The sequence below is a fragment of the Cornus florida genome, unplaced genomic scaffold, assembly GCF_030987335.1.
Source record: "Cornus florida cultivar Cherokee Brave unplaced genomic scaffold, ASM3098733v1 CherokeeBrave_3.0.0_Hap2_Chr06, whole genome shotgun sequence".
NCBI classification, from domain to species: domain Eukaryota; kingdom Viridiplantae; phylum Streptophyta; class Magnoliopsida; order Cornales; family Cornaceae; genus Cornus; species Cornus florida.
Window position 1 is genome coordinate 22,166,420 of NW_026775576.1, and position 72,089 is coordinate 22,238,508.

Below are 72,089 nucleotides of genomic sequence, written 5' to 3' on the forward strand. Positions count from 1 at the left end.
GTGATAAAGCTTTAGCCAATTGGAATTTATGGGTTCACCCTTGCGCCCATCACCCTGCAGTCTACAGTAACCACTAGGTTGGACCTCAATGACAACATAGGGCCCTTCCCATTTAGGGGTGAACTTTGGGGCAGAGGTGTTGTGCATAATGTGTTTAGCAGCTTTAAGAACAAGGTCACCGACCTGGAAGGTACGAGGTCGTATATGCTTGTTATAAGATTTTGCCAAGGTATGTTGATAGACCTTGAGATGTTGGCGTGCTAACTCTCGCCGTTCATCTAAGGCCTCAAGATGAGTGAAATGGTCGACCTCGCTTCGAGTGGCCAAAGCAGCAGCAAGAATGACAATCTCGACTGGGAGAATAGCTTCTATGCCATACAGGAGAGAAAAAGGAGTTTGGCCCGTGGCGCGCTTTTTGGAGGTGCGATGGGCCCAAAGAGCTAAGGGCAGCTGATCAACCCAATTAAACTTGTGCTCGGCGACCGTGCGATTAATGATCTTAAGGAGAGATTTGTAGGTTGCTTCAGCTTGGTCGTTGCCTTTGGGTTAGTAGCCAGAAGAGCGGCGCTGTGTGATGTTATATTGCTGGAGAAGCTGAGCAACCCGATAATTAATGAAGGGGGTGCCGTTGTCTGAGAGGATAATCGCTGGGATGCCAAACTGGCAAATAATATTTTCACGGATAAAGGCTGTAACAGCGATACCTGTGGCATGTCGGAAGGGGATGGCTTCAACCCATTTGGAAAAGAAATCTGTAGCTGTGAGGATCCAATGCATTTGACGAACTGTAAGATTGATTGGGCCAATGAGGTCCAGACCCCAAGTGTGGAAGGGCCAAGGGGCAGCAAGTGGATGAAGTACTGTTGGGGGAGTATGGATCCGATGGTGATGGTATTGGCACGGTTGACATTGTTGAACAAACATCTTAGCATCGTGCTCCATAGTTGGCCAGTAGAGCCCTTTGTGGATCAAGTGTTGAAATAATTTGTAGGTACCCTGATGCTCAAGGGAGTGAGCTTGATGAAGTGTTTCACGGATCTCAACGCCAGCGAGGCATCGCAGGAGGTGCCCTTCGCGAGAGAGGCAGAACAGATGACCATCGCAAACTTGGAAGCTTGGCGGCCAAGGTTGGATTGTCTGGGCGATAACCATGTTGGAGGTAACAAATGAAGGGGGTCCGCCAATCAGCTAACTCGAGCTCGAGGACCTCAGTTGCATCAGGACATTTTTGGCAAGCAACACATGCGCGCTGCAACGCGGCAGCCTGACTGGACATTTGAGGCCAGTAATAGCCCTGGCGTTGGAGCCGCCGGTAAAAAGCGATATCAGTAGTGGTGCAATATTGCTGATGAACACGGTGAAGGACTTCACGAGCCTCGGCGTCCCCAAGACAGCGACTGAGGATGCTAGAGGGGGATCGATGATAAAGGACTCCTTGGATCAAATGAAAACATTTAAGCTGAGTAAGGGGTAATGAACCGATGAAGGTCTGCATTTGATCTATAATTGGGCGACGCCAATCAGTGATATCTTCAAGAGGGAGCAAACTGGCGATGGTAAACTGTGTTTGTTTATGAACAGTAATTTGTTGTGTGGGGCCAGAGATGTCAAGTTTGGAGGCGAGCGTAGCAAGAGCATCGGGATATCGATTGACAGATCGAGAGACATGAGCCAAGCGAACGGTGGTGAATCGGGAGAGAAGCTTTTGAATTATTGTACGATACGAGGCCAAGGAGGGCTTTCGAATTGCAAACTCACCTAAAGTCTGTTTGACAATCAACTTTGAATCGCCGTCGATGCACAACCGAGAGACCTGCTTATCGAGTGCTGTTAAAAGCCCCAGGATGAGTGCTTCATATTCAGCTTCGTTGTTAGTGCACTTAAAATCAAGTTTGACAGTAGCGGTGGAGGTGAGGGTCGTGCAGGAGAGCACAATGCCCGCGCCTCCGCCCTTTGTGGTGGAAGAACTGTCAAAAGACAAGTGTCATTCCTGAGCTTGCTCGAGAGAGGCGACCTGCAGGTCATCGAGAGGTAACTGTTCATCCACCAACTCATGAGCTGCGTTAGGGAATTGAGCGAGCAAATCCGCGAGAGCTTGACTTTTAATGGCCTTCGGTTGTTGGCAGGTGATGTCAAATTCTGCCAAGGATAGAAGCCATCGTGCGGCCTTGCTTGTAAGCATAGGTTTAAAGAGAAGATGCCTGTAGGGATCATATTTAGTAATGAGAATGATGCGATGGGCGAGGAAGTAGTGTCAGAATTTGTGCGCAGCAAAGACCAAGGCGAGATAATGATTTTCAATAAGGGAATACCGTTCTTCAGCATCATGGATCAAACGACTAATGTAGTAGACCGGGCGTTCTTGGTTATCAATCTCTTGTGCAAGTAGTGCCATAATGGATCGAGGTGTAAAAGTAACATAGAGGAAGAGGGGTTGGTCTCTTTGTGGAGCGTGCATGATCTGCGGGGACAATAGCACATGCTTGATCCGCTCGAAGGCGGCCTGATGAATATCCATCCATGAGAACTTCGTTTTTCCCTTAACAAGGGTACTAAAGACGTGTGTGGCCTCCGCGAGGGCTGGCAGGAATCGATGAAGATAAGAAACTTTGCCCAGAAAGCTCTTCACCTGCTTAGAAGTCGTTGGAGATGGCATGTCAAGAATTGCTTTGGCCTTTGCTGGATCAACCTCAATATCCTGGCGAGTGACCATAAAACCCAAGAACTTGCTATGGTTGACGCCAAAGGCACATTTGAGGGGATTCATTTTGAGATTATATTGGCGGCAACACTCGAACACTTGGCGCAAGTCATGGAGGTGATTGGCTTTCTGTTTAGACTTGACCACTAAATCATCCATGTAATCTTCAAGATTGTGATGGAGTAGATCATGAAAAATAGCAGTCATGGCTCGTTGATATGTGGCACGTGCATTTTTCAAACCGAAGGGCATAACAGTGAAGTGGAAATTACCAAGAGGGGTTCGAAAGGCTGTCTTTTCTGCATCACCCTCTGCCATCCGGATCTGATTGTAACCACTAAAACCATCCATGAAGGAAAACATTTCATAGCCTGTAGTGCCATCGACCAGAGTATCAATAATGGGCAAAGGGAAGTCATCCTTTGGGCAAGCCTTGTTGAGATCCCTGAAATCAATGCACACTTTGAGTTAGCCATTCTTCTTCTGCACAGGAATGATGTTCGCTAACCACATGGGGTGGATGATAGGCTTGATAAAGCCGGCTGCTAACAACTTTTGGACCTCATCTTTAATTTGCAACTCAAGTTCTGCCCGGAATGTTCGCGAGCCTTGTTTAACTAGGCGAACGTTGGGCAAAACATTGAGATGATGGGTGACCAGCGAAGGGTGAAGCCCTGGCATCTCGCTGTATGTCCATGCAAATACATCGCGAAATTCCTGCAAGAGAGAGACAAGGTGAGATTTATCCTGACAGCTTAGTGTACCCGAGAGGAATGTGATGCGAGGCAGTTCATTGGGATGGGCAAGATTAACTTCAACGAGATCTGGCAGTGGCGCTTTCTTGAGAACTCGAGGCTGATATGCTGGGGGGTCAGTAAAGTGAACCTCTGCTAACCCCAGGCACCATCATAAATGGTAGATGACACGACCGTTGGGGAGGCGAATGCGTTTACATTCACGTGTGGCATCGTCTGTCTGCACGAGAGAGGGAGGGTGAAAATGCCCTTTTGGGCGTCAGCCCAGGTGGGTAGAGGAGTACTGATAATGGTTGCATCGCAGTCTTGCCCGTAGTCATCAAGGTTATTGAAGAATAATGCATCCGTGTAATGAGCCTCGAAGGTGGCAAAAGGGTGATCGGAACAGGGGACGGTGACAACCTTGTTATTCCAGATGCCTTTGAAACATTGATGGTAAGTGGAAGGGACAATGCCAAAGCGGTGCATCCATGCGAGTCCCAGAAAAATGTGATAAGAAGTGTCGCTATCAATAACGTGGAACTTCGTAGAGGTTTGGAATTTGTTAACAGCTAGATCAACATTAACATAGCCCATCGTGTGACAAAGATCATTGCCAAAGCTTGTGACTTCAATTGGCTCTTTGACCAGACGATCCTCGGAGATGCCAGCCTTGCGAAAGGTGGAGAGGGGCATGACATTGATGGAAGAACCGTTGTCAAGAAAAGCGTGCTTGAATTCTACTCCCTTCATAGAAGCCAGTACATACAATTGTCTATTTTGGGCACCTTGGTTCTGTTTGTCAGCATCAAAAAAGGATAACGTTTTCTTTAGTGCAGGAGAGTTGGGTTTAACAGAGGCGACCAAAGGACACATATCCGTTTCTAAAGAAGGCTCTGTCTCATGGCCTGAATTTGTTTCCGCTAGTTCATTATAGCAGGTGATAACAGCCACGCGATGATCAGGGTACGGGAACCGGTGAACATCCTTAGCAGGGGTGACTTCAAGATCACCAGTTGCCATTCGCCATTGAAAAAGGCGGCGCAAGCCCCAGCAATTGATAGTGGGATGAGTAACACTTTGATGGTAGACACAGAAATCAGCGTTAGCTCGATCTGCCGAGGTGGGCTTGCGACGTGGGGTAGGTAGAACGACATTGCCATCCTTGACCCATTGGGCGAGTGTATTCTTAACTTCCTCAATACGGATGGGGAAAGGTGGTGGTTCCTCGCCTTGTGGCTTGAATTGGGATTTGTCAAACCACTTTTGGGGGCGTTCCTCAAAGGTCGCTGCAGGTGCAGGCCTGCGATTGGAAGGCTTCGGAGCTTCAAACTTAGAGGCATCATTATTGGAGGCTCATACTTAGCGGTAATTGGTTTAAGATCCTTAAGATTCCGGGTTGCAATCTTGAGCTCGCCAAAGCTAGCTATCCTTAGGTTGACAAGGTGGAGCTTGTAAATCTGCAGCATGCCCTGGATGCAAATATCAACCAAGTCCATTTCATTACTACTTTCAAAGCATTCACCTGCACGATCTCTGAACCGATTGATAAAAGCGAGGATATCCTCATTGTCCTCTTGAGCCTCCTTTGTGAGAGACAAGGTGGTGACCCGTTCTTCAGCCTGGAAAAACTTGGTGAGGAAGCGATCTTTCAGTTGCTCCCAGGTATTGATTGAGTCTGGTTCGAGGTTTAAATACCAACGGTACGCTCGATCAGACGAACCACATGATTATCACCGAAATGACCTAAAGCCTCAACAAAGCGCATAACATGTTCCCTAGGATCACCGGTCTTGCCGTTGAACTGGGGGAATTTGGGGACCAAGTATCCCAACGAATATGGAGTCTGTACAATAACAAGAGGGTAAGGAGGCTCACTGCCAAAGTCTAAGGCACGAGAAGTTGGGGTACCTTTCTTGAAAAGATCGCGCACTTCAGAACGTGTGAACACTTCTTTTGGGGCGGAGTAGGAATATGAGGGGAGAGGACGGTGTGCCTTAAGGTTCGCCTGGGCATAAGTGGGTGGGGAGCAAAACATGGGTTCTTTGCCTTGAGACAGGAATACTCGAGGAGCCATAGGGATTACCTGTAATATAGGGTTGTAAAGCTCTAGGATGGGCTGTGACAGATCTGCACCATGATCTTGACCTTTTGGGGACTTTGTGAGTTGCTGCTCATGTAATGGAGGCAAAGTCACACCAGTTGGGGTACTGGTACCGAACACCATCTGAGTAACTGAAGGGAGCTCCGTTAAAACTATAGTCGGCGTCGTCGAGACCCTCCTGTCAAGAACACGGAGAGCTTCCTCAAATTTCTCCATTCGGGTCATCAGTTGGTGATTCATGTTCTGTAGAGCCTTGAAGACAGCATCGGTGCTAGATCTGTGTCTGGATTTTGAGAAGTGAGACCTTGTGCTAGTAGCCCTAGTGCTAGTGTCTCTGGCGCTGGTAGCTTTGGTGTTTGTGGCTCGGTGGCTAGCAGATTTGGTAGTGACAACTTTGACGCCAGTGGCTCCAACTGTGGACACCTCTGCCTGTGCCGGAGGAGAAACCTCATCTGGATTCATCGCTTTACCCGGATAATCCCCAGTGAAGTCGCCAAATGTAGATACTTGATCTCGTCTGTTGAATAGTCAAAGAAAAGAGGTCTGGGAATATATCACTGAGCAATATGAGGAATGCAGAAAGGTGGAAGAAGGGAGAGAAAATCAGTCCAGTCAAAGAATTAGAACAATGGTAGGTAAGAAGCTGCCGTCAGTTCCTGCCTCCTTTTTTCGTCATTACCTTCTTTTATAGCCTTAGGTCATCCAGGTGGTACATTGTTGGGCCTCCATCTTGGGAATGGGTCCGGGTCATTCCCTTTTTGGGTCATGTTACCCTAATCCCTACATTTTTGGATCCACTGCCAAGTGTACCTTTCCTGGTGAATAATCCAAAAAATGACAGGCTGTAAAGGCATTTGTACTATTCCAGCTGTCTTTTGCTCTTATCCTTAGACTAGGTCTTGCCTTAGTGGGCAAAACATTACTAATTTTCCATCCTCCATTCCAAAATCCCTTCTGCATCCCAATGTCACCTGAAGAGCCCTACCATAACTCTTCGTTGCTTGGATCGAGGTTCGACGCCCACCAATCATGGCAGTGTCAGATCGAGGTTCAAGGCCCATCGATCAACAAATTGAGTCGAATCGAGGTTCAAGGCCCGTCAATCGACAGATTGTGAAGGTCGAATCGAGGTTCGAGGCCCGTCGATTGGCAGGTCAGATCGAGGTTCAAGGCCCGTCGATCGACAAATCATAAAGGTCGGATCGAGGTTCAAGGCCCGTCGACCGACAGTTTATGAAGGTCGGATCTAGGTTCAAGGCCCGTCGATCGACAGATTGTCAAGGGTCAGATCGAGGTTCAAGGTCCATCGATCGTCAATTTGTGACTCGGATCAAGGTTCAAGGCCCGTTGATCGATGATTTGTGATTAACAGATCGAGGTTCAAGGCCCATCGACCGACAGATTGTCAGAAGGTCAGATCGAGGTCCAAGGCCTGTCGATCGACAATAACTCGGATCGAGGTTATGATGTGATCCAGGTTCAAAGCCCATCAGCCGAATATAGACTAATATTGAGGCCCAATGATCGACTATCACATGCCTTGCTGAGGTGGACTTTGTCAAAGTGTTGACTGTTTGACTTGGCCCTTGGTGACGTGGCTAAACCACGTCCACAAACACATTCTATTAATTGATATGTTCTGAACTTATTGTTCTTTTCCAAAAAAAATAAAAGAAGAAAGAAAGAAAGTAAAGTGTGATTTTGTTGTCCTATTCCCACATGGAATAGGACCAAGACTAGGTACAATATTGTAACCAAACATATCTTTTGTTGTTTGATAGAAAGAAAGGAAAATGTGTGGAGAGAAAATAGGTTGGAATGAATGAATTTTCTTTGTTCGGTAAATATGAAAGAAGGAAAGAAAGGAGAATATGAATGAGACCCATCACTCATACTTTACAAATTTTCATCCTTCCAAAAATAGGCGAAAAAAATGATGGAAGACAAGTGAATTATTATAGAAGTTTTAAATTAAATACTGTAATAAATTATGTAAGCTTTAAATTACAGTATTATTCTCTATAAATTACAATATTATAAATATTATGGGATATAATGGTAAAAATAATTAAAACTTTCTCTTTCCTTCTTTCTTAATAAACATAATAAATTATGCGTTTATTCTGTTATCTTCTATCCGATCGAATAAAAAAAAAATACACAATCTCTTCCCTAAAAAATCTTATACATTTATTTTATCTTCAGTTCATCTAATGTTTTTCTTTCCAAAGAAATAGAGCATAAACCTAACACTCAAGTGGTTTTACTAGTTCTTCTGACTTAGTGGTGTAGAAAGAGTTTTTTCATCCTCCTAAAGCAAATTATATATGATTTTTATCGTACATAAATGGGTCTAAATGAGATATAAATAAATTAACGGGTCCACGTTTTATTAGTGCGTAATTATGACCCGAACACCAGAATTGGGTCATGCCTATTAGCCCATCCGGTTTCTCTCAGTCTGTGTGTCTCTGTTTCTGTGTCACCATAAAGAATATAATAATTAATAAAAAGAACACACAGAAAGAATGTTGATGCGGTATATATATTTATTATTTAATTAGGGGTTATGGAGTTGAGTGCAACAAGGCATAGCTTATAAATAGCTCACTCTTAGACCACCTGCTCTTCAATGCATATCTTCTGACTCTTGGGTCTTTACTGTTTCACTTCGCAGCTCACATCACAAAGCAAAAAAACGCTTCTCATAAAACCCTCTTCCTCTCTCTCTCTCTCTCAAGATCTGACAACCCAAATCCCCATTGTAGGTATGTAATACAGACTCTCTCTCTCTCTATCTCTCTCCTTGAAATTTATTTTTGTCAATTTTGGATTTGATTATAGTTCTAAATAACATTGTAATTTGAAGATAGAGAAAATAGTAACTATTTTGATTGACCCTATTTTGTGCCTTGATCTATTGCCAATTGACTGTTGTTAATGTCTGCTGAACTTGTATGTAGATCTGGTTTTATTTTAATGGTTTTATGGTTTATTTGTGTGATATTGTTTATAGCTTGTGTTATTTTGATAGATCTGGCATATATTACCATTCAAATCTATTGCAGATGGTGCATTGTGTTTTGTGGTAGTAATTTCTAATGTGCCCTCATGGTATTTTCTTGGTTTTATCTTGTCATTATGATACTGTTTAACACACTGCAATTAAATAGATAAGTTTTTTTTTTTTTTTGGAAGCGTTTTACCATATTTGTTTGATTTTTGTAATTTTTTTTTTTTGGGGGAAAATTGTATTTTTAAGAGTTCATTTAATTCTATAGCAATGTTTAAATAGAGCTTGAGTTCAGTTTTTAGGACCAAATTTTGTTTTCAGTCCGAAAGATTTCCTTCTAAAAGAAGTAGCATTTGGGCACAAAAAGATACCTCTCTTCCTGAATCTAACTAAAGATACATGATAATCCCAAAATACCCATTAAAAGAACACCTGGAGTCAAGAAATAATTTTTTTCAACTTTGCTTTATTTGATTCTCAAAAAAGCTGACTCATTGCTTGATTTGATCGCATCTCTTCTTTAGTATCAATATATATAAACCCTTTACACCGAAAATTTGTATCTTTTTGAAGGACTATTTTTTGCTAAATGCCAGTATACTTTTGGTCTGAATAGTGATTTTACAAGCAAGTCACTGTCACTTTTTTCTTTAATGATTCTGGATATATTTAGCTTATTTACATAGTAAATTGTTTAGGTTTCTACTGCACTTTTCTATGTTGAACTGTTTGGATTTTGTTTAGATTATGGCGGCATACAAACCCAAGAATATCCTCATTACTGGGGCTGCTGGCTTCATCGCATCACATGTCGCCAACCGGCTCATCCGGAACTACCCCGAGTACAAAATTATTGTTCTTGACAAGCTTGATTACTGTTCAAGCCTGAATAACCTCAATCCCTCTCGATCATCCCCCAACTTTAAGTTTATCAAGGGTGACATTGGTAGTGCTGACCTTGTCAACTTCATCCTCGTCACTGAGTCCATCGATACAATTATGCACTTTGCAGCCCAAACCCATGTGGACAACTCCTTTGGGAACAGCTTCGAGTTCACGAAAAACAATATTTATGGCACCCATGTGCTATTAGAGGCTTGCAAAGTCACTGGTCAAATCAAAAGATTTATCCATGTAAGCACAGATGAGGTTTATGGAGAGACAGATGAGGATGCTATAGTGGGAAACCACGAGGCATCTCAGCTCCTCCCAACAAATCCATATTCTGCAACTAAAGCTGGGGCCGAAATGCTTGTTATGGCTTATGGACGGTCATATGGATTACCTGTGATTACTACAAGAGGAAACAACGTTTATGGGCCAAATCAGTTTCCTGAAAAGTTGATTCCCAAATTCATTCTCTTAGCCATGAGAGGAGGCCTTCTTTCTATTCATGGGGATGGATCTAATGTTCGGAGTTACCTTTATTGTGAGGATGTTGCGGAGGCTTTTGAAATCATCCTCCACAAGGGTGAAGTAGGCCATGTTTATAATATCGGGACAGATAAGGAAAGGAGAGTGATTGATGTGGCCGATGATATCTGCAAACTATTTTCATTGAATCCAGATGCAGTTATTAAGTTTGTGGAGAATAGGCCTTTCAATGACCAGAGGTACTTCTTGGATCATCAGAAGCTCACCAACTTGGGATGGTCAGAACGGACAACATGGGAAGAAGGACTAAAAAAGACAATGGAATGGTATGTTAATAATCCGAATTGGTGGGGAGATGTCTCAGGGGCACTGCTCCCCCATCCAAGAATGTTGATGATGCCTGAAATCGAAAGAAATGCATCCAGTGTTGGTGTTTCTGCTTCCTCTTTTGTATTACATAATACTAGTCAGGGGATGGTGGTTCCGGTTTCAAAAGCCAATCCCTCGACCCAAAAGCCACCGCTGAAGTTCTTGATTTATGGTAGAACTGGGTGGATTGGGGGCCTTCTTGGGAAGATATGTGAGAAGCAAGGGATACCGTTCGAGTATGGAAGGGGGCGCCTGGAGGAACGGTCACAACTTTTGGCAGATATTCAAAATGTTAAGCCAACACATGTTCTCAATGCTGCTGGAGTGACTGGTAGACCTAATGTTGATTGGTGCGAGTCTCATAAACCAGAGACAATCCGCACCAATGTCTCTGGTACTCTAACCTTGGCAGATGTTTGCAGAGAGCACGGACTCCTTTTGATGAATTATGCCACTGGTTGCATTTTTGAGTTCGATGCTGAACATCCAATGGGGTCTGGCATTGGGTTTAAGGAGGAAGACAAACCCAATTTTACTGGTTCTTTCTATTCGAGAACCAAGGCCATGGTATGTTCTACTGTCCCTTTCAATCCATCTTCCCATTTTGAAAGTGCAAAACATAGATCCAACTTCCTTTTCTTGGTTTGGTAAATGCAAATTTGTGTTCTTGATTTTTCCAGGTGGAAGACCTTCTGAAAGAATATGACAATGTTTGTACTTTGAGAATCAGAATGCCAATATCATCTGACCTCCGCAATCCACGCAACTTCATCACCAAAATTACAAGATATGACAAAGTGGTGAATATTCCAAACAGCATGACCGTCTTAGACGAGCTTCTACCCATTTCGGTTGAGATGCTGAAAAGGGGCTGCCGAGGTATATGGAACTTCACAAACCCTGGTGTTGTAAGCCATAATGAGATTCTGGAGATGTACAAGAACTACATTGACCCCAATTTCCAGTGGACTAACTTCTCATTGGAAGAACTAGCCAAGGCAGTAGTCGCCCCTCGGAGCAACAATGAGATGAATGCATCAAAGCTGAAAAGTGAGTTCCCAAACTTGTTGCCTATCAAGGAATCACTCATCAAATTCGTTTTCGAGCCAAATAGGAAAAATATCATTGCTTGATCATTACTTCATGCCAAGGAAAGAGGCGTTCAAATAAATTCACACCGCCACCATTTTTATTGTTATATGTCATCATCCTCATTTCATTATTTCTATTAGGATAGTTCCCACATAGTGGTTTATACTATATTTTTATGTATTATTTAATTTTTTTGTTAATTATAGTTTGGCGAATGTGGAAAGAAATTCTTGATTATTGGATTCATTGTGTAATAAGGGTTCCTGCCCTGTTGAAGTCATGTAAGTTCAATGGATCTAATTTATGAAAATAATTCAAGTTTTGTTAGTTTCTACCTTTTAATGGTGTTGTGTGTTCCCTTTCATTGTGTTGTGAAATTCAATTGACAATCTGGAAATTTTACTTACTTCTTCTTTGTTGTATATGTTGCAAAAATAATCTAGTACTTAATTTTCGGGATTTCACCAAAGGTTGTTGTAGCCTAGCGCTAGGTTGAAGTCTCTCTCACATTCTAAAGTAGAAAAGGACTAGTGTTGAAGTCTCTCTCACTAGAGGCAAAAGTGGATGTGTGTATTGAATGCATTTCTGATTGTCCTTCTATATGGTCTTATTTGCATGTAGTTTTGCTTTTGAATTGCATTCATGCATACATTACTTTCCTCCGGTCATATTTGTGGACAGACAGTAACTTTTTTTTTTTTTTTTCTTTTTCTTAATTGGTATTCACACACACGAGGATCGAACTCTTAACCTTCCTTTGAGAAATAGAAGTGTGGTACCGCTAGGACACTGGCCATATTTGTGGACAGACAGTAATTTTAATTTTCAATGTCTTTCATTCATGCATTAAGAAGGACACGTTGCTTATACATGTCGAGAGCATATATGGAGAGCTTTATGCGTGTTTCACGCTAAAACTCAATACATTAAAACACTAAAACTCAATACATTAAAACATATATATGATTTTCCCCTTTAGTTTTTCCACATAACAAATCTTTATTTTTATTTTAATTGCTTTTAGTGCTGCTCACATAACTGAAACTGATCATGTAATGTGGTGTGATTGATTCGATCTTGTGGCAGTCATGGAGGGGTTTAATTGATTGGGATGAATGATGATTGATGCAATAATCAGGAGTTGAAACGGTTTCGAAAACCTAGTTGTAAAATTGTCTTAAATCAGAATGATGTGAAGTCATGTCTTGACATAGAGATGGGCATATGGAGAGGGGAAAGCTTGTAGAACCCTGACGAATGAAACCTGAGATGGGCATAAAAGTCATTTTGATTATTTACTTGGGTATTTAAGTAAAATAATTACGGGTACGTTAGGCGGTAAAATTTCTTTATATAAGTTATATTATAATTATTTCCTAATATTATTCAAAACTACTCAAAACTTTATATCTTAAAATAACTTTTTATTTTTTCTCTTTTCTCTTTTCTCTCATTCATGTTTTTCTTACCAGAAATATTGGGCCCCAAAAATTTATATCCTTAAATGACCACCTTTTTTTTTTTTTTCGCACAGAATCTTAATATTTGGTCCAAAAGATATATATACTTAAATAACTTTTTTTTTAGTTTACTTGAAAGAGTGGTGAAACTTTCCATTTTTTATTTTATTTTTTATTCAGCACATACAAGTAGTCTCCCTCCTCTTTCATTATAAATTTATAGTTCTCTTTCTTCTCCACTCAATACTCATTACTCTCAATTTGAGCCCTCCTTTTTTTTTTTTTTATTGAAAAATTTGTAGAAGCATTGGATTGGGGTTTTTTAAATCAGTTTTTATTGTTGTTTTTCTTTAATTATTTTTTAGTTTTATTAACTTTTATTATAATAAATTTGTGTACATATATATATTTCATATATTTGTATATTTTAACTAAACTTAAATACAAGAATCTAATTAATAATTTTGCATTTCACGAAGTAAGATGGTTGATTTTTTTTTAATAAATATTATTTAATATTAATATATTATTAATCTTTTTGTGCAGTTGAATCTTATGTATAAAAGTCTCGTATTTAAAGTTTGAAAAAATATTTAAAATCATAAAAGAGATTCATGTAATAATGACAAACCACCAAGGAGGACTCTGTAAAAATTTTCCATCAATGTATATATGTGTCCAAGCGTGCATACGTCCATATTAAATACTAGGGGAAAAGAAGTATAAAAAGAACTTGCAATTCTTGTAGTCATTGCATCAAAAGGGGAGGTTATAACTTCTCCTCAGGTGAACGGATCGAGCTCCATAGTGAATATTTTTTAGTCTGTTTTTTACCGTCATCCTATCATAAGGGATGGATTATAACTTATCCTTCCCTCAAAGGAAGGTGAACGATTCGAGCTTTAGAGTGAATATTTTTAAGTGTGTACAAGTATTTACCTAACTCCAAATAAATAAATGTACGAGTTCAGCCATTCATTCAAACAGATATAAAGGTGGGAGCTTAGTAAAAGCACCTTTGTAACAGTTTTACTCATTTTCTATAAAATTTTATGTATGCAGCTTTTCTAGTCAAGTCACACAAGCTTGACAAAAAGGATCATACTATTTAATTAAGTGTGTTTATGCAGCTCTTCTTGTCAAGCCACTCCATGATGAATATTTTTAAATGTATTTTTTATAGTCATCCTATCACAGGGGATGGGTTATCACTTCTCCTCCCCTCAAAGGGAAGGTAAACGATTTGAACTTTATAATGAATATTTTTTAAGCGTGTATAAATATTTACCTAACTCCAAATAAATAAATGTATGAGGTCGATCATTCATTCAAACAGTTATGGAGGTGCAAGCTTAGTAAAAGCACATTTGTAACCGTTTTACTCATTTTCAATAAAATATTATTTATGCAGCTTTTCTCGTCAAGCCACACACGCCCACTGCATTGCTCCTAACAAAAGCTTGAACTCTCAACCTTCCTTTTGAGGAGAAAGATCATACCACTTAAACTAATGCCTATTAATTTTTTATTCATGACACGTTCTCATTCAAAATTCTTGTGACATTGAAATCCATGATTTCACATTCTCACCTTATTCATTACTTGTTCTCATACAAAATCCATGATTGTGCAAGAGAAATTACACAAATGAACAAGTGAAGACCATATATGCAATAAATAAATAGATAAACAAAAACTGAATTCTATCATGAAGACAAGATCATCAATTTTTATGAAGTTGTTGAACAATAAATTCATTGATATAAATATGTTTTGTGTACATAATAAATATGTCTACATTGTGAGAGAAAGGTAACGTACTGTATATTCAGAGGCCGTCCAACACACTTCTGAAAAAAGGAGGTCTTATTCCTTTTCTTTTCTTCTTGTTGGGGAAAAGAAGACTTTGGTTTCTCAGAAAAGTTATCCTTTGCTTCACTATTTCATCAACCAAACACATCTTTATTAAAGCTCCGTAACATCCCACCATTGCTTACTCCTAACATTCATCATCACCCAGGAAAAAAAAAATTTCATTTCATTCGTCTACCAGACATTAAAACAAGCATTATCAAATGGGTTTTCTCGGAGCCATCGCAAGACATTTGGATACACTACTCGGGTACTTTTATTTTCCTAAATGAAAATAATTTCCTCTCTTCTCTTTTTCATGATTGCCATAGCAAGTATTCTCCAGATAATTCACTTCCCATTTCATATATGTTCATGAAATTTATGCATAAATCAGTTGGGAAAAAAAAAATGTATATACATGCACAAACAAATTATATATTAATATTATGATGCATCAAATGCCAATGATTTCATGTCAAACACTTAAAATTGAAAAACAAATTGTCTAATTTTTATTTTTATTTTTGGTTGCAAACCAGGCCAGGAGTGATGCTTCTATATCCATTGTAAGTAGGGAATCTTCCATTGAGTAGAGCAAGAAATTATCAAATATATATATAGGGTAAATTTACCTCTCTCTTGAAGTTCGTCAATATCCTACATAGATCCTATTTACTTTTCATAATTCCATTTATCTCCCCGAGGGTTCTGATTTATGTAAAAGATTCCCCCTGCCTTCCCATTTTGCCCTTCTAGTGACTGAAATGACGTCAAACATTAAATGGTAAAAAAGTCACTGACAGGGGAAGTAAGTGGAATTATGAAACGTAAAGGGTCTATGTGGGATCCTGACAAATCTCAAGAAAGGTAAATGAAATTTACCCATATATATATATATATATATAAACACATATAGAGAGAGCAATATATATAACTAACATGACTAATATGAGGTTGGTATGAATGACAGGTATGCATCAATTCTAGCAATAGAGAGTCCTTCAACACTAGACGATCAACAATGGCTAACATATTGGGTTTTGTATTCGTTTATAACACTCTTCGAGCTCTCGTGTTGGAGAGTCCTTCAATGGTAATGTAGTGAGTGAATAATGTATATATGCAGATCATAGAGATTGAGAAATTTACTGTGTTTTCATTTTCCTCCTCTGATTAAAATGTGTTTCATGACAGGCTTCCATTCTGGCCATACATGAAGCTGTTGTTCTGTATGTGGTTGGTGTTACCTATTTTCAATGGAGCAGCTTATATATACATGAATTTCGTGAGGAAGTATGTGAAACTGGGCAGATATGTGAGCTCAAACTATCCTGAAGGCCAGAGGAAGGTTCTTCAGATGATGAACCTTGATACTAGAAAGTCCGTGGAGCGTTACATCGAGAAATACGGACCAGATGCCTTTGAACGAGTGATCAAAGCGGTAAGTCAAACCATATACTCTCAAAATTTAAGCTGTTAGAAAATGTGTAACTTTAAGGCCTTGTTTGTTTAGATGTAAAATATTTTTTAGAAATTATTTTTTTATATTTTGGGGTTCTATTGTCCAAAATTTAAAATATTTTACCAAAACCTAACAAAATAACTTGTGCTTTTGTTCTAGAATTTTTTAATTTTTTTTTTTTATTATTATTTTTTTTTTTCACAACCTTTGCCATACACCATAAAATAAAAATAAAAAAATTTATTTTACCTAAACAAGTTCTGTATAGAAAATATTTTCGAGGAAGATATTTTACATTAACACACCCCTCACTTCTAGCCTTTTTTGGCCCAACACGTGTACGGCAAGGTTTTAACTCAAGACCTTTATACCATGTTAACCATCATATGCTCTAATCAACCATCTACTTGGACAGTTTAAGCTATTAAAGAATGTGTAAAACTTTAATATTTAAATCTTCTAATTAATGTGGCATTCTTTTGGTCCAACGCGTGTACGGTGAGGTTTCAACTCAGGATTTAATACTATGTTAACCATCATGTACTCTCAAAGCTAAAACTGTTAGAGAACGTGTAACTTTAATATTTAAATCTTCTAACGAAAACAACACTCTCTATATATACATATACATAGAGACACACACAGAGATGCACATATATCATTTCTCATCCAATTGATTTTATTGCAGGCTGAAAGAGAAGCAAAGAAGCACTGAGAAGATCCAACTTGGACTCTACCCAGTTTATAAATACACCTTAATACATGTAAATGTGCATATATACATATATAGAGAGAGAGAAGCTACACAGAAATATGTATGGGCTTATATTTGTACTGTCGTATTCTCTTTTCTGAAAACAACGAAATAATAGTGTTCTGTTGATAGTGATACAATTGAATTCTGCTCTTTATGTGCTATATGGCTTCACAATTGCTAGAAATCAGATTGACACAAAAACAGATCTCTAATAATGATAATATTATATATAAGCAAAACCATAAATTCTCAATGCTAAAATTATACATGTTATGTATTCCCCATCTCAAGCTAAGCAAAGAACTAAAAACTCCACAAGCATATATCAATGGAATTGGACATTCTTGTAATAGAGCAACAATTTATACAACTACATTGGAAACTCTAAATTGGCATTTTTATCGAACATGAGCAGTTCACTAGACTCACAGTCATATATTAGATTTGTCAAGGCTTTTATGGCTTCAGTGGTGCACATAAACATAGTTCTAAAAGTAGTGTTTATTAATCTCAACTGTAGACATATAATAAAGCTTATTGAATATCTGACGTCAGATTTCTAAATTCTCATAAGGCCGATCAGATATGTAGTTAAAACCCTTCTTTCATTCAATCTTAGTACAGCCAAAATCCCATTGCTCTTCATAAAACCCTAAGAAAACCCGAGCAAACTAACTACTATCAACCATCGATTTATGCTTCACATTCTAAGAAGCCACTCGCATCTGAAAAACGGGCATGCTTTGAGCAGGCAAGACTAAAGGTATCGACATCAGTTTAATTAAATGAGCTTAACCTTTAATGGTTTTACTCCGAGATGTGGTGTCATTGCAAGAAACTGCTTCAGTGTAGCTGTGAAGTCACTGGCCCTTTCTCCAAAATAGGTCATTAAACTTTCGAATGTGGTTTCTGCCAAAAAAAAACTGAATAAATCCAATCGCTACCGTGAAATGATGTTTTACTAGAAAGCAACATTATTGAATCTACAAATAGGTACAAGGGTGGTTTTTTCCATTAATCAGTCATCCTCCTAGTCCTAGTTTGTAAAAACAGATAATCAGTCCTAGAATTTAATCAGACCAACCACATCAATGTCACATGGTCCTGCACCATTTATCTAGCTAGCCACTGCTCTCTCACTTGAGGACCATAATATCTAAAATTAGATTACCAGAAAAATTATCAAAACAATAAAACAAAAATAAAAAATACAACCTGTTGAACAGATAATGGTAACACAACATCAGGTGTTATTTCTTCAAATCTGATACCATTATACAGTTTTCTCAACTAGCAAAGCTGCAAGTATAATATAGCACATGCATCCAAACTCTAGGAAAAGACCTGCACAGTCCAACACTAGGACAAGGCCACAAAATGTCACGAACATAACGGAAAATATATATATATATATATATATATATATATATATATATATATATATTCCACATTTCCCCAAATAGGAAGCTAATATTAGGTGAAATAAAAAGCACTTATTGAAATCTCCAGCTTTCGAAAGTAACAATATGCCAATGAGATGATATTATTTATGCTTCTCCCTCAATTCTAGCACCGAAAGTCCTTTGAAGAAGGAGAGGAAAAGAGAGTGATTATGTAGAGCTAAAAAACCTATGTCTTGAAATAATCCTTTTGAGTATCCCCTCTGAGATACATAATCTCCCCCATACGTGTAAAATTCCTTCTCAAAATACTCTTCCAAATCATATAAAAAATAAATCAGTGACGATCAAAATCTGCCCATCTCATAAAAATTTAACTACCCCAAATGCCGAAACAATGGTTGTTTTGGGAAACCATATGCAAACCATGCTAAAAAAGCAGCATGGTAATTAATTGAGAATACCTCTCTGCCCAATCCGCGCTGTACATCTGGAGCACCAGATTCCACTCCATAACATGCTAAAACCTACCCCAACATGAGAACCCCCATCTCTTTTCTAACTTCTTCTCTCTTTATATTGAACCCCATTGCTGCATAGCTCATGACCCCACAAGTACAATATATTACAAGGCACTGCTTCCGTCTTCAATGCAGGTGCATAGTCAGTACTCTTTTACCAGTGTAATTTCAAGCTATCACGAGGTGCTAAATGACAAGTCTAATGATACTGAACTAAACTATAGAGTCAGCAAAGAGCAAAGGGCATCTAGTCCATTGTGAGCTATCACGAAGTGCTAAAAAAAATGTGTGTTTCTTGTCAATGTTATAAAAAAATAAATAAATAAATAAAAACTTATAGAGTCATCAACCACGAAAGAATCAAATAACTCCACAATACTTTATGCCACCGACAATAATATATACCATTTTAATTAACAATTAATAATAAAGAAATCAAGCGACTAAATTTCATGATACTAATCACATACGGTATTAATCAAGAAACAGACAACATTTTAATGATAGAAATCACTTACATACCTTCTTGGCAATCAATCGAACACCTAGACCACAGCTATTTCTCTCAGTTTTCATACACTTCTTCTTGGAGTAGTTGATCCTCTCCTGCTTTTTCAACTTGTTCACGATCACTTCATCTTTCAGTCACTTTATCTTTCAGTTTTGTTTTCTTCTTCCTCTTATTGCTTTGAATATCCAAATCTTTTTCAATCTCCACCATCGATCTCTTCTCTGAGAAATTTTGTCTTCCATTGTCATTTCTTTAGTGTTTAGTGCATTAGTTCCAAATGGAATAGAATTGGATGTCAGGCCATCGAATCAAAGTTCGATTATAGAGAGAGGGACTACATTACATGGACGAGCACACATGTTGTAGGGGATGCCGCTACAGAGCTATGAAGATGGGAGATGGAAGGCTTCAGGTAGCCGTTACAACAGCTATTTGAAAAGTGACAAGCGTATGGGCCTTTGTTGGGCCTACGCAATGGGCTCTATTTTGTACTTTGACTGGGTTCATCTAGTTAGGTCTTTTGACAGATGCCTAAAGTAGATTGTACATTTTACTTCATTCAACCAATTTGCTTAAAATAAGATAACCATCCACCCTACTCACATGCCCATTTTGTTCATTTGAGATTCTAATTCCCACCGTCTACTTTGAGAAGTAGAAGAAATACACTAAGGGCTAGTTTAGTGTGGTGGAATGAATTGGAATGGAATAAGATTGGAGATGGGAATGGAATGAAAAGAGAATTGAATAGTCATTCCTTTTGTTTTAAAGTGGAATGATTTTGATGGAATAGACATTCTCTATGAATAGTGGGGAATGATAATTCCAACTTTAAAATTGACACCAAGCACGAGAATAGAAAAAAAACCATTCCATTCCACTTTCTTTTATTCTATTCCACTACACCAAACTAGCCCTAACTTACAAAACTTTTGATACTTCGACTAATATTTTAATAGCTAAAATTAGAGTTTAATTTTTTTTTTTTAAATTAAATTTGATATTTTATTATTACAACCGCTCCCTAATTTTTGTTGAAACACCCTCACATGGATAATATTTATGTAGATAATATGAATGAAGATGTTTTCGAAAAAATAAAAAATTATAATGTGACAAAATGTGAAAACGGTCTAAAGAATGGAGTCTTCAACTGCGATTGAGTTATGGTGTATTAGTTAGATGATGACCTGAAATATATGTGAAAGTGAGTTACATGTGACAGGTCTAATAAACTAGCCTAATAGATTTGGACGTCTAATTACCCATGAGAAATATATTAAGCACCCCAAGTATCCATATTTATGCATGATTGTCAATATTTCATGAGACTCCGTAAGCGTTAATGCATGTAGAACCTTATAAGATTAATATTATTTTTTTTTTATCTCAATGGAAAAGGGAAAAAATACTAACCACTAAAAAAGAAGTGGTGCGATGCACTTTTATGCTTATATATTAAAGAGATGACTTTGTATTTAATTTTTGAAGTACCTATATGGGGGGTTTGTTGATAGTGTCCGACTTTAGAACGAGTTTTTTCTTACTTTTTCCGTCAAGAATTGAGAGAGTTATTGAATGAATCACTGATGGACTGATTTTTAGAGTATTGTCGTTGCTTTATTCAATTTGTATAAAAAATAATTTTTTAATAATTATTTTACTAAAAATATATAGTGATACATAGGGTCGAATTCATATTTAAGTTGAAATTTCGTATTGGAACTTAGATTCAAATTATTATCCGGAGAGAAAAAAAAAATTACATTGTTTGAATTTTGAACTAATTTACTAAAATTTAAAGCATCTAATTTAATTGACAATAAAATAAAACATGTAAATTAAAGATAAAAAAAACATAATGCATGGAAAGAAAGTATAAAAAATAAATACACAAGCACCGAGATGGCTGACTCCTCGAAACAACTCCCACTCCCACTATCCAACTCCTAACCAGGCTCTTTTTCATACTCTTCTTTGACAATTTATAGGCAAACTCTCTTCATCCATGGATGGCAGATATTTTCTTTCCCCACTTCATCTTTGTCTCTCTCCACCCATCATTCTTTTGACTTTTGACTCTCCAAGTTTCCCATCTTTTCTTCTTTATTTACTCTTCATTCACGTGCACACACCAACTGCACAAATAGATATATATATATATATATATATATATATATGTAGAGTTGGTGGTGATCTTTTCCTTTTACAGGACAGCAGAAGATCCTGATATCTTGTAGGAGACTATATATATGTAGAATTGTAGAATTTGACTATGGTCCTGCTAGGTGGCACTGATGACGTGGCGAGTGATAGATCCTGGGATAAAAAAGTCTTCGATGTAGTGCTGCACTGCTCTATAACCTTTATAGTTTTTCAGCCAACTATATGACCTTCCCTTGCAGCCGCCAACTTTTACTTCTTCATTTTTGCATGCTTTCTTCCCCTTCTCTAATTATTATAGATAATATCTATAACGCATATCTAATAATATTTAAATAATACAAATACTACTAAATTATATATATTGAATATATATAAAATAAAAATTTTTATGTCCTTATCAATCAAAATGATTATCCTTATTGAGTGTATAAGAATATGGGTGAAGTGCAGAAAACACTCCTGAAGTATGTTTACGGTGCATATCACATCCCTCTCGTGCAAAAAATACTCCTCAAGTTTCAATTTGGTGCAATTAAGTCCACATGACACATTTAAAATCTAAATTGACCAAATTACCCTTATTGCATAATTTTATAAAATATATAAAAAATAATTTTTTTTTGTGAAAAGACCAAAAAGTACAATGCTTTACCCTTCTCATCCCTTCGACAGGGATACGGATCCTCTCTATAATTATCTCTCCCCTGCTTTCTCCAGATCTAAAATCTAGGTGCTTTCTCCAAATCTAAATCAAAGGATTAATATTAAGACAGGTCTTCACTTACCTAAACTACACCATTTTTGTAACCAAACGGACCAAACAAACACTTGTACTTCTTTTCTTTCTCTCCTCCTCTTGCTTTCTCTCTTTACACTTTGAAACGTTTCTTGCTGATAAACCACACCAGGAGGCAAATTGTTGAGCAAAGAGGTTCAAATGGAGTTCTGTGGATGTAATACCTGTAATACCCCTAGTTTTCAAAAGGATAAGATTGAAATTTAAATTTTATTTTATTTGCAATTTTAATTTGATTTTGTGGATATGTGCTTAGGTGTCAAATTTTGAATTTGCATAGTGGTTTGGTTTAATTAATTGTTTTATTTAAATGGTTTGTTTTCTTTAATTAGGTTTATTTGAATTAATTAATTGTTTAATTGTAGTTTTTATTTTCTTTAATTGAATTAAATTCGCTGTTAATTGTTTAAATGCTTTGTTATTTTATTTGAATGAGTTAATTAGGTTTACATTATTAGTGTATTAAATTGTAGGGTTTTTTATTACGTTAACTAAGGCCGACTAGGATTAGGGTTTAATTTTTTCATCATGGATTAGGATTGGGCTTAGGGTTTTTCAGTGCCTATATATATACTATTATGTGTCTTCAAACGGTTTAGAACCCTATACACGTACAGCATAATATAGAGAGAAAACAGAGAGGTTGTGAGAAACAGACAGAACAACTTTGGTGAGGGCTTGGCCGTGGCTTGAAGAACAGACATAGGAGAAGGGAAGATTGAGCCATAGGAGACTGAACAATGAATTGGACGTCATCGGAAAACTTAGGAAGATGGCGACATGGTTTTGAATCCAAAACTGTAAAGGCAAGTTCTTTCCTTTCTCTCTCCTATTTTGACGTATACTGGATTTTTGGGTGCACTGTGTGGACGATTCTTGAGTCTAGAACTGTGTGGGAAGTAGACTAAAATGATTAACATGCAACCTAGGTATTTTTATAAGTTATCAGTGCATAATTACGCAAGTGGAATTAATAGAGGAAACTTAAACAACTCTGTATGCTGGTTGTGGACAGAAAGGATTTAATTGCCTAAGTTTAAACTAGCAATTTAAATGGATTATAGCATGTGTTTAAACTGGTTTTAGAGGTACAGAGGGGTTTTCATTTAAGTGAATGGAGCAAGCTCTGTGGTTTTGGGTGGTTTTGGGTGTTACAGCGTGTGTTACATAAGCTTGAAACCTTAGAGAAGGCTCTTAAAAAATTTAGAGAAGGCTCTCCCTTAGTTGGAGACGTCTCTTGTAACTTAGAGCCTTCTCCAGTTTTTTTAGAGAAGGCTCTAGGTGGTTTAGAGCCTTCTTCAGTTTTTTAGAGAAGGCTCTTCTCAATAGTGTTTTCTGAATATTTTTTTTTACGAACTATATTGTTACTGTTGGAGCATGGAAACTGTTTTGTTGACTCTGGGGTTTTACAGAGGGATTATAAGGTTGGTTTAGGGTGTTATTAAATCTTTAAATTGAGTAAGGTTGACCTCTAAGTGAATGGAATTAACAGTGCACTAGTTAACAACTTTGCGTGCGGTTAACGGCTAGAAGGAAGTTTATTGTCTAGTTTTAATTTGACAATTTAGGGTGCTATATAATGATTCTAAATTAAGTTTAAAAGCATAGTGAAGTCTTTTTAATTAATAAATTGGACTTGGGGCATAGTGCATGGCTCTGTGCCAAAAGATAAGACAGAATACAAGTATACAACTTAGTACGCTATTACCGAATGGAAGGAATTAAATTGCTTAAATTAATGTACTGATTTATTGGACTATAATATAATTATAGAATTTATTTTAAATGCATGATAGAGTCATTGATATATTAGATTTGATCTATGCATGCTCTAGATGGTAGTTGCTGAATTATTAATTGTTTCCTGCAACTATATGGTTTAACTCTTGGATTTAAATTGCTGAAACTTTAAATACGTTTCTGCAATTATTTGGATTTTGGTTTTGGATTGTAAATTGCTAAACTGTTATGTATCGGTTAAAATTTACATGGTTTTGGATTTAAATTGTTGAAATACTAAATACTCTTCTGCAATTATTTGGAATGGTTTTGGACTGTAAATTGCTAAATTATTATGTAATTGATGTAATTTACACGGATATGGAGGATTGTATGTACCGGTATGGGACGGTAACATACTAGGTTTGGATTAGCACCAGTTGTTAAAATCCTACCTATTTTGGAATAAGGGTACGGGTTGTTAAATAAAATCCTCCTTATATATATGAGTCGGTGCAGTTGAATACGCTGAATGACTTACTGGATTTCTTATGGATAAATGTGAACGGATTTTATATATATTATTATGGTACCGCGATCTGAGCTTGAGTCTCATAGTCGACGGTTAGGGTGCGTATATGCAGTAGGATACGTAACTAGCTATGTTGGTTAAGGTATACCCTGTTAGGCTTAGGTAGTCATGCCCACTCAGGTGCGTATTGCATGTTGCCTTCTATTCAGGTTGAGACTCTCAGCATAGTTTAGTGAGAGTCATGTAGTGTGGATATATATTTATCTATTACGGACTATATAGATATAGTTGGGACATCTATGATGTATCTACGTATCGGGTCTCTATTTGGATTGTAATTAGGATAGAACTTGTTCGTGGGCCTGACCCACTATTATTTTTCAGGTAACGGACGATTCCAGGTCTTAGAGCTTGTTCGTGCTAAGCAGAGACGACTACTTATTCTACCGACGGCGTAGGAGGTTTCTTTATGGTTTAGCAGTTGACATTTTTTCAGTTGTTCGCCTTCCAGTATTGGTTTTGATTAGGGGTCCACCATATGGATTCCCGAGTTGTATTGGAATTGGAAAATTTGGATCTATCGGATTAATACTTTATTTATAAAATTTTATTTTGAGATTTTCAGTTCTGGATTATCATTCTAGTTTCTTTTCAGCAGTTTTATTTATTCCTGTTTCATTAATTGTATTCTGTATTCGATTATTGCTAATTGATTTGATATCCTCGGGTAATCGGGCGTGAGCCTGACCAACCCACATCCGAAAATTCGGGGGTATCACAATACCCCTGATTTTAAAAAGATAGTCTCGGTATTTTTTTTAAAATTATTTTAATTGCACTTTAATTATTTATTTGATTTCTTGGCTAATTGTTTAGTTGTTTAATTGAGTTAATTATTTAGGTGTTAATTGAATTATTTCTTCAAGTTAAATTGTGTGCTGAAACATGTTTTAGATTTATTGGTTTAAATTAAATTGTGTGTGATGATGTGTATTTGTTTAGGAATTTAATTGTTTTATTTTTATATTTTTAAGGAATTAGATATGGATAGTAGTAATAGACCAACCAATTAGGCTCCATGAACTACTTGGATAAGAGGTTTAATGGGTACGGATAATTACCCATGAAAAGTTGTATATGTATATTTAATAAATATATATAGATATAAGGAAAGTCCTTTAGTAAATATTTATATATTATATATATATAAAGAATATACATAGATAATAAGTAACATATATTTCAGTTACCTTTTAAATATTTTAATATTTATTATTTTCTCTGTTAAGTTGACTTGGATTGGGAAAAGGATTAGGTTATTGTATTTAGTCTATAAATATATAGTTATAGGTTAGAAAAAGGGGTTAGAAAATATATCACGTAATATATTTTTAGAGAGAGAAAGAAGGAAGACGAAGTAAGAGAAAAAGGAAGAAGGAGGTTAGGGTTTTTTTTATCAAATCCCTAAAAGCAAGTTTTAATTCTTCTCTTCTCATTTGATTCATACCCTATGCATGCTAGATTAATTTTAGGCTCTTTAAATAAATTAATTGAATCTAATTACTTGGATTTATTTGAAAATTTTCAATTCATGTGTTTTAATAATGGATTTGTGATAATTTTCATATTTTGATAAATTAAATTTTCATGTATTGTAATATTTTGTATTTTAATCATATGTTGTAATATATTATGGGTTTAACATAAAATAGTTTGTATAAATTAAATGATATTAATTTAGTTCGGTGTGCGCGCAAAAGGAGGGGATTATTTTTAGAATGAAACAATTTATATGGATTACATGAAATCATATTTATGTTTTCCTATGCACGCGGAACCAGGAACATGAATCAAATTACTATGAACTAGTTATATGCATGTACGAAATCTGTGTTTTCTTTCCATGCGCGCCGACCGAGGATTTCCTATTTGTTAGTATTAATTGAAACTTTTTTTTTTTTTGATATGGTTAGTACTATTTGGATCAGTTTGGTGTTTATGTGAGAGCACATGGGCACGTCGAACGAGGAAGAAAAAATAAAAGTCAAAGGTTGCATCATTTGTTAATATTAAATGAAATTTGGTTTTGGTTTTTTTTCCTTGATATGGTTGAGATCAATTTGCATCACTTTGTAAATATTAACAAATATGAAATGTAATTTAAAAGGTTAAATTAATTAAATAGAATTGGGTTAAATTATTTAAATTATTATTTGAATTTAAATAAATTTAATATGATTGTGGAGGAATACAATTAATTGAGATGCATGTTAGTTTTTATGATATAAATTAAATGGATTCTCTGGATAGCTTAATCGCTTCAATCAACAACACTAAAGGATGATCAAAATCCAAATTCAACTCATATGAAACCATAAGAGAAAAAAAGTTCACACACACACACACACACACTCATATATATATATATATATACACACCCACACAAGAGCATAGATGGGTAGAGACTAGAGATAGAGGTACCATAGTGGAGGAGGCCTCGATTTAAGGAAGCTTTGCGAAGCGATCCGCAGAGAGCTGCAACTTTGATGATTGGTTTGGCCGCTGCTGCTTCCATTTCTCTTTCTCTCTCTAGAATCTTTTCTACGGCAGCCTTTCAATCACCAGACAGTTCTCCGCTTCAATATATATTCTCCCACTCATATTATTCTTGCAAATCACCCACTCATATTATTCTTGCAAATCACTGGTTCATTTTATGATTTATATGCAGTTATGTCAACCTTCTCGTTTCTAGAATTTAAGGTGTAGTGGTTATACATTTTTTTTTTGGGTAATTGAGTTTAGTGCTTCTACTGGTTTGCCAAATCTCACACAGGGTCTTTGTGGTTGGGTGGAGATGCTAATTGCTTGTGGCAGACCTCATGATTGCATTGAAGAGGATGATTGCATTGAAGATGATGATTGTATGGGCATTTTGGAAAGAATAAAAGGGCAAAATAGGAATTACAGTAATAATTTATATCAAATTTCTAACGGAGGGTTAATTTTGCACAATTTTAAAAGATTAGGGATATTTATTACACACTTTTTCAAATAAGGAGTAAAAGTGTTACAAAAAAAATATATTTCGGAGTGTTTTCTACACTTCCCCATAAGAATATTTACGCAGTTATAACCATCTTTTAAGTGCATCAATGAAGTGGAATAATGACGATAGGGAAAATTTGACTTACTGCGACCAAAATTATATAGGTGTAATTGGTATGGAGAATTGAAATTAGAATTTGTGAAGTAAAAAACAAAAAGAAACAAATCCTAAGGACCCTAGGTCACCAAAAGGCTTATTAGCTTTTATGAATAGCCCAGGGTGGATTAATTTACCGGTTCTAGGATAGGAAAGTCCCCAATCCCAGCGATCACAACAAACGCGGCCCAGTAATAAGCAAACCCTAGAAGGAACTTTTTATTCGGAAAAAGAGAGGACGATAGCGGCCGCATCGGTTCATCGATTGACATCCAACGGTCGCATCTCCCATTTGGGAACCAATTCCTTCTGCTTCTTCTTCTTATGTTTCGATTTTATCCGCCTTTGTTAAAATTATCATTTGAATGACAACAAATTCCTGTAATTTTATCGCCATTATCATTCTTTTATCTCTCTATGAAACCCTAATTGTTGGATGCAATTATGAAGACCCAGAAAAGTTGAGACTTTGTCTTAGAAAGAGCGTGTGTTTTAGTATGAAGTATGATCTGATAAAAGAGTTTGTTTTAGAGACATTGTGTTTTTGTATGAAGTACGAAGTTGTTCTTGTCTTATAAGAGTTTGTTTTAGAGAGATAGAGTAGCAGTATGAGATTGTTCTCGTCTGCAATAGCATTGTGCAGATACTTCTGCACCACAACCACTGGCAAAAGCACTAAATGGTCTCAAATAAGAGACAACAAGAGGAATAAGAGAAATAACCATTCACTAGTGTTGGCTGCCATTTCCCGTAGTGAGTCGGTAACTGGCTTTGCGGGTAGTGGTAAAATGAGTAACCCCACAACCCCTACAAGTACCGGAATTAAGTGGACTGACGAACAGTTACAAGTGTTGGCTGCCATTTCCAGGGGCGAGTCGGTTTTTGTCACCGGCTCTGCAGGTACCGGTAAAACCATTTTAGTCCATCATATCATCGAATTGCTTGAAAATATCCATGGCCCACTTCAGGTTTCTGTGACGGCGTCCACTGGTGTGGCTGCTTGTGCCCTTGAGGGGCAGACCCTTCACTCATTTGCTGGGGTTGGGCTTGCTGCGGCCGATTCCAGAACTTTGCTCAATAGGGTTCTTTGTAATGACGAGGCTTACAAGAGGTGGAATAGAGTTAAGGCATTGGTTATTGATGAAATTAGCATGGTCCAGGCTGAGTTTTTTGATAAACTTGAATACATTGCGAGGGAGGCCAGAGATAAACAACATGCATCTAAAAACAAGGTGTGGGGTGGAATACAGCTAGTTGTGAGTGGAGATTTCTTTCAGTTACCACCCATTTTGGATAAGCAGGAACTAAAGCGGGGAAAGGAATTTGCATTTGAGGCTGATTGTTGGAATTCAAGCTTTGATGTGCAGGTGGAACTTACGAAAATTTTTAGGCAGTCAGATGGACAACTAATCAAGTTGCTTCAAGGTATAAGAAGAGGAAAGTGTGATCCCGAAGGCTTGAAGCTCCTAAAACAATGTAACTTGGAAACAGAGCCAGATTCTTCTGTGGTAAGGTTCTACCCTAGGAATAAAGATGTGAATAGAGTGAACGAAGAGCAATTGGTGAGCTTGGGTGTGGACATTGTTGAATATTGTGCTATTGATCGTGGTAAGAATCCTTGGAAGCAGCAGCTCAAACAGGGGATTTCACGCGATACACTTGAAGTTTGCGAAGGGGCAAGGGTCATGCTGTGTAAGAATATAGATGTTGGGCTTAAATTGGTGAATGGTTCCACCGGCACAGTTGTAGGTTTCCACCCAAAAAAGGATAAGGATGTTACAAAATTGTGTTGGAAAGGACTATTGCCTGTAGTTAATTTCGATTCAGGGCCTGAGATGGTGATTTATCCGGAGAAATGGTTAGTGATGGAGGGTGAAGAAGTTAGAGCCACGCGAAAGCAAATCCCTCTCATATTGGCTTGGGCGGTAAGCGTTCACAAGTGTCAAGGTATGACACTTGACAGTCTTCACACTAATCTATCTAGGGCTTTTGGTTTTGGGATGGTTTATGTTGCACTTTCTCGCGTGAGAAGCTTAGCTGGCCTTCATGTATCCGGTTTCAATCCCTCAAAGGTTAAGGCGCACCCAAAGGTTTTGCAGTTTTATCAGAGTTTCACCGGCAAGCAAGATAAGCAAGAAGAGGATGATTATCAGAGTTTTGCCGGCAAGCAAGATGAGGATGATGTAGCCATCGCTCCGGCGATCTGACCATACTAAAAGAAGCGGCAATGGCAAGACCACCGAAGATACAAGGTCTCAAAAAGGGCTTTGACGCTGAAAAAATTAAAAGTAATGGCAGTAATTTAGTTGAGGTCTCACATATCATAACCTGTGGAGGAACGAAACAAAGTAATTATCTCTTCAAATTTCAATACCAGTACCCAAAAGAAACATAGGACTACAAATATATATGCTCATCGTTTAGCCTTTCAAACATATGATTTATTTGGTTGCATTAGGTAATTATTCATTCCGTTGTTTTCACATAGTACTCAAAATGATATTTTGTTCTTCCTCATTCGGTCCATTTCGAATGTATAAGCTCTGGTTGACGAGCTTAACGAGTTCGTTTCATGTTTGAGAGCAATGAAGTTGTGCAAGAATTGCCGATGGTAAGATCTATCTCTGGACTTTCCCTATCAGAAGATAATGCAGAACTGAATTTCATGAATTTCAATTTGATATCTGATATTTCGATGGAATTTGAAATTTATTTGTAATTAAATTTCAATTCTTTTATTTTTATAAACTATTCATTTGGGATCGAAATTAGAAAAGTTAAATATGTATATATAAATATTTAAGAATACTTAAATATTTAAGGAATATGAGAATAATACTGCAGACATATACACATAAATGAATTAAATTTCAGATATGAATATTTTATTTTTTTTACCTTTTTAACAAACTTCATTATATTAAATGATTTGAAAATTCAAAACCATCAACAAAGTAGAAGGCCAAACACTGCTAACATGACTCAAGAACACTGATGCAACTAAAATAGCCTCTTCCATATATGGTGAGGATCCCAGTTCCTTTTTTCTGAAAATATAATCATTTATACCCTTTCAAAATGGACCGAAACACCGATGTTGCTAAGACCTGTTTGGATAGTGTTATAATATTGTTTTTTTGATATTGGTATTCAAATTACAAATCATGTTTGGAATGGCTGATATTGATTTGGAATAGTTGATAACATATTATATTTTTTGGTTAATTTGTTTTGATAAATTGGTGATATGGTGTGTTTTGGTACTGTAACAGAGGAGCTAAAACAAATTTTCAATTCTCAAAACAATCCTACAACAGAACACGCCTAATACACTTCGCATGCTAAACTGCCCTAAGCTTATCAGAATTATCCATGGTAACCACGGCCTAAGCTTAAGGACAGGTAAATGACCTCCTATACCACTTTTGTGTTCATGTGAGGAATTTAAAGAAGAGAAATTATTGACTACAACTTCTTGTAATGCCCCGTTTTGTTTTCAAAGTAAAAAATGACGTTTGTTAAATAATATAATTCATTGTTGAACATAATCATTCATGCGTAAAGAAGATGATGATTGTGGAAATTAGACTTAATATCACCAAAAGTCTAAGGTGGGTTTGGAAATGTAGAACAGAAATTGAATCATAATTTTAATTATATGGAATTGAAATTCAAAGAAATCAGGAATTTCAATTTGAAATCTGCTATTTCGATGGACTTTGAAATTCATTTGTAATTCGTTTTGAATCTCAAATTTTTTTTTTTTTTTTTTTTTTTGTCCATCCTGAATGTGAAAGTTTTATAAATACTGACAACACTGTACAAAAGACAACAACACAACAATAATATGATCTTCGCCGTATTGTCCGATACGTGATCATTTTTCAAGTTCGATACGCGATCCATATCGGTCAGTTTACACTGACTTTGTCCGAGTTTGTTACACCACGACCGATACTACGAAACAAATATATACTACGAACCAATTAAAAGCTAAAGAGTCCCAAAAAAATCAAAGAAAAAGAATAACAAAAGCAACAAAGTGTTTTACAAAAACCCACCAGCCAGCTGTCAATATCAATTCATCAACTGCAGCTGTATTAGCATTATCATTCAACCAAACCAGGATCTCATTAGGCCAATGTAGTGGAATTCTCCACCCAGCTTCATGCCTCAGTATATTGACTGTGTCCCCAACCTTTAAGCCTAGTATAAGTCTTCTTAATCCAAATCTCTGTTGTAGAAAATTGCCAGCAAGGATCATAAAACAAGCTGTGTGTTGCTCCATTATTAAGTCTATAACAGAGGATCGATTTCCAAATGTCAGAATCAGTTTGCTTGCCATTGACAAGCCAGGAGTTTGATTTTTTCAGATACTTTGTGTCTAAACCACCTGACCCACAAAGCTTCTTTATGAGTAAGGAACTCCCAGAGAAGCACACCAGCACTGGCTGTAGAAATGCTCTGCATGCACCTCAACCCAAAACCTCCTTCCCTTTTCCGGCAAAGTAACCTTCCCCCAGCTGAAAAGAGGAGTTGTTCGTTGATCATGATCACCCGTCCATAGGAAATTTATAACCTTTCTCTCAATTGAATTTTGAATGCCATGAGGGAGAGAAAACACTGCAGACCAAAAGTAGTAGTATGAGGTGATGCAGAGTTAACCAAAGAAAGATTGAAGGAGTTCCACGAGGAAAGCTTGGAATTGATGTTGTCCACCAAGGATGGACAAGGATTCACTGAGCTTTCTATCAACCAGAGGTAAGCCTAGGTAAATCCACTGAGAAGTTCAAGATACTTTTAATACTCCTCTTCTGAGGGTTCACATGTAAGCCTGAATAGTCAGAGAATTGATGAAAAAGCACCTTTAGATGAGAGGCATTAGATATACTTGCCTCCAGAATCATGAATAGATCATCTGCAAATAAAACATGAGATTTAGATAAGAGTGCATTTTCTGGACTGTGTGACAAAGCTTCAGATGTCCTTCCTGAACAACTCTATTAACTATTTGTGAGAAATAATCCGACAAAATAACAAAGGGGATAGAGGGCACTCCTGTCTAAGCCCTCTTTTGATTTGAAGAAACCCTCGGGAATACCATTTATAAGGACAAAGAAATGTGGAGTAGAAATGCACTCCGTCACCCAACCTGTCCATATGTCACCAAATCCATACCAGATCAGAATATGGTTTTAAAAAGCCCATGAGATTGGTATGAGTGAAAAAAATACTTGATTGTAGCCACCGAATCCCCCTTGATAGTACCCCAAAATTGCTGACAAACCCTGTTTGGAAAACCATCTGGACCTGAAGCTTTATCTGCAAAAACAGCCAAAACAACCCCTTCGATTTTTCTTCAGTAACTAGACATTGAAGACATATGTTGTCTTCAGGGCTAAGAACAGCTCTAGAAACTGAGAAAGCATGAGAGCAAACTGTACTAGCCTTGTAGAAGTCAGTGTAGTACTGCACCAACCATTCTCTAATTCTCCTCTGGTCTCTAGTGCGTTCCCCTTCATTATTCCGCAGAAGGACAATTGAGTTGAAAGCTCTTCTTTGTTTCATTTTGTTATGGAAGAAGGAAGTGCATTTGTCACTGTCCGTGACCATTGGAGCCTGGATTTATGAGCCCAAAGGATTTATTCAAGTTTAAGAGCATTTTCTAACTCCGCTATTCTTCTCTGTTTAAGCTGCACAAGAGTTTCATTTAGAGGATCACAATGCAAAAGACCTTGAACATCATTTAACAACTTCCAGCATTCTTGCACAGCTTCTGGAATGTGAGTTATTCCAAGCTTTCACAGCCTCTTTTGCTTGTCTTAATTCCTTCTGCAGGTTGTTTATAAGATTTGATGCTAGATGTTGACTCCAAACAAAACACACAAAACTGCTCAACCTCATCCATCAAGCACCAAACTTTCAAAAACTAGAAAGGTTTTGGGCCAGCACTACAATTTATGGAGGAAGAAAGCACTAGACCATAGTGATCAGAGAAGGAAGAACAAAATAACATAACTTTGTTATTGGGGAATATGTCCAACCAATCAGGATTGACCATGCCCCTTTCCATCTTGGCACTAATTCTTCTACAAACAAACTGTTTATTTGTCCAAATCCAATTTCCATTCACAGCAGGAACCTCAAATAAATCACAGGAATCAATGACCAAATTGAATTCATTCAAAATAGACTGAGGAACACACTTGCCCCCAACCTTATCAACGTGAGCCTTCACAACATTCCAGTCACCAATGGTAAGCTATGCACCATTGACATTTTGAGACTGATTCAGTAGATGCTGCCATAGATACATTCTTTCATTAATTGAATTTGCAGCATAAATTGCTGAAAGGACAAACTGTGCTGAGAATGAATAGGATTAACCTTAAATTGTAAGGACCCTTCCCTTTTTATTTTCTTATCATATTTATTTTATTGCATTATTCGGGTTATGTGGGCCGAGTTGGGTCAAGTGTTCGGGAATAGTTTCTGACACTCATCTTTTATTTCATGAGGGACATGTTTGTCATACATATCATATTTTGGGGCATTTACAGCTTTATTTTTTGAGATATTTTCATTTGGGGCTTTTGAGCGATTTGGGAAAGTTGGTGGGAGCCGAGGGGTTGGATGTGTGACAAGTGTGGGGTTGAATATGTGATATGTGTAGGGGTGGATGTGTGACAAGTGTACGGTGGATGTGTGTGTGTGTGTGTGTGAGAGAGAGAGAGAGAGAGAGAGTGTGTGCGTGCGCACTAGTGTAGGTGTGTAGAGTTATTGTACTAAATATCTACCTCTCTCTCTCTCCCCTTACCTAACCTTCATCTTCTTCTTTCTCCCAAACACACCATTGTCACCATTTTCATATAACCTAAAGCTTCATTTCCCTTCCTTCCGAGGGCAGATCCCGAATTTCTAGTTGGGGTGGCCTAATTTTAGTATGGTGGCTGAGTTGACTTGAACTTGATTGAGTGGGCTAATTTTTATTTTATTTTTTATTTGGCTGTGCTAATATTAGTATACTAATTTTTTTTTTTTTTTTTTGCTCTCTTCCGTTGGTCTTCTTGACTAGCCATAGAAGGTAGAAATCAAGGGGACACTTCGGGCTACGAAACCCCTCTATTATTTTCGAATTTGGAGCTCGTTTCTTCTTGAAGTATCTAGGATTTATTCCTAACTTGAGGTAGGGGGTGTAGTGTGGCTTTAACCATTTTGGACAAGGATTATAATTTTTTATAGTTCAAGAGTTGTTTAATAAGATATTTCGTAACATAATACAACTCTAAAATAGAAATCTATTATAATAAGAATTTGAGACATAATTTTCAGCTAGAGCTACTAAAGCATAATTGTATTTTATCAAAGAAGTCGATGAAGTTCAAAATTTTAGCATAAGTTCTTACAATCACTAAGATTAGAGGCAATAAAATGACGCAACATCAAAAATCAAGTTCTTATTCATTAAACTTGTCAATGCGAAATTATGCACGATCCAAAATTGGACACGAGTCATGCAAGACAAGAGAAGTGATGACGAGACTGGCACTGGTGAGTACCGATCCGACACAGTGTAAGGGAAAGACAGTGTAAGGGAAAGACACAACGAGTTAACTGACCTCTCTTCTTAGGGTTGTGATTCCTTCGAAAATTTAGAGCGGCGGTGGTTATGCTTAGCAACTTATCTCACCCTTTTTCAGAGATGGAGGGGTAGCTCTCCGACCAACATGCTTCGGAAGATTTGTCTCTCAACTATGGTTTACCATATTTGGGAAGAACGCAATAACCGAGTTTTCAAAGGGAAAGCAGCTTCACAGAGAATGGTGTTGGCCAAAGTGTGAAATACAATCACAAACCTTCTCCAGTTGCGCTGCCTTAAGGATTGTGATACCGCCAGATCTATTCTACAAGCTTGGAATCTATCGCCGGATTGCTGTCGTCCCGCTCCGAAACCGCCGGATTAGCTAATGGAAGGAGATTCACTTTGCCGATCAAGGGCTATGTCACCGGACTGATAGCTTGATACCTTCCTTTAACGGATTTTCCTTTAGTCTGTTAAACGAAGTTATTAGGCTTGTTTTTTTGTTGGGCTTATTTGCTTCTGTTGCTGCATCATTTGGGCCTGTCTGCCTTCGGGCTTTTTTGGCCGAAGGCCTTTGTACATTTTACTCTTATTATTAATACATTGCTTAATCCTCAAAACAAAAAACTAATCTCACCCTTTGACCTTCAATATAATTCATACTTCTTATTCGTTTAATATTTTGTATCAAAACTAAATAAGATACACTATTGAGTGCTAGAAGAATATTTATGCAATTATAACTATCTTTTAACCTCCACCGTGCAAGATTGAAGTGGGATAATGGTGATCGTGAAAATTAGGCTTATTAGGACCAAAATTATAAAGGTGCATTTGGTAACGGAGAATTGGAATTAAATAAAATGGAATTGAAATTCAATGAATTTAATTAGAAATATGCTATTTTATTTTATAGGGTTTGAAATTCATTTTTAAATAATTTTCAATTTCGATTCTTTTATTTAGATAAACTATTCTTTTGGTATTGAAATTAGAATTTCTGAAGGAAAAAACGACAAGAAACAAATAATTGGTAAAGCCCAGGGTGGATTAACCGGTTCTAGGGTAGGATAGTTTTATTCGGAAAAAGGACAGAGGACGATGGAAGCAGCATCGGTTCATCGATTGAAATCTTAAGGAAAACGATACCCAACTCCCATTTGTAAGCAATTCCTTCTTCTTCTTCTTCTTATTATGTTTCGGTTTTATTCCAATTTGTTAAAATCATCATTTGAATGACAACAAATTCCACTGATTTTGTCACCATTATCATCCTTCATCTCAATGAAACCCTAATTGTTGGATGAAATTATGAAAACCCAGAAGAGTTGAGACTTTGTATCAGAGAGAGTGTGTTTTAGTATCAAGTATGAAATTGTTCTTGTCTGATGATAGTTTGTTATCTAGTACGAAGTTCTTCTTGTCTGATAAGAGTTCGTTTAGGGGGGAGAGAGAGAGTAGAAGTATGAAGTTGTTCATGTCTGAAATATCTGTCAGCGCCAAAACCACTAGCAAAAGCACAAAATGGCCTCGAATTAGTACAAGAACAAGAGAAATAACCACACAACCCCTAAAAGTACCAGAATTAAGTGGACTGACGAACAGTCACAAGTGTTGGCTGCCATTTCCAGGGGCGAGTCGGTTTTCGTCACCGGCTCTGCAGGTACTGGAAAAACCATTTTAGTCCACCATATCATCAAATTGCTCAACAAAATTCACGGCCCATCTCACGTTTTCGTGACGGCGTCCACTGGTGTGGCTGCTTGTGCTCTTGAGGGGCAGACCCTTCACTCATTCGCCGGCGTTGGGCTTGCTGCGGCCGATTCCAAAACTTTGCCCAATAGGATTCTTTTGGATGAGAGGGCTTACAAGAGGTGGAATAGAGTTAAGGCATTGGTTATTGATGAAATTAGCATGGTCCAGGCTGAGTTTTTTGATAAACTTGAATACATTGCAAGAGAGACCAGAGATGATGAACATGCATCTAAAAACATGGTGTGGGGTGGAATACAACTAGTTGTGAGTGGAGATTTCTTTCAGTTACCACCCATTCTGGATAAGCAGAAACTAAAAGGGGGAAAGGAATTTGCATTTGAGGCCGATTGTTGGAATTCAAGCTTTAATATGCAGGTGGAACTTAGGAAAATTTTTAGGCAGTCGGATGGACAACTAATCAAGTTACTTCAAGGTATAAGAAGAGGAGAGTGTGATCCCGAAGACTTGAAGCTCATAGAACAATGTTCCTTGGAAACAGAGCCAGATTCTTTTATGGTACGGTTCTACCCTATGAATAAAGATGTGAATAGAGTGAACGATAAGCAAATGGTGAGCTTGGGTGAGCAAACTGTTGAATATCTTGCTATTGATAGTGGTGAGGACCCTTGGAAGAAGCAACTCAAACAGGGGACTGCACCCAATACACTTGAAGTCTGTGTAGGGGCAAGAGTCATGCTGAGTTAGAATATAAATGTTGGGCGTAAATTGGTGAATGGTGCCACCAGCACAGTTATTAGTTTCTACGAGTCATATGATGATAAGGATATTACGAACATGTGTCGCAAAGGACTGTTGCCAGTTGTTAAATTTGATTCAGGGCCTGAGCTGGTGATTTATCCAGAGAGATGGGTAGTAATGGAGGGTGAACAAGTTAAAGCCACACGAAAGCAAATCCCTCTCATATTGACTTGGGCGATAAGCATTCACAAGTGCCAAGGCATGACACTTGACAGTATTCACACTGATCTATCTAGGGCTTTTGGTTGCGGGATGGTCTATGTTGCACTTTCTCGCGTGAGAAGCTTAGATGGCCTTCATATATCCGGTTTCAATCCCTCAAAGGTTAAGGCACACCCAAAGGTTTTGCAGTTTTATCGGAGTTTTGCCAGTAAGCAAGATAAGCTAGGTGAGGATGATGGAGCTGACACAAATAAAAGTAATGGGCTTTCAAGGGGATATTGGTGAAAAGCTGACTAATTGTTCCCTTTGCAATTTATATTTCAAGGATTATAAGTAAAATCTGTGGTTAGCTGTATCTAAGAAATGGGCTCCAACTAGCCTGGGGTGTGGATGATCATATGGGTTGTTTGGTTGCATTCAGTAATTATTCATTCTGTTGTTTTCACATGCTACTGAAAATGATATTTTGTTCTCTCATTTTGAAGTGAATGATATTATCATACTTGCAAGAATTTCGCAGGTAATTTAAGTCCCTCTAAAGCTGCTAGCAAAATTTTCTCCTCTTTGTGCCACCACCTATATGCAGATGATCTATTATTTGTGGTGAAAGCTGATGTGGGTTCTGCTGTGACAGTCAAGAAGGTATTGGAAGATTTTGCTACATTCTCTGGGCTTCATGTTAACTCTCAAAAATCTACTATCTTCTTCTCAAAGGCAATTAGAAGAAAGCATATGCTACTTAGAATTCTGCAATTTAGGGAAGGCAAATTCCCTATCAAGTACTTGGGGACACCATTGATTTATCATGGTCTTTCTATAGCTACCTGTAATGACCTTTTAGATAGGATTACTCTCAAGCTATCTACTTAGTCAAATAAGATGTTGTCTCTTGCAGGAAGAACTGAACTGATTAAGACTGTTATTTATCCAATGATCTTGTATTGGTGTTCAGTTTTTAGACTGCCTGTTGCTGTTTCCAACTCCATTCAGAGAAAACTCAAGAGGTTCTTGTGGGGAAGCACTCATAGAGCCTCCAAGATGCATCACATGAGTTGAGAGCTAGTAACTGGACCTAAAGCTGAAGAGGGGTTTGGTCTTAAGAGTGTTTTCTGATCTTCAATCTGTTGCAGCTTTCTCTCTAGCCTGGGATTGTATTAATGACTAGGAGAATTTATGGGTTAGGTGGTTTTGGGATAAATATTCCAGAGGAGCTAACTTTTGGAATGCTGTCCCTAGGTCATCTAGTTCTATAATTTGGAAACACATGCTGTCAGTAAGAGAGTGAATGCTTCAGAGTATCTCACTCTCTATAGCTGATGGTAATAAGTTTAGCCTATTTCAGTATCCATGGTGTGAGGGACAAACTCTTGTGCAGAAGTTTGGACATAGAATAGTGACGATGTCTTCTCTTGACAGGGACTCAAAACTAGCAACCTTGATCCAGGATCTCACCTGTATTTTGGACAGTTTATCTCACCCGCAGCTTCAGGAAATGAGAGAGTACATTTCTTCTATTCCCCCCATCAGGAAAATGATAAATGTTTATGGAACAAGGGGAACTTTCCTTTTAAAAGGGCATGGGATGCATGCAGAACTCATCATCCTCAAGTTTCTGTGGAAATGTGTGCTGGAACAAGGCTAGGATCAGCACTAATTTCACTACTTGCATCATTCTTCATGATAAACATCCTTCACTATCAAACCTGCAAAAGAGGGGCTTTCCACTTGCTGCTATATGCCATAACTGTTATCATGGGTTGGATAGCAGATAACATATGTTCTTGGACTGTGATTTTGCCTCTGAGTTCTGGGATTGCTTCAACTATTGGTTTGGATGGAATATGCACTGCCAGTCCTTTGAAGATCTGTTGATATGGTGTGTGCAGAAGGCTGAGACCTCAAAGATGATGTCTATGCTGCTGTCCACTTCTTTCTGGGCCATTTGGAAGGAAAGGAACTCAAGACTACATCAGAATTGTCAGAGAAGTGCTACTGATTTGGCTAGATCAGTAGTTTTGAGGTGATGGATGTGGCTTCAATTTCCTCTATGGATGATCTTCATGTTGACTCTTAGGCTTTTAATTTTTCTTTTCTTCACCTCCTTTCATGTGTATTGGAAGTGGGGTTTTTCACTGGCCTATTTGGCTGGATATCTCTAATGAGGGTATGCCCTCATATCCCGCAGTGTACTGAATTTAGATTTTGTGCAATGACAACAATTCATTTTATATAAGCTCCCGTTGACGATCTTAAGGTGGTGGGTTCAAGTTTGAGAGCAATGAAGTCGTGCAAGAATTGCCGATGGTAAGATCTATTTCCAGACTTTCTCCATCGAGGTGCTCAAGGTGGTGTCAAAACTGTGCAATGCCTTCCAGAAAATAAAGATGAACATAGTAGCTTTAGTTGTACTTTCTTAAAATTAGATCTCTTTAATTTGTGGAGTATTTTGATTTTTGCCTGGTTGTCTTCTTTCATTCATTTTTGGGAATACATAAAATGAAACAATTAATTAGATATTCTAACCTCTTTTTTCCCCTACTTGGGATTTCCAGAGAAACAAATTGAAAGGTTTTTATTTACAGGGGAGACTTATCTTCTCCATTTTTCTTCCATTCGTAAATCCACGTGGTCATTTCCAGAAGAGGGGCCTGCGAGGTTTTTGACATGACAAAGCATAGACTCCACCACGGATTGATGCCCACAAGCTGCAGCAAAATGGAGCACAAGCTGTAGAGTTTTTCAGTCTTGACAAGGTCGAGACACTGGTTGAGGATCTGTTCCACAAGCTGGTTGTGGCCTGAAGAGTTTGTGTTCCCTCGAAGGTTTAATTGGTCCAAGAGAACCTTTTCATAAATGCTCGATTCCCGCTTCAATGCATCAGAGAGCTTTGAATCATTTGCTCCTAGAGTCAGCTACTTGATTCGGCAACAAAATCATTTTCCTAGTACCCGAAATCCCGGGAAATGGAGTGGGAAACTTGCAGTGAGCATTGAAGAAAGATTTGTGTGAAAAAGGTTGTGGTTGTTTTTTTTATTTTTTTATTTTTTTTTATTTTTTTGATAAAAACAGAGACGTACAGAATAAAAAGAAAATGAATAAATGAAATTTTTTCTTCTATGTAAACAAAGTAAAAGAAGCCCCTGCAATAAGTGTTATGGTAGCCCCACTCTCCTTTCTACACTACACACGAAATAAATGTTATGTACACCTTTCCAAAAAAATATAATTTGTTAGGGTGCTTTTGGTAACCTGAAACATTTTTTTGTTTTTATGTTGTCAATTTTTAAAAAGGCCAAAAAAGTGCTTTTGGAAACCTGAAACATTGTTTTTGTTTTATGTTGTCAATTTTTAAAAAGGCCAAAAAATAAAAATAAAAATAAAAATAAAGTAAATTCATGTTTAATAATACAAAAAACCTTTTCTATTTTTGTGAATAAATGAGAAAATATATGTATAAAAAGTTTCTCTATTATTGCGAAGAAACGTTTGCACTATTGTTAGTTCAGAGTTACTATTCATTTCAAATAAAACTCATATTTTATGTTATATAATGCTACATATTAAATACTAATAAAAATTATTTTAATATAAAATATATTCAATTTTGTCAATTATTTTTTATTTGATAAAAAAAATATTTTTTTAATATAAAGTGGTAGAGGGATTAATGTTTTAGTACATGTCTAATACCCTGAATCTTCAAAATACCTCTTTTAATTATTTGGTATATAATTTATGCAGTTACAGAATGTTCACGCATTAGGACAACAAACACACAAACAACAGAGATTGCATAAACATACACTCCCACATATGACAATCTAGCAAGGAGGAAATGCAGAGGAGTGAGACAGAGGTCATCGGGCAAGTGGGTAGCTGAAATTAGAGACCCATACAAAGCTGCTAAGGTTTTGTTAGTCACATTTGACACTGCTGAAGGAGCTGCAAGATTGTAATATCCCTAATTTTAAAAGGATTGTGTCGGTATTTAGTTAATTGTTTTATTTATATTTTTAAATTAATTAATTAATTAATTAATTATTTGTTTAATTGTTTATTTGAATTAGTTGTTTATGTGATTATTTAAAATAAATTATTTATTTAAATTGTGGGCTAAATGATGTGTATTTGTTGTTTAGATGTTAGGTGTTTTCTTGTAATTCTTTGCTAAAAATTAAATGGTTTAAATGTTATCTTATTTATTTTATTTTATTTTATTTTATTTCATTTTAATGCATATGGATGGTAGTCTTGGACCAAACTCATGAGTCGCATGAATTACTTGGATATGAGATTTAACGGGTACAAATAATTACCCATGGATAGTGGTACATATATATATGTATATGGGTATGCATGTATCCTAGGATATTATATTTATTGGTACAGTTATTTTATATATATAGTTATAAGTAAATTATATATATATAGTTATAAGTAAATTATATATATATGTGTATGTGTGTGTGTGTGTGTGCGCACTCATGTTACATACTTAGAGGTTATATACATATGTATTTTATTTTCCTTTCTAAATTATTTTTCCTTTATATTATAGTTCGGGTATGAATAGGATTAGGGTATTGTTATAAGCCTATATATATCTGGTGTTTGTTTGCCAAAGGTTTTGCAAAACCCATTCACGCAGACTAAGAAGGGCGCAGAGAGAGAACGTGAGAGGGAGAAACCGAGGGGAGGAAAGAAAGAGCTCGGCTAAAAGGAGGAGGCCGAACCCTAGAAGGAAGAAGGAGAGTTTTGTTCACGGTTGGAAACAAACAGAGAAGAAGGGAGTTAAGGTTTTCATTCTGAAACCTTGAAGGCAAGTTCTTCTCTTACTCTTTCCCTTTGACCTATGTTTCTATACATGCCTAGGAGATTCCAGGAAACTTAAACAATTAAAATTGAATAATTATGCATGCTTAATCGGACTAAAACAGAGGGTTGTGTGATTTTAGTTTCATATTCTTGTTTTGAATGATTCTTGGATTTTTTTATACATGAACTATTGTTTAAATTAAATCTTTGCATGTTAAAATACTTAAAATAATTTAATATGGACGTATGGGACTTAGATTGGAGCTTAGGACCCTTAACTATGGAATTTTTAGGGTTTACAGATGCTGAACCAACTAAGAAGACGAAGTACAAGCGAACTGAGCCGACTCAGTTACAACTGAGTCATCTCAGTTGTGAACCTAGCCAACTTGGTTGGAACCAAGTCGATTGAGTTAGGGCCTCGGGACGAACAGAGTCGACTCGGTTGGTAACCGAGTCTACTCAATTGGCAACTTGGTTGTAACCGAGCCGACTTGGTTGGGCTACGACTTGGGTTTTTGAGTTTTAATGGCCAGAATTGTTTTAAACTGGATTTAATCCTTATAGATGGGTTTAATGGACTTGGAAAGATCTCAGAATGCATAATATACCTATATATGCTAAGGAGGTGAATAGTTCAGAAGTTAAATAACCAATATGTTGTTTAAATTAGATGAAAATATTAGTTTAATTGCTTTAACAATTGAAATTAATGTTTAAATGGTTTTAAACAATGTTTATAAAAACTTTATATTGTTGATCTGAGATGTAGGTTAATTATTTGGAAGGTAAGTTAGCTACATGTTATTAAAATTGTTATATTGCCTAAATAAATGCAATATTTATCTGTATGACGTGTATCATAGTATCTCTGGATTAATTGATGTATTATTCTTCTGTTGCATCATTTATTAGACTGTATGGTTTAATGCAATGATATGGGACGGTGGCATTCTAGGGACGAATTAACTAAAGAAGTTAAGTCCTACTTATTTATTTATAAGGGAATGGATTAACCATAGAGTTAAGTCCTCCTTATTGGTGTCAGGCCACTGTATCAGATGGATGACATTTATTTTATGCTTACGGATTATATATATATGATTATGGTGCCATAATATGAGTTTGAGTCTCAGGATCATGGTTAGAGTGCGTATATCGCCAGGGATGTGTAGCTAGATATAGGTGTAGTTGTGTACCCTGGTAGGTCTAGATACTCATCCGCACTATATGTGCGTTTTACATGTTGCCTACTATTCAAGTTGAGACAACCCTATGGTCTAGTGAGGTTCTATAGTGTGTATTTATATATATACGGACTACTTGTTATTGTTAGATTGATTACGATGTATACATGTATCGGGTCTCTATTTGGATTGTAATAGAGTAGAACTTGTTCGTAGGCCTGACCCACTATTATTTTTTCAGGTGTTCAACAGTTCCAGTCTTATAGCTTGTTCGTACCGAGTAGAGACAGTTATTCACTCTACCGACTATGTAGGACTCTTCTTCATGTTTTTGATTTGGATTTTATTTCAGTTCAGTTGTTTTAGTTGGATTATTATTAGGGGTCCACTGGATGGATTCCAGAGTTGTAATGGTGTCGGAGGTTTTGAATATTTTATTAGAGGATTATTTAATTAAGAAATTCAAGGATTTATTATTTAGTTTTTCTTCCCGCTCATTTATTTATTCTTATTTCTTTTTGTACTTAATGCTTATTTATTACTTAATTGTATGATATCCTTCGGGTTTGGGCTTGGCCTAATCAACCAATGTCTCGGATTTCGAGGGGTATCACAAAGAGCCTATGATGAAGCAGCTCTCAACTTCAGAGGCAACAAGGCCAAACTCAACTTCCCCGAAAACGTCAAACTCTGTCTACCACCGGGAGATTCTCTGGCCACCCAGTTGACCATTTCAAATTCTCCACGTACGCTTTTATCAGTTTCAACATTAGACGCACCGATTGTCCATCTTGTTAGCATAATAATATCATATATATTACAACTGTTGTACCGTGATTGTATCATATATATAATATAGTTGTTGTACCGTGATTGTAGCCGTTATTCACTTGTTCACTAGCCTATATATATTTATCCATTTGTATATGATTAAGATATATAAAAAAACAGAACCTATATTGTATCTCTCTCATTGTCTTTCTCTTATATTCTATGGGTGTCCGTTACCAACTGTTGACATGGCGTGTTGAAAAGTCAACACAACCCCCACTAGGACTTCGTAGCAAGTTAAAAAGTCAAAAAATTACATTAAGCCCTGGCATTGCACCAGGCCACCAAGCCTTGAGGGCTTAATCTCGAGCATCCTAAGTCCTAGCATCACACTAGGCCACCAAGCCTTGAGGACTTAACCCTCGAGCATTCCAAGCCCTGGCATTGTACTAGACCACCAAGCCTCAAGAGCTTAATTGTAACGACCTGAACTCTTGAGTCTGAACCATTAGCCGGGTCCTAACCTGAACTCGAGGTCACCTAAGGACATTACCGTCCTCCACTAAATCAAAGCATAACCTGCACCTTAACCCAAGGCTCACAACTCCTCATAGGATTAATCTTACAGGGACACACACTTATAGGTGAAAAAAGAGGCATCAGCCGGATAACAGCCTTATGTGACCAAGGTCTTCCATATGGTCATCATATTATTCCTCCATTGATGAAATGGAATGATGAGAACTACCCCTTCCCTTAAGATTACGAACAACTAATTTAAGATGAAAATCAAGAGGGACAAGAGTAGGATTTAATGACTTACGACCATGCATGCAATAGTAAAACAAATAACAAGCAATTAATCAAATAACAATCACTTCACCCTATAATAAATCAATCAACGAACATCCTCCACATACATTTATCCCATACTTCTATGCTTGGAACAATATGCAAAGAAAATTAAAATACCTCCATGCGGGCTCACGATTTATCTGAGAAATGAAAAACATGCCACCACGCGAGCCGACGATTTAACTAGAGATTGCGTTATAAGGATCTCACAAAGGGTCCTTAAGCAACTTCAATTTAACTTTCCATATTCAAGCTTTGTTATGCTTTGCAAATTTTTAGATTTTAGCCTTTTATGCTTTTGCTTAGCTTCACTTGGCATCCTTTGTTTCCTTGCTCGTTAATTCCCTTTGCTTGACTCCCTTAGCTCGATGCACCTAGCCAATCAAGAACAAATACAATAAGTAACAAAAGTAAAAATTAAGTAAAAATGCGATCAAAAGAGTACTAATTCCTATTTGTTTCCAAAATACGGCGTTGCCAAATCAATCCTCGGCAACGGCGCAAAAAACTGTGGTTGCCACAGCACCAACACTTAAAAATGTGCTAAGAAAGTGAATGTGCAATGTGGCCAAATTTTAAATTTATAAAAATCACTATTACCTCTAACTAAAAATATAGCTAGGGTGAGTAGTGATCGTCCCAAGGGATTGTGGGCGTGTTTGGAATGGAAACAAAGTTGGATTAGTAGGTCAAGTGATCAAAAGATGGTTTGTTTGGTTGATTAAACTACAATGCAAATGAAATTAAAGCAAGCAAAATACAATAATTTTAGATGATAGAGAAAAAGATATAGAGGAGAGGACTTGGGATACTAAAGCTCACCATTAAGCTTGACTTCACTAGACATTAACAATTGTATAACAATGGGGAAATTGAATTATAACTTGTGTGTGTGTATGACATTAATTGAAATTAGGCATGGATGGCAAATAAATATAGATTGTCTAGCCAATTCAAATGGAAAGCACAACCTATCAAATGAGACCAAAATTCATTCAATGAAACCACAATTTATGCACACACAACTATTTAAAAACATACACACTTTGCATTCATCATAAGATGGAACTCCAAGGAACAAGAATAGATTGTCCACTGATCTACGAATCTAAAGTAATTGCACTACATCTACACTAAAGACATGGAAATTAAACTAAGTAAACTAAAGGTGTGGCATAATCCATCAAGAAACAAGTGTGTACCATCAAATAAATTACAAAAGTGTTCAATTAAGCATCACGTTTTGATCATCACTAGATTAACTTCATCCATACACATAGACATGCATAAACTCCACTAAATCTAAAGAAAAGCACGTGAATCATCCATTCTAGCATACATAAGCATATGGTTAGAAATAGATAATCAATTGAAAGCATTAATCCATACACATTAAGTAGAAACCATAAGATATATATATAAATCCAAGATCAAAACATTTATTACAAATAAATCCCTAAAACTATACAAATCACTAGGTTTAGGAAGCAAACTTAGGGGCTACTTTAGCCCCAAGTAGATGTCTAGCCACTCATTGAAGTAGTCATCCAACCCTCAAGGGCTATCACCATGGTAGGGATGACTTCCTTCTTAATGGAAACCCTAGATGAATGGAAGAACTCCCAAAGATGTATAAAGCTCTCTAGTCTCTAGCCTCCTCTCCAAGATATGTGATATGAGATGAATGATATCTATGTAAGTGTGTATGTTCTTAAAATGGCTCTAAATCCTTATATAGGCAGCTCAAGTGTCACACCTAATGGTCTGGACTCATGCACTAGGGCCCTTACAATGATTGCACCATGAACCATCTTTTAATGAGATGGACTCTGTTTTATTTCCCACTTGAGAGGGTTCGATCGATCGAACTTAGGTGAAATCCATCGAATGCTGCAGAGATCGATCATCCTTGGTGGTGCCTTTTTGAATAAAGACAAATCTCTGAGATATTTTGGAATATTTTGGGAAAGAGACAAAAGTGGTAGGTGGGGTGGTAGGTGTGAATAAGATCGAATAATTTCGATCGATCTAAGGAAGGTTGGATCGATCGAAGGTGGTGGAATCTTTTGGATAAGAACAAAGGCTTGGATCCATCTTGATGAGGCCTAGATCGATCTTGCCCTGATCGATCGAAGGAATATTGAGATTGATCGAGGATGCTGACTTTCCATACTTTGCTTCATTTTGCTTCCACTTTACTCCTTTCTTCCATTCAGCTTGAGTTAGCTTCTTTAATGCTCTTATTTAGCTGAATTAACTTATTTTTTAGATAAGCACCTGAAAAGGGCAATAACATGAAATTAGTTTAAGACGGGAAAATAAGATAGATAAAGGTTTTAGAATGCTCAAGCTTAAGGGGTTTAAATGCTCACTTTTCAGCGCTCATCGCAAAACATAAAAATTCATTAGCAATTTTAATCCCCGCTTTTTCTTTGTGATACAGTCTAAGGGTAATTCTCTTACTTGCCAAAAAATTTGATGTATTAAAGATTGGGTTAAGTGCAAAAAACCCCTCTACTATTGATATAGTGCATATCGGTCCCTGTGTGATAAAAAAACTCCCATATACTATCAATTTGGTGCAAATAGGTCCGTGTGTGGTGTAAAATGACGATAATACTCTTACTTCAGTTGAATAAATTAATGATTATAAACACCGGCCATGTAAAATGACCCTTTTGTCCAAATTTGTGTAAAATTGTGTTTGTTTGGCAGAAGGAGAAAATAAACCTCAAATTGTATAAAATAGGGATAACCTAAACCTGAATATAATTAAAACTAAAACCAAACATTCCCTAACTATACAAAGCATACTTGCTCGACGAATAATGTATGTTTTATAGTTTTTTTGGGTGTTATATATATACTCCCTCCGTCCCATTTTAAACGTCTGGCTTCGGGAATTGTGACTCACGAAGCCAGACGTTTAAAATGGGATGGAGGGAGTATATATATATATATATATATATATATATATACACTCTGCTTTTTCTTCTAGTGTAGTGAAGGAGGTGGTGGTGTTGGTGGGTATAAACGGTACTAGCAACATCAATGGCCGCAGGGATGAGGTCTTCACCTCAAATTGAGTTTTCGATTTCTTGATCTCGATCTGGTTCTAACTGATTCTCTCTCTAGAATTCTATCACTTTCTTTTTCTAAAATTATATTACTCTATTGGAATTTTTTGTTGTTCTTCATCTCCATGAGCTTTCGATTCCAAAAAGCTATATTAGCTATATTTTTTCTCTCCCTGTGAAACTATAGCAATGAAGACAAATACACCATTCCACTGATCAAACCAGTGGGTTCACTTTTAAGATCACTAATTGCATCCTCTGCAAATTTATATTTGCAACACTAAAATCACATTCCTAAAAATACACAAGGGGAGAGAGTCAAGAGAAAGAAGCGATTGTGGAAGAACATAAGAGTTCCTCTCTCGGATTCCGGCCACCGGAGAACTCGTCACCACACTCTAGCAAACCACAAGCCGTGCAACTAGAAACTTCAGCTCCGTCAACATCACCCACATCCCGAGGATCAATGCCGTCTCTATTCAAAAGAGCAAATGACATTATATATATATATATATATATATATATATATATATATATATATATATATTAAAAGAGAGAGTTAATACCTTTTTATTTTATTTTTTATATATAAATTTATTTCCAAAAAATTGTATCGTTAAAGGTTTTTTTATTTTTATTTATTTTTTAAAAGTAAACTAGTATAACTCTTATATATATATATATATATATATATATATATATACACTCTTAATAGTTAGTTGACGGTTAAATATATATATTTTTTATATGAACTTTTCTTATTTTCAAAGAGTTCTAGTCAAATTGAAATATTTGTTTTTTTTTTAAGGATTCTCTCAATAAACTATCTTCTTAATCTTAATAGTTGACAATTATATATACTTTATATATATTCACACAAAAAGACATTATATATATATATATATATATATATATATATCTCATAACCCTAGAGTGAGAGAGAGAGAGAGAGAGAGAGGGAGGAGGAAATGGGTATAGGCCTAAGGGGGTTAATATGCACATATGGTGAGGGGTAAAATGGGTATCAAAAGGGTAAAATAGGATTTTCATATTTAATTTTTGTTAAAAAGTGGTCACAGGGGCTTATTTGCACCTGTTTTGAATTTTATGGATTAACATGCACATTTTCAAAAAGTAGGGATTAGTTTTGCACAAACCCTATATATCAGGAGGGTTGACATTGGCTCATGGTCGGTAGCATATGTATGTCCCTAATAAAAGAGGATCTTTAATCTGCCTATCCGTACACAATATACATATATAATAATGTATAGGACCACCCAAATTAGGTATCCTCATTCACAATTACCATTGAAGACATTTAATTTGAAACGGAGTGAGTAGTATCAATACTAAAGTTGGCGGTCCATATTAACCATCCATTTGTTTGATTCTCAATAAAGCAGTTATAAAAGGAGAAAATTCTGAACCAAAATTCATGTTCATAGTAAATGTGAGAATGGACTGAATGTTGGAAGAAAAGGAAAGGAGATACCATCATTTGCTTTACATTCCCTCCCACCTATCCCAAACAAAGTGAAAATTTTGACACTAACAATTCCTTTGGTAAAAAGGAAAAAAATTGGATGAAAGGGATAGACCCTCCTATTCAGTTGGATGGGATGGAATGGAATAACATAGAATGAGAAGAAATTTGACTGAAAAAAGGGGAGAGAATTTTTAATTGTTTTTACAAACACATTTGAACTAATATTTGTGAAGGAATGTATTGCAATTTAAACTTTCATAGTAGCCCAATGTGTTGCAATTTAAACTTCCATAACAGTCCCAATTATCTTCCCTCCTATTTACGGTCTGTGTTTGGAAAGATGAAAATTTGTTGAGGAAGGATGACTCATCCATCTTATTATCCTCTCATCGTCTCGTCTCGTCTCTACCACTGCCAAATGAAGGAAGTTTATTCTTACTTCCTTCTTATCTGCTCTCCATCCCTCTTCTTTATCCCAAGAAGGATAAATGACAGCTACGTTGTTAACCAATTGTCCTATTTTTGATTCTGTACAAAATTATATATACCATGCTCCCTAACTTTGATATATACAAAATTAGTCATTTCATGAGCTTTCATCCATACCAAATATGAGTCATCCAACAGACATAGCGGTTCAGGATCATTACTCAAGGGTAAAGCCTAGCAAATACGAGTTCATCAAACATTAATACATCATTAAATTTTCGTTTCTCAAGTCAACCGTTGCTACGCTCACCATTACAGTAATCTTTCATAACTTGATGAAGTAATGCCATCTCAGCAAGTGGCCCTCAAGGGCCTATTCTTGTAATAATGTGCCCATTCTTCAACCTATTCTTAAATAAAATAAAATATACCAAAAGGACATTAGAATCAAAAGTCAATATCAGGCCTTAAAAAACAACTGGCATATCAAGCTGCAATATCGAATTTAAGTGACAATTAATCAAGCACAATTTGAGGAAAATAATTCAGCCAAAAAATGTAATATATGTAAAAGGGAATAACTGAACTTAATTGAACAATTTCATATCTATTCTGAACTTAATTGAACAATTTCAATCCCCAAGAAATTAGAATGATTACATGATAGACAACTATATCCATAGCCGCAAACAAACTCATACTCTACACTAGCACAACTTTAGTCTAATTTCTAGCACAGTTATAAAACATACAACAATTTAGTTTCACCAGTATTGTTCCAAATGAAGAGTGGTTTATTATAGAAGTTTCAACTACAATGAACAATTACCAAAACAAATTAGGAAATGTGAGAAAGATTTTCGATTTTTTTAATAAAAGACCAACCTGCCGGTCCAAGAAGAAGATGTACATACAATCCACCAAAAAGTTATTTTGTAAATATTCAACTAGCATGCGTGGAGAAAACAGAAAGTTAGTAGCTTTTCCTTTTCTAAATGTAATAATTGGAATATTCGAGAAAGATCAACACTGCAAGACAATTACAAAAAAAGACAGTATGCTCACGCAGTGCTAACTCATAACTTTTAAATAATTGCATGCATTCCTCCCCAGATTGACAAAGCTAATGATTCCACAATATTCATATGTGTAGCTTCATAGTATAATAAAACAAATTTAGAATTTAATCACAGTAGTAACTCATAACTTTTAAATAATTGCCTTATGCTGGATTGAGCGCGAGCGAGAACTATAGGGGCTCAACAAAATCAGTGGTAAGTATTGGGAATCCTTGTGCGAAACTAAGCGTACTTTTGGTTATGCCATTGGAGATTTTAATCCAGATATGTCATTTGTTGCATTTTAACACAAAATGCATGAGTAATTTCATTCGTTCAAGGCCATCAAAACAATTGAAAAAGAAGGCATGCATAAAGAAAGAACACATATCAAACGAAATCTGAAATTAAATTCATATAAAATTTCAGGATACAGATCTAATATGAGTTCCGAGAATGCTAAATTGACATAATTTAACTCTATGGAGATTGTACCTTCAGAAAGAGGATCTGAGTTCATCTACACCTCTAATCCATGGATAAATCAAATCAGATTGTAATATTAGAAGAGAATTAGAGAATACAACAAATGAAACAAAAAAAATTTCGAATCAGATTGTGATATCAGAACAGAAGCAGAAGATACAAAAACTTTTGAGATCGGGTGACTATGGAGAATGTTTCATATCTAGTGTTGGTTTATAACAGAAAAAGGTAAATAACTGCATCAGCCACCTCTCAATCATACATACAACAGTAGATTGAGACATGCTAAGGAAATATTCTCAAGCATGCAAAAAGAATGTTTCATATCTAGTGTTGGTTTAACAGAAAACGGTAGCATTGAGGTAAATAACCGCATCAGCCACCTCTCAATCATACATACAACAGTAGATTGAGACATGCATGGAAGTGGCCAATAGAATTGTATTAAGGGGTGTCATATATAATCTTGCAGAAGCACGTAAAGTTGAGGACAACATACATACATGACAGAGGATAGAATAGAAGAAGTAAACGAACTTACATTATATGACAAAGCAAGCGCAAACATTGGCCATAGAATAAAATACGTCTTGGACTTTCAAAATCTGATAAGAACGCTGCTCTAAGATGGCGTTGGCAAAGGGATCCACTTGAAACAGGGTTGCCACTGCATGATGGCAGGGTAAGCGATCAGAGGTACTCCTCCAATTAGGAGGCCCCGGATCAACAAACCTATCAAAGCCTGACCGCACCAGGCAAAACATGGAGTCACCCAAATAAAGGAGATTATTCTTCCGGTGAGAACGAACAGAGGCAGGAGCATCATCGAGGTACAGGAGTGGCAATTTCCCAATGTTGGAGTCAACATGATAACCGCACAGGAAAGAATCATTGCAAAAGTGAAACCACATAGCCATGTCATGAGCAAACACACGAGGTTGTAGGAATAAGAAATTGGGTGATTGGGGAATCACGATCCTCCAGATATTCTTATGCATGTTATAGTAAAATACGACATTGGTTTTCATTAAGAGAAGAAAACCGTCCAACGCAGTTGCATGAGATACAACACGACAATACTGTTGTAAAATGAAGCAGGAAGGAGCACCAATAAATGTCCAAGATGAGTCTTCATCACCAGGGTAGAAAACCTCTAAATCATGACCACACAAATCTTCACTCAGAACAAAAACCCTGTCATCAAAGGGCTTCACGGGCTGAATGACGATGGGTGCGTTCTTTGGAGTTCGCAAATGTTGATTTGCAGCTCCCAATTCACCAGAAACAGTATCATATACAAACACACTACAAGACCTTCTTACCAAATCCCTGGAACCTAACATATAAATCTTGGATCCGAAAGAGAAAAAAACCATACCACGGGGAAATTCAACTCCCAAAAGGAGCACCGGCTCATTCAGCAGAGAATAATCTTGATCAGTTGAGCTGCTCCGATAACTTAGCGACTTGGCATCCAGATCTATGCGGTAAAAAGCGTAACGACAATTTATCTTTTTACCATCTATGTAGATGTTACCACCATCAACAACCATGTACAGAGCCTTCTCTTCTACGATCTTGCTAAACATTCTTCTCTTCCTTGAGGAGAAATTTAATTTCTTAGAATTTAATTGAATCGAATAATAAAGGATATATACACCATATGTATGTGTGTTTGTGTGTAGATAGAGAGAGGGAGATAGACAACCTTACAAAATTGGAATTGGAATCAGAAAAGCGTGCCGTCGGCTATACAGGATTCGGAATTTTGGAGACCCTGTATGGACGAATGACAGAGGGAGGCGCTTCGACCCTATTTATACTTGGCGTTTAATGCGATTAGATTTTATTTTTAACCCGTAAACTAAATTATTTATTGAATAAATACTATTAAATATTTAATAAATAATTTTAATATATAATAAAGAAATTTAATATTTTTTTATAAAATAAAATAAATACTTTTTTCTATCTCTCTATATGTATATATTTTTTCCTAGTTGGTACTTACACATATGTTTCTACAGAGACTTAAATCCCTAACCTTTCTTTGGGAAGTAAGAGGTTGATACTACTGGGGCACTGGTCCATTGGTACCTTATAAAATAGTGATCTTATAAACAGTTACCCACTACTACCTTATATTAAATACCTTAATGTATTTTATTTTGGATATATAATTCCGTTAAATTTGAAAAAATAATCAAATAATGTCTCGTGACTTAAAAGGTACATTTTTTGAGATATTTTTCATTCAAAGATTCAATATTTACATGTTAAAACACTCTTTGTTATTCCAAAAATAACTCGAATAAGTTTAACTCAAAACTCTCATTTAGTTTCAAAGATTCAATCTTTACTCATTAAAACATTCTTTGTTAAATTGTTACTTTTAAATATTTAATCTTAACTCATTAAAACACTCTTCGTGACTTCAAAGGGAACTCAAATAAATTTAAATCAAAACTCTCATTTTCTCTCAAAGATTCAATTTTTATACAATAAAATGATCTAGTGACTTAAAAGGAACCTAAATTGAGATATTTTCATTCAAATATTCAATTTGTACGTATTAAAACACTTTTCGTGATTTTAAAAGGAACTGAATTAGAAAGCATTTTTTTTGTATTCAATATATATCACAAATCATATAGCATTTTATTGTATTCAATATATATATCACAATCACACAATAATACATTTATTTTCAAATAAATAGTTAAATAATATATTTATAAGTAAAACTAAATGTGCATAATATATATGACAATTCATTTACTATCCCATTGAGTGATAAAATCATTAAAAATATGCGATAAGAATATTGAGTAAAAGTTATATAAGATGGTTTTTTATTTTTCATTTGAATAGAAAGCATTTTTCGTATTCAATATATATCATAATAGCCTTTTGTATTTTATAATAGCTAATGAAATCCTTTTGAATTCTTTTATTTTTTTATTTTTATAGGATTTAATTTATGAATTACTCTTTAGAAAAAAAAAAATTACCATTTTAAGACATATCATATAGAAGTTAGAAGCTAGAAGTTAGAAGTTAGTGTAAACTTTAATAATTCGTTAAACCCATTAATCATAAATTTACATGAATCCCATATCTTAAAACTTCATAATTTTTACATATCTATAATGTATAAATAAATACTTGTTAGATATAAATACCTCGATCTGTAATTGTAAAACTCGAAGAGAAGGCAAACGTCAAAATCCTTTCTGCGGAACGAACAACATGCTAAACTGTAATAGTTAAAGCGTGGAAACCAATTTCTCTCTCTTGACCTTTTGCACACATAAATATTATACGTGTTGTTTTCATTAGCGTACATAATTGATGGGATTTATGCACTTTTATAAAAGCAGAGAGAGGACCAGTTTTCCTTTTTAGTAATCTTAATTCCACTTTGCATCAAAGTAAGAAATAAATAGGAAAATACTTCTCTAATAATTAATTACCATAAATGTAATTTATAAGTTTACCAAATAATATAATATTAATCTGATATCTATTTTATTTAACCACCAAATAATAGAAGTAAATCACGTATCCAAATCATGTGGGTCACAAATATAAGAAAATATCTTATAGTCTCCCACTTGGCTCATATGATAACTTCTGTAGTGGTTCAGTAAAATAGTCATTAGTGTGCACCATAAATTAGATTGACTCATTAAATTGGTCATCATAAATACCATGGTAAATAAATTACCAATGCGAGTCATGACGGTTATATGTCCCTAAATGACACAGTCTTTTCCATGTACCACAACACTAGTAACCTATTCAACATAGTCTATAAATGAGAAGTATTAGTAATGATCTAACAGTAATGTCTTTTCAAAGACTGTTCCTATTACCACCTATTAAAGCAATATGTACATGTACATTAATTAATAAGAAATATCATAAACATATTTAATGAGCGCAAAATGTCAAATATATATAAGCATTATTAAACAATCCATAATTTAAAATAATAACCATCATTGACTACATTCAAGATCCATTCTTTCAATATGTTTCATAAATGTCTTGGGTAGTAATCCATTCGTTAATGTATAGCAATCATAAGTTGTTTGTTTATATGTTCAATAGATATTCGTTGTTTCTAAATATCTTCTTTAATGATAAAGTATTTTAACTTTATAATACCTATCATTTTAATACAAAAAGATCAATAATTGCAGTATAAATTTTCAGCAATCCGAAAAAATGTTACCCATGACTTAATATCCTGAAATAAATTATTCAACTATAAATTATAGTCTCAAAGCAAGTTACAAATTAAAAATTCGTAATAGACAAAGTAATAATAAATTACTTTACATTTTTTCATAATATTATTCCTCCAGCCAAAAGGAACAAATAACTAATTAAAAAATGTCTTTCTAAATGTGAACATATAATCTTTTATCACATACCAACTTGTATATACATTAAATTTCACAATATATCCATAAGGAATATTTTTCGTTTCTTTACCTTCTAACTAACTTATTCTTTGGAATTGCATTAGGCTGGATTTATCCCCTTTAATTTATAGAACAATATTAGTTGAATAATGTTCCATATCAAATCTTTATAGAACTCTTTCAATATAAGTTTTCTGAGACAATCCTAAAAATCCACGTGATCTATGATGAAATATTTCTATTCTTATCACGTAGGATGCCTCATTCATATCTTTCATTTTAAAGTTATTTGAGATAACTTTTAGTTTCATATAATAAACTAAGATCACTATTAACAAATAAAATATCATCAATATATAGAATTATAAATATAAACTTACTCTCACTAACCTTTTAGTGTATACACTGATCAACAGTATTTTTCTTAAAACCAAAAGAAATAATGGTATCATTAAACTTAATATACCATTGTTCGGAAGTTTGTTTAAATCCATATATTGGCATCTTAAGTTTACAGACCATGAATTCTTTACCCTTTAATGTGAAGCTTTCAGATTGTTCCAAACGAACTTCTTCTTATAAACTCCCATTCATAAAAGTTGTATTCACATCCATTTGATTTAACTCTAAATCATAATAAGCTACTACTGTCATGATATTTTAAAAGATTCCTTCTTAGATTTTGGATAGAAGGTTTCTTTATAATCTCTTCATTCATGACACTAATCCATTTAGTAAAATCATTACTTGTTAGTCACTAAATGACTCTAGAGGGGGGGGGGGGGGGGGGGGGAGGGGTGTGAATAGAGTCAATGGCCAATTTTTGCAATTTATAAAATATTAAATCTAATGAACTGTTAAGAATAGAGGAATTGAAACATTCAAGTAGTATATGACACAAGTATAAGAGAGATAGAGATGAGAGATTGCAAACTATGACTCGGTAATTTAGCGAGGTTCGGAAACTCCTACTCCTCGGCTCAAGGTCCCCCTTGAGACTTCCCAAATTCATTAGAGCTTCTCCTTAATGGTGGAGAGCAAACCTTCAATTTGAAGCAAAACCTTGCTTCTTCTTCCTTACTAGGAGAACACCCTTCTCCTAGGCTTCTTTTGGGTCACACCAACCCTTACAAGATTGTAGCAAAGTTTGTAAATGAAATACAAGATTGAATCTCTCTCAATAGATGAATAAATGTAAGCTCACAACTAGAGTTAATAAGAATATTAATAAAGCTCAAGTTCTAGGATGAGAGAATGTAGAGATAGATGAATGAAAGCTCAGAGAAAGAATTTATGGCTATTGAATGCTCTTGAATGCTCTTGTTGAATGTTCTTTTAAGTGGTGTTTTTGGTTCAGCAGAGAAGCCCTCTGTATTTAAAGAAATCCGTAACTCAATATGTCTGTTAGAAGTGGTTGGAGGAATTAAATGCAGAAATTGCCGTTAGAATTTCAAATCTCTCAAAGGAGCTGGTTCTTTGTAAAAGTGGAGAAGGCTCCAATATTGAGTAGATGAGGCTCCAATATTGAGTAGAGGAGGCTCCAATATTAGTAGAGCAGGCTCCAATATTTGGGAGGCGGCTCTTTCCAAGAAAAAATTGTTCTACAAGCCAATTTAAGCTACTGGAGTGAAGAGAGCAGGCTCTACCTTGAGTGGAGCCGGCTCCAATACTGTGCAAGACTAAAAATAGAATTAACTAAGTCATATGCACTTCCTATTGATATGTAGCTTGCATATATAAGGTTCAGGAATAGATTTTAGGTATTTTAAAAACTGAATTTAGAATGAGTATGCATGAACCTAAAATCTTGAGCTTCAAAATATATTCAAATAAACTTTAACATTAAGTCTAAAGCTTTCACCATCCTATCTACCATTTTCTTCATTTCTTAAACATAATTGATTAGGCTTGATGAAGACTTGCTTTCTTCCTTTGAAATACTTGAGTGATATTTGAAGCCCGAGATTTTCTTTGATTTCTTGCAACTTTGAAGCTTCTTTAAATCCATAGCTTGAGTACTTGAAATGCTTGAATTGATCTTTTAGCTTATCATTGAGGATTGGATATTAATCATCTATACATCACTCAATGAAAATATTAGTTCTTAAACATCATTAATGGTTTGTAATCATTAAAACATAAGATTGACCTTTAGATAAAATCCTTAGGCCATCAATTACTGTTCATGGCTTGTGAATATGTAATCGGATTCGTATATATTTCACTATATATCAAAATCAGATTATTGCAGATATATCACATAGTCATCTGGAATAGTAGATCTCCTTTCCCTTTGAGATCATCTTAATGTTATTTCTTATGATTCTTCTACAATCTATTCATTGGTGACAATCTCATTATAGAGTTGTTAATCATTTAATTATTTTTCATTGTTATACGGTTCAACAACTGAAGGAACAATTATTTCTTTATAAGTTATGGGTAAAGAGATTTGTACTCTAACTTCTAGAATGATCAAATTCTTATATTTATCACTCCCACTGATTTCACCATTCTCAATGAATCTGTCATTACCGGTTTCAATAATTATCGTCCTATGTTTAGGATAGTAAAACTTGTACCATTTAGATTACTTAATATCCATAACGTTATGGGTAATGAGAAATTACTTAACATACTCCTAAACATTGTAACGACCCAGTCATTTGCCTTCCTTTCCTTTTTTCTGAAATTTTACGAATGAAATTTTTTCGTTTAATTTTCTTTTCTGAGTTCTATTTCGTGTCGCTTAGTGTCATCTCAAGTGCTCAGAATTGGTTCCTGAGACTCTTTTCCGTGGATTGACAACTTCCTTTGAGGACCGAGTCATTTTCACATTTTTTGTTTTTCGACACTATTCACTTTTCGTCATTTTCCCTATTTCGTCATTTTTCTTATTTTGTCTTTTCCCCGTTTGACACATTGTTGGCGTAACCACACTTCTTGTGTTCGGAGTTGGTTTTTGACTTCATGTATCTCCATCTTGAGTGGTTTCCACGAAATACGTATCTTTACTTTTGCAAGAAAGTACTCTGGTTGCTCCCGGTGTCCATAGGGGTATGGATGCAAAGTTCTTTGAAATTATTTTCTTTTCTTGGGTTGTTTCTTGTAAATATATTTTGAAGATATTTTATTTCAGGAGTTTTTAAGAAAATATTTTTGGAAGATATTTTTATTCTGGGCCATAAGTGCAGTTTTCACTTTTGGAGGGGTCATTGTGCAATTAATGAAAGTTATTACAAAATGTCTTGTTTGAGCCTGGATCCTCGTACGGAATTCATTTTCACATTTCGTTGAGTTGTGTACTCTTGGAATTTCCTCCTGGTCGATGTTTTCCAGTTTCAGGGTTTTTAGCCCTAGTTTGCGCCAAACTTATTTTGGGCATAACTTTCTGCTCGGGACTCGGTTTTCGACGCTATTTCTTCCATTGTTCAAATTTTATCATTTTGAATCTTTTTCATTCACAAAGTTTTGCCATTTGAGCGCATTTGCTCAAATTTTACTTTTTCGGACCCGACGGGGCCCGTTCGGGGCACTTTTTGAGATTTCTATAAAAGGGGGGTGAGATATTTCATTTTTCATCTTCTCCCCTCTTCATGCACGACCTGGAGCTCCCATGGCAGTCCAAGGGGTGCTCGCATCTTCTCTCTCCTCTTTTGGTTCACTTTTCCTTGATGGAAAGTCTTCGGCCTTAACGTTTGTTGTTCCCCTCGCCGTGCTCTACCTTTCCCCCTTATTAGAATTTAGTTTTGACCATTTCTTGAGTTTGGTTTTGAGGTCAAGTTATGATTTTGATGGGGCTTTCATGGGGGTTATGTTCATGGCGTTGTCCCCGACAAAACCTAGTAGTTTCGTCGGATTTGGAGCCGTTCCATTTTGGTGGGCCTTTGGGATTTTCATCTCAAATTGAGGTAGGAGATATTCTAGATTTAAATTCTTGTTATATAGCATGCTTGTGATCCTTATACTACTTGTTTGCATGATTAAATATAAAATCTAGAGATTTTATTATTTATTTTTCTTGTATGGGATCTAATTTTCCCGGTTACTCATGACTTGGTTTAAACATGTAGCATGATTTTATATTGCCCCTTGATATGCTCATTGTCGTGTATTAAAATTTGAACATTTGAATAAGTATTAAAGATTTTATTTAATATTTATCTTAGGTGAAAGATTAATTCACATGGCCTTAACTAGCTTAAAATCAATATGTGTTAGCATATTAAATTAGGCCTTCGCATGCTCTCTAACATAGTTGAATTTGAAAGTAATTGGAGGTGGTTTGAAAATTAGTAATTATTAATTAATTTGCCCCGAGTGCACTATTCATTCTATTTAAATTCCGTCTTAATATTCTTGATTTGCATGCCATATAGTTTTACATATATTTGATTTAGAATATTCAGTTAGGTTTTGAAACCTTTTATTTAATTAAATTCCATGTTTAAGATTTAATTCTCATGGTGATATACAATTTGGAATTGTATTATGACATGCTAGAAAATTAAGTTTTGGTATGGTTGTTCACATGTATTAAATTGGGATTTATTGCATGGGAACTGCAACTTTTGTTTTATATTTAACTTTAGTGAAGATTTAATTCACATGGTCGTAAATTGAATGAAATAAACTTGTAATGTGATATTACATTAGTCCTTGGCATGTTTTCCAACATAGGTTAATTTGAGAGCATTTGGTTAAGTTTGAAAATCAAGAGATTTTAATTAAAAGAATTAATTAAAATCTATTTTGTGGTCCCATTAGCTTAATTAAGGTTTTTACTTGATATTTGTATTGGCCATAACTTGTTTACTAGTATATATTAATTTGGGACTATTAGAAGTTGTTTTAGAACCTTGGTAATTAAATTAGCATGATTTAATTAAAGTTCTACTTTGTTGTTCCAACAACCTAATTGAGTTTTAGAATGGATATAGGTGATAACCATGCTATGTCCTTTAACATGTATTAAATTGAGGTTATTTGGAATTGAATAGGAATTTAGAGAATTTAATTGTGTTTATCTATTTAAATTCTATCAATTTGCTCCATGATCTAGTTGTGTTTTAGAAGTGGTTTCTATATTCAAATCATGGACTTAGACTTGTTGTATATTCATTTGGTTATGTTTTGAACATTGGATAACATAGTTGCTATGTTTGTATTTGTGATAATATGTTTTCCTTATTGAATATATTGTTACCTTGTGTAATGATTTGCACACTTCGTGTTTAACATATTTCATGCATAGCGTGTAACGAATCGTACACTGAAGATTCAATATTCATCATATCATATTAGTTGTGGATTTAGAGCATGTATTGTTTAGGTTTCCAAATTTGGTTGTGCTTAGTAGATAGTTGATTATCTTGCATATTCCTGTTGATATATGCGTTGTTACACAACTTGTTGATTTTGGAAACTTAGGGATGTCGTTGTTTGACTATGGTTAGGACGGGGTTCTAGTACGGGGGATAGTTCCTCTATATGGTCTAGTGCGCACATAGGAAGGTTACCCATGGGCTAGTAACCCTAAAGTAACTATGTTGTCGGTCTGATCCGGCGTGACGTCCGATTATCCACTTTATTTGATTTCGCATTTCATTTTCAAGTTAATAACTAGATGATGTTATAACTTGTTGTTTCTTATTTGTCGTTCCATTTTAAGTTACATGATGTTAACTTTGCGAAATTGTGCTTTATGCATTGTATTGGAAGTTCCAATGTTGGTTAAATTGCATCGATATTGAAAATTATGTTTTGACATTCGAACAAAGCTTATGATTGATCCTATTGATTCATTTATAACTTAGACGTTAGGTGGCATGACCCACTTCTGTTGTTTTTGTGCTTTAGATTTCAAGCTGATAGCTTTAAGAAATTGTATTTTGTTGCCTTGTATGATATGCTTTTACGTGGTTAGATTGCATTGAAGTTGTAAATTGCGGTTTGATTGTTCAACATAGCCTAGGATGATTCCTTACACTTATTTAGAACATAGACGTTAGGTGACATGATCACTTTAGTTGTTTCTGTATTCGAGATTGCAAGTTAATACCTTTAAGAACCTATATCTTGTTGCTTTGTATAATGTGCTTCCATATTGTTTAAATGGCATAGATGATGTGATTTATGCTAGAAACACTCTAAGGTAGCTTAGGATGCTCCCTAAGTCTCATTTCGATATAGACGTTAGGTGGCATGAACCCCTTTAACATGTTTCACCTTAAGGTGATAAATTTGTAAAATGCTAGGTCGATGCATGCTCATCTCCTACGAGTAGCTTTATGTTACTCACCCCTACGATATTGGGGCATATTTCAGGTACAAAGACTTGGTTCGTGACGCCTAGCATTCCTTGGATGTCGTGTAGCTTTCAAGTTTTCATTTCATGCGAATGTTAGCATGGAATGTCATTTTGTAGACTTATATGTCAAAATATGTATATTTGATTCTATGTATGTAATGTGTACTTAAGTACACTTCTTTCAATGTATTTGATATGTATGAGATGAGGCCAGAGGCCAATGAACATTATATTGTATTCTATGTACTTTTTAACTTCATAAAATATTGTGAAAATCTTGAAAAATCGCAAGTCATTGCTTCACCATGGTTACATCAGGTGTAGGAATTCCATTCTCATTCTTTCATAGGGTCTCATAAATCATGTTTGAAGTGTGGCCAAGGGCCAAATGGTTATTTGATCCTGTTTTGTATTTTTGGATTCCGAATTTTCATTCCAAGTTCCATTTTTGCCTTTTTGCCCGTTGGGGGGTCAGATTTTGTATCGGTGGTATTTTTAAGTCATGGACCATTGTAGCACGTCCAAATAGGTAAATTAAGTTTGCGTGCATGGTCGTTTCCGGGCAAAACCTTATCATTTGTGTTTTGAGCCTCTTGTGAATTCATTTCACATTTTTTTTACATATTCTGATCTAGGGGCATTATAAACCTTTCATATCAGTTTTATTTTCTTCTTTTAACATGGTTGAATAGAAAACATGATTTTAGGGGGGTTTTTTCTTCATGTTTTTCCAGAAAATGTCGTCTTGGTACCGGAAATCCCTCGTGAAGTTTCAGCTTCCAGTTTTCATTTAGCAGCTTTATGACCCTCTTGTTCAGTTCTGATCTAGGGGCATTTTAGGAATTTCACAGTGAGTTTTTTTCGATTCCGTCCGCGAAGTCGGGTAGAAAACTAGATTTTAGGGGGGGGTGGGGTTTCTTCATCTTGTTTTTCCAGAAAAACTCGTCTTGACCTCTGTTTCAAGCCTCAGTTCTGGGCAGATAAAAAAAAAAAAAATGTAGCAGCAGCCAAGGACTGCCACCAGCCATGTTTTTGGGCACCGGCATGCGCGCCAGTGGGCTCGCGCATGGGCGCCATGTGCGCCATGGCCCTCGTCGGGCCGCCGTGACGTCAATTCTTTTTTTGGGTTTTTCTCCTTTGTCCGGACTCCAATTCAAGTGAATTTTTTTTTTTAACTTGACCAATTTTTCGCTGTCTTTCCAACTGTGTGCTGTGTTGCACCTGGTTCTTCCTGGATAATTACCAGTTTTCCCTTAAAGCTTTAAGTGTCCGTTTTTCGTCGTTGTGCCGTTTCTCCTTCGTCCGGACTCTGAATCATGCGATTCTTGAGTCCATCTTGATTAGTTTTTCATTATCCTTCCAGCGGTGTGCTCTGTGGCACCCTAATCCACATTTTTCAAAAATGACTATTTTGCCCCTGGGGGCTTATTTGTCATATTTTGACCTTTTGCTTCCGCATCAGTTCTCATTGAGTTCCATGACCTCATGGAAGGTCACTTTGACTTCTTAGAGTTTTGTTTTCTGTTTTCGCTTCCGCATATCGGATCCGCTATTGGGTCAAATCTTCTGTTTATCACAGGACACGCTGACCTAAAACTAGGGTCGTCACAAACATATTCATAAGAGTACGATTACGCCTTTCAGTTACACACTTCTGCTGTGGCATGTATAGTAAAGTGTATTGATTACAAATGCCATACATTTCAAGGAGTTTAGCAAACGGTTAAAGTAGTAACATATTTCATTACACTTTCCATAATATTAACCACTCCTATATGACCTTATGATTTTCACTTTTTTATTTAGTTGTCTTTTAACCTTAATTATGTATACTTCAAGAGTATCCATTACTTGAGATTTTTCATACAACAAAAAAATATATCTATAATTGAAAAATTAACTATAAAGGCGATAAAATACTTTTTTTCACCAAAAGATGGATCATCATAAGGTCTACAAATGTCTGTATTAATAATTTCAAGAAACTATGTACTTCTTGTGACTCATTTCTTTATGTGTTTGGTTTGTATACCCTTAATACAATTCACACACAGAAGAAAATCAGTAAATTTTAGATTCAGAAGAATCACATCTTTTACTAATTTTTCTAACCTTTCACTAGATATTGACTTTGTCTTTTATGCCACAAGAAAGATAAATTTTCTATTAATTGAGTTACGCTTAATTCTAACATTATGATGCAAGATCAAAAGGTTTTTTAATAAATAAACTATCAAGTTTGAATTTACAGAAATCATCAACAATAATACCATAACTCACAAATTAGAATTTCTTAAATAAATCATTATCAAACTTAAAGGAAAAATCATTTAACATAAAGTTTTAAAATTAAATCAAATTATGGGAAATTGAATAAACATAAAAAGTTTAAAATAATTTAAATAAAATTCAATGTCTAACATTAAACATAATGTCCCAATGGTTTCAATAAAACTTTTTTCCAATTATCATAAATAAGAAATTCTTATTTGAATTTATGGTTTAGGCTATAAGAAATTTTTGTATCTATTAGAAACATAAACATTAGTACTTAAGTCAACCTATCATGTATTAGAAAGAATTTTAATAAATAATTTGAAATATACAAAAACCAAAAACTTAGCATTCTTTTTCAAATCATTCTTTATATTTCATGTAATCTTTCTAAAAGTGTTCAATATATTAATGACACTTTTTCATTATTACATTGCTTTCTTTTAGTAAAATTGACCTAAATCTTTTGATTTTGAGTGTTGCTCACTTAATGCCTTTTCAGGTTTATTCTCAAATTTCTTTCTAACTTCTTGAGTCATCAGATGAACATAATAATTACCTTGCTGCTTAAGCTTTGTCTCCTCTTAAATTAACATAATGGTCAATTCATTCACTTCCACTTGTTTTAATTCGAAATGACCCATACTGAGTGGATAAGAAATTGAGAATAAATTTAATGAGAAATTTCTCATCCACAATCATCCCTCTCAATTTTGTAACAACATTAGTCATTTGAAGAACATACCTATACATGGTAAGAGTACCAACAAAATTGCATAGTAGTGATATAAATTAATAATTTTCATTTTAGATGTTTATCTGCAATAAAAAAATATTCTTATAGTCAAATATTCCTTAACACTATCACTATGGGAAAAAATTATTCGCATAACTATAATACTTAATCTGATCGATCTCTCCCAAGCTTTATGGAGAATCTTTTCTCCTTCACTGTCTTTATTAGTAATAACAGTAGGTTTCTCAATTTAAAATGTTAAATCAAGATTTAACACATCTAAAATTTGAACTCAACTTACTCATTCCATTATGAGAAGTTATTCCTACTGAGAATCAGAACAGATGTAGCATGCATATTAAGAGATATAATAAAGCAAATATAATAAGATAAAATACTTACAACAATAATGCTTTAAGTTAACAACACATATATATAACTTAAAAATATAAATACAATATATAACTTTAGTACCCTTTTGGGTGGCAACTGTAAAATACTAATAATGATGCTTACATGTATTTATATGTATACCTTTATTGGTGATGCATTATTTAATTAAACAAATAAGTTACATTTGGATATCCTATATCTACCTAATTAAAAAATACATACAACCCTTTAATTTTTATTTAATCATTTGAAAATCAATTCCTATTGAGAAATTATTTCTCATAATTAAATAAACTCAATATTCATGAATATCACAAGAAATCATAAGCATCATAATTCATGAAATATTGCAATTATGTCTACTACTAAAATTAATATCCATCAACCATTATGGTTTGACCACTTTGGTAGCTACCAACTTTTATGTAATATGAATATTAAATTAGCTAGTAACTAATTTATCATTAATTATGTCTACTACAAAAATTAATATTCATCAATCATTATGCTTGGGCCACTTTGGTAGTCACCAATCTTTGCATAATATGAATATTAAATTAGACAATAAGTAATTCATCATTAAGTTACCCATTTAAAATTATATACACATACTCATAATTGTCGATTGAAGTTTAAGCAACTTCGATCTCAAAAACTTAATAGTCTGAAATTTCAAAGAAAATATCTTTTTATTTTATATACATAATAAAATACATTATTTATTTATTTTTTTTTTGGACTTAAAGATCATAATTGAATCAATTTAAAATTGATTCTCCAATATGTATGTATGTTTGGATACAAAATACAATAATTTATTTGCTTGTCCAATAATAAGATTAAATTAAATTTCTAAACTCATGTTATTTTAGAAATTTAAATTTCTATAATAAAATAAATCAATCCATGAAACATATGTTGCATCAGTTTGTTTGTACACATTAATTATGCGTCTTGATGAATTATTATACATATGCATACATGCTTTCAGTAATTAACTTTCAAGTAATATAATCATGTTCACACAAACTGATCAAAATAAAATTACTATAGAATAATTATTCATAAAATGTAACGACCCAGTCATTTGCCTTCCTTTCCTTTTTCCTAAAATTTTACGAATGAATTTTTCTCGTTTAATTTTCTTTTCTGAGCTCTGTTTCGTGTCACTTAGTGTTATCTCGAGTACTCGGAATTGGTTCCTGAGACTCTTTTCCGTGGATTGACAACTTCCTTTGAGGATCGAGTCATTTTCACATTTTTTCGTTTTTTGATACTATGCGCTATTTCGTCCTTTTCCCTATTCTGTCTTATCTTCGTTTGTCAGTTTTTGGCACAACCTCACTTCTCATGCTCGGAGTTGGTTTTTGACTTCACGTGCCTTCATCTTGAGTGGTTTTCTCGAAATACGTATCTTTACTTTTGTAAGAAAGTACTCTGGTTGCTCCCGGTGCCCACCGGGGCATGGATGCACAATTCTTCAGAATCTTTTTCATTTCTTGGGGTGTTTTTCATAAATATCTTTTGAAGATATTTTATTTCAGGGGCATCTAAGAAAATATCTTTTGAAAGATATTTTCATTCTGGGGTAATTTTGCAGTTAACCCTTTTTGTAGGGGCCATTGTGCAATTAACAAAAGTTATTGCAAAAATGTCTCATCTGGAGCCTGGATCCTCGTACGGGATTCATTTTCATTTTTCGTTGACTCATAAATTCATAGAATTTCCTTCTGGTCATTTTTCTCCAGTTTCAGAGTTTCTGAACTCATAACTTTCTACTCGGGACTCAGTTTAAAACGCTGTTTCTTCCGTTGTTCATATTTTCTCATTTTGAATCTTTTTGGTTCACGGAGTTTTGCCGTTTGAGCGCGTTTGCTCAAAATCCACTTTTTCGGACCCGGCGGGGCACTTTCGGGGCAGTTTTTGAGACTTACTATAAATAGGATGCCCTAAAGTGAAAAATCAGATTTTGGTCATCTTCCCTACCTCTCTTGGCCGGATCTCCTAGCAGCCATGGCTACCACTTTCTCTCTCCTCCTTTGGTCCACTTTTCCTTGGTAGAAATCCTTCGGCCTTAGCATTTATTGCTTTCCTCGACGTGCTCTACCTTTTGCCTTTATTAGAATCCATTTCCGACGATTTTTCAAGTTCGGGTTTGGAGTCAAGTTGATATTTTCATGGGGTTTCTTGCGGATTCCTGTTCACGGTGTCGTCCCCGACAAAACCTCTCGGTATCGTCAAATTCGGAGCACTTTTATTTTGGTGGGCCTTTGGGATTTTCATCTCAAATTGAGTTAGGAGATGTTTTAGGTTTAAATTCTTGTTATATAGCATGCTTGTGATGCTTATACTACTTGTTTGCATGATTAAATATAAAATCTAGAGATTTTATTATTTATTTTTCTTGTACGGGATCTAATTTTCCCGGTTGCTCATGACTTGGTTTAAACATGTAGCATGATTTTATATTGCCCCTTGATATGCTCATTGTCGTGTATTAAAATTGGAATATTTGAATAAGTATTAAAGATTTTATTTAATATTTATCTTAGGTAAAAGATTAATTCACATGGCCTTAACTAGTTTGAAATCAATACGTGTTAGCATATTAAATTAGGTCTTAGCATGCTCTCCAACATAGTTGAATTTGAAAGTAATTGGAGGTGTGTTTAAAATTAGTAATTATTAATTAATTTAATTAATTAATTTGCCCCGAGTGCACTATTCACTCTATTTGAATTCCGATTTGATATTATTGATTTACATGCCATATAGCTTCACATATATTTGATTTAGAATATTCGGTTAGGTTTTGAAACCTTTTATTTAATTAAATTCCATGTTTAAGATTTAATCCTCATGGTGATATACAACTTGGAATTGTATTGTGGCATGCTAGAAAATTAAGTTTTGATATGGTTATTCACATGTATTAAATTGGGATTTATTGCATGAAAATTGCAACTTTTGTTTTATATTTAACTTTAGTGAAAGTTTAATTTGCATGGTCGTAAATTGAATGAAATAAACTTGTAATGTGATATTACATTAGTTCTTGGCATGCTTTCCAACATAAGTTAATTTGAGAGCATTTGGTTAAGTTTGAAAATCAAGAGATTTGAATTAAAAGAATTAATTAAAATCTATTTTGTGGTTCCATTAGCTTAATTAAGGTTTTAACTTGATATTTGTATTGTCCATGACTTGTTTACTAGTATATATTAATTTGGGACTATTTGAAGTTATTTTAGAACCTTGGGATTTAAATTAGCATGATTTAATTAAAGTTCTACATTGTTGTTCCAACAACCTAATTGAGTTTTAGAATGAATATAAGTGATGACCATGCCATGTCCTTTAACATGTATTAAATTGAGGTTATTTGGAATTGAATCGGAATCTAGAAAATTTAATTGTGCTTATCTATTTAAATTCTATCAATTTGCTCCATGATCTAGTTGTGTTTTAGAAGTGGTTTCTATATTCAAATCATGGACTTGGACTTGGACTTGTTGTATATTCATTTGGTTATGTATTGAGTATTAGATAACATAGTTGCTCTGTTTATACTCATGAGAATATGTTTTTTTTATTGAATATATTGTTGCCTTATGTAATGATTTGCACACTTCGTATTTAACATATTTCATGCATAGCGTGTAACGAATCGCACACTGAAGATTCGACATCCATCATTTCATATTAGTTGTGGACTTAGAGCATGTATTGTATAGGTTTCCAAATTTGATTGTGCATGGTAGATAGTTGATTATCTTGTATATACATGCTGATATATACGTTGTTGAACAACTTATTGATTTTGGAAATTTGGGGATGTCGTTGTTTGGCTACGGCTAGGACGTGGTTCTAGTACGGGGGATAGTCCTTCTATATAGTCTAGTGCGCACATAGGGAGGTTACCCATGGGCTAGTAACCCTAAAGTAACTATGTTGTCGGTCTGATCCGGGGTGACGTCCGAGTATCCACTTTGTTTGATTTCGCATTTCATTTTCAAGTTGATAACTAGATGATGTTGTAACTTGTTGTTTCTTATTTGTCATTCCATTTTAAGTTACATGATGTTAACTTTGCAAAATTGTGCTTATGCGTTGTATTGGAAGTTCCAATGTTGGTTAAATTGCATCGATATTGAAAATTGTGTTTTGACGTTCTAACAAAGCTTAGGATTGATCCTATTGATTCATTTATAACTTAGACGTTAGGTAGCATGATCCACTTCTGTTGTTTTCGTGCTTTAGATTTCAAGCTGATAGCTTTAAGAAATTGTGTTTCGTTGCTTTGTATAACGTGCTTCCATATTGTTTAAATGGCATAGATGATGTGATTTATGCTAGAAAAACTCTAAGGTAGCTTAGGATGCTCCCTGAGTCTCATTTCGATATAGATGTTAGGTGGCATGAACCCTTTTAACATGTTTCACCTTAAGGTGATAAATTTGTAAAATACTAGGTCGATGCTTGCTCATCTCCTATTAGTAGCTTTATGTTACTCACCCCTACGATACTGGGGCATATTTCAGGTACGAAGACTTGGTTCGTGATGACTAGCATTCCTTGGATGTCGTGTAGCTTTTAAGTTTCCATTTCATGCAAATGTTGGCATGAAATGTCATTTTGTAGACTTATATGTCAAAATATGTATATTTGATTCCATGTATGTAATGTGTACTTAAGTACACTCCTTTCAATGCATTTGATATGTATGAGATGAGGTCAAAGGCCAATGACCATTATATTGTATCCTATGTATCTTTTGATTTCTTGAAAAGCTATGAAAACCTTGAAAAATCACAAGTCATTGGTTCACCATAGTTGCATCGGGTGTGGGAATTCCGTTTTCGTTCTTTCATAGGGTCTTATAAATCATGTTTGAAGTGTGGCCAAGGGCCAAACGGTCATTTGACCCCGTTTTGTATTTTTAGATTCTGAGTTTTCATTCCAAGTTCCAGTTTTGCCTTTTTGCCCATTGGGGGGTCGGATTTTGCATCGGCTATATTTTTAAGTCGTGAACCATTGTAGCACGTCTTAATAGGTAAGTTACGTTTGCATATATGGTTGTTTCTGGGCAAAACCTTATCATTTGTGTTTTGAGCCTCTTGTGAATTCATTTCGCACTTTTTTTTGCATATTCTGATCTAGGGGCATTATAGACTTTTCACGGTGGTTTTATTTTCTTCTTTCAACATGGTTGAATAGAAAACATGATTTTAGGGGGGGGGGGGGGGGTTTCTTTTCCGTATTTTTCCAGAAAATGTCGTCTTGATATCGGAAATCGCTTACGAAGTTCAGTTCTCAGTTTTTTTAATTTAGCAGCTTTTTGGACCTCCATGACCAGATTTCATGGAGGGGCATTTCGGGAATTTTATATTGCATTTTTTTTAATTCTCTTGCGAATCATGTAGAAAACTCAATTTTGAGGGGGGTTTCTTCTTTGTGTTTTTATAAAAAAATTCATCTAGGCTTCCAAATTCAGTCTCTGTTCTGGATTTTTCTGAAAAAAAACAACCACACAGCAGCTTTATGGACTGCTGCCAGCCATGGTGCACCCAGCACGTGCGCAGCATGCATGGGCGCGCGCATGGGGTGCGCATGGGGCTGTCATGGCCCCTCGTCGGGCCGCCGCGACGCCAATTCTTTTTTTGGGCTTTTCTCCTTCGTCCGGACTCCGATTCAAGTGAATTTTTTTTTGAACTTAACTAATTTTTCGCTGTCTTTCCAACGGTATGCTCA

At 35.5% G+C, this 72,089-nt stretch overlaps 5 protein-coding genes across 10 annotated transcripts; 4 read left to right on the forward strand and 1 right to left on the reverse strand.

Annotated features, from left to right (window-relative positions):
* Positions 1-8,116: 8,116 nt before the first annotated feature.
* LOC132311176 (trifunctional UDP-glucose 4,6-dehydratase/UDP-4-keto-6-deoxy-D-glucose 3,5-epimerase/UDP-4-keto-L-rhamnose-reductase RHM1-like) lies at positions 8,117-11,721 on the forward strand. The gene is made up of 3 exons (XM_059808944.1): positions 8,117-8,307; positions 9,297-10,862; positions 10,976-11,721. Exons 2-3 carry the CDS (start codon positions 9,300-9,302, stop codon positions 11,426-11,428), a joined length of 2,016 nt encoding a protein of 671 aa, XP_059664927.1. The 5' UTR covers positions 8,117-8,307; positions 9,297-9,299; the 3' UTR covers positions 11,429-11,721.
* A 3,110-nt stretch (positions 11,722-14,831) lies between these two features.
* LOC132311177 (HVA22-like protein f) lies at positions 14,832-17,081 on the forward strand. 2 transcript variants are annotated; one of them, XM_059808946.1, is made up of 5 exons: positions 14,832-14,969; positions 15,241-15,267; positions 15,672-15,794; positions 15,896-16,142; positions 16,852-17,081. In XM_059808946.1, the coding sequence occupies exons 1-5, from the start codon at positions 14,923-14,925 to the stop codon at positions 16,876-16,878; spliced, it is 471 nt and encodes a 156-aa protein (XP_059664929.1). In that variant the 5' UTR covers positions 14,832-14,922; the 3' UTR covers positions 16,879-17,081. The 2 variants fall into 2 exon arrangements, with proteins under 2 accessions (XP_059664929.1, XP_059664928.1); XM_059808945.1 differs by lacking the exons at positions 14,832-14,969; positions 15,241-15,267 and adding an exon at positions 15,297-15,568.
* Positions 17,082-28,378: 11,297 nt separating this feature from the next.
* LOC132313869 (ATP-dependent DNA helicase pfh1-like) lies at positions 28,379-29,977 on the forward strand. The gene has a single exon (XM_059812805.1). It carries the CDS (start codon positions 28,379-28,381, stop codon positions 29,975-29,977), a length of 1,599 nt encoding a protein of 532 aa, XP_059668788.1.
* A 5,307-nt stretch (positions 29,978-35,284) lies between these two features.
* Positions 35,285-37,812, forward strand: LOC132313870 (ATP-dependent DNA helicase pfh1-like). The gene is made up of 2 exons (XM_059812806.1): positions 35,285-35,343; positions 36,984-37,812. The coding sequence occupies exons 1-2, from the start codon at positions 35,285-35,287 to the stop codon at positions 37,810-37,812; spliced, it is 888 nt and encodes a 295-aa protein (XP_059668789.1).
* A 13,013-nt stretch (positions 37,813-50,825) lies between these two features.
* LOC132311178 (uncharacterized) lies at positions 50,826-53,971 on the reverse strand. Of its 5 annotated transcripts, none has more exons than XM_059808951.1 (3): positions 53,909-53,971; positions 52,737-53,794; positions 50,826-51,056 (listed from the first exon to the last, which is right to left on the reverse strand). In XM_059808951.1, the coding sequence occupies exon 2, from the start codon at positions 53,782-53,784 to the stop codon at positions 52,738-52,740; it is 1,047 nt and encodes a 348-aa protein (XP_059664934.1). In that variant the 5' UTR covers positions 53,785-53,794; positions 53,909-53,971; the 3' UTR covers positions 50,826-51,056; position 52,737. The 5 variants fall into 5 exon arrangements, with proteins under 5 accessions (XP_059664934.1, XP_059664932.1, XP_059664930.1 ...); XM_059808949.1 differs by having other exon boundaries at positions 52,737-53,790; positions 53,904-53,971; XM_059808947.1 differs by having other exon boundaries at positions 53,904-53,971.
* Between the last annotated feature and the right edge of the window lie 18,118 nt (positions 53,972-72,089).

Coding starts and splice junctions, on each gene's coding strand:
- LOC132311176 (XM_059808944.1), top strand. CDS start 9,300: ATGGCGGCATACAAACCCAAGAATATCCTCATTACTGGGGCTGCTGGC. Junction 10,863..10,975: donor ATTCGAGAACCAAGGCCATG/GTATGTTCTACT, acceptor TGATTTTTCCAG/GTGGAAGACCTTCTGAAAGA.
- LOC132313869 (XM_059812805.1), top strand. CDS start 28,379: ATGAGATTGTTCTCGTCTGCAATAGCATTGTGCAGATACTTCTGCACC.
- LOC132313870 (XM_059812806.1), top strand. CDS start 35,285: ATGCAAGACAAGAGAAGTGATGACGAGACTGGCACTGGTGAGTACCGA. Junction 35,344..36,983: donor GAGTACCGATCCGACACAGT/GTAAGGGAAAGA, acceptor TGCCATTTCCAG/GGGCGAGTCGGTTTTCGTCA.
- LOC132311177 (XM_059808945.1), top strand. CDS start 15,483: ATGGTAAAAAAGTCACTGACAGGGGAAGTAAGTGGAATTATGAAACGT. Junction 15,795..15,895: donor TGTTGGAGAGTCCTTCAATG/GTAATGTAGTGA, acceptor GTTTCATGACAG/GCTTCCATTCTGGCCATACA. Junction 16,143..16,851: donor TTGAACGAGTGATCAAAGCG/GTAAGTCAAACC, acceptor ATTTTATTGCAG/GCTGAAAGAGAAGCAAAGAA.
- LOC132311178 (XM_059808951.1), bottom strand. CDS start 53,784: ATGTTTAGCAAGATCGTAGAAGAGAAGGCTCTGTACATGGTTGTTGAT.